This window comes from Manis pentadactyla, chromosome 10, assembly GCF_030020395.1.
Source record: "Manis pentadactyla isolate mManPen7 chromosome 10, mManPen7.hap1, whole genome shotgun sequence".
NCBI classification, from domain to species: Eukaryota; Metazoa; Chordata; class Mammalia; order Pholidota; family Manidae; genus Manis; species Manis pentadactyla.
In genome coordinates this window covers 117,359,998-117,432,086 of record NC_080028.1, presented here as the reverse complement: position 1 = coordinate 117,432,086, position 72,089 = coordinate 117,359,998, and the positions used below count along the sequence as shown (strand labels likewise).

General features: G+C 36.5%; 1 protein-coding gene across 1 annotated transcript; it reads right to left on the bottom strand.

Annotated features, from left to right (window-relative positions):
* Positions 1 to 50,199: 50,199 nt before the first annotated feature.
* ALX1 (ALX homeobox 1) lies at positions 50,200 to 70,522 on the bottom strand. The gene is made up of 4 exons (XM_036890033.2): positions 70,137 to 70,522; positions 67,037 to 67,341; positions 63,933 to 64,061; positions 50,200 to 50,814 (listed from the first exon to the last, which is right to left on the bottom strand). Exons 1-4 carry the CDS (start codon positions 70,360 to 70,362, stop codon positions 50,494 to 50,496), a joined length of 981 nt encoding a protein of 326 aa, XP_036745928.1. The 5' UTR covers positions 70,363 to 70,522; the 3' UTR covers positions 50,200 to 50,493.
* Between the last annotated feature and the right edge of the window lie 1,567 nt (positions 70,523 to 72,089).

Below are 72,089 nucleotides of genomic sequence, written 5' to 3'. Positions count from 1 at the left end.
TTTTATTCTCTGCTCTCCCACTTTAGCCTTTGTAGTTCAATTACTTAAGGTCTCTGAGCTTCAATTTTCTTCCCTCTCTCCTAGGATCTTGACTCATATTCTTCCCCCTCCCTTGGGAACTTATACCTTTAATTATGAAGTTTCTTGTTTTTATCTTCAGAGTCTTTCTCTCTACTGGGTTCCACCCATGTGCTTTCATAAATATGCTTATGTGTTTTCCTTTGCTGAATACATATGACCGATAACAAATACAAACACACACACACACACGCACACGCAAACTTTTATTTTCCTTGTCTCCTTGTAACCTACCATCCTGTCTCTTTCTATTTTAGCAATCTCAAATTCTTTCAGGTCCTCAGAAACTCTATGGTCTCCAAAAACATTTTGGCATTACACAGTTATTCTAAGCATGTTTATATTCCAATGTCCCAAAATTCTACTCCTAGGAAAATGCTTTCACACTTGAGCAACAGGTAATACACAAGAATTTCTAGAACTGTATTGTTGTTAAAGCAAAATCCCAGAAGCAAATAAAATGTCAAAGAGGTGGATAAATAAAATCTGATAGCTTTTACACTGGACAACTATACAGTAATGAAAATTAATTTACCTCAGCTCCAAGAATGAGCTTGGATGGCTCTCAAAACACGATACTGAATGAAGAAAAAGAAAATCATAAAACAATATATGTAGTAACCTTTCATTTACATAAAATTCAGAAACTAACAAAATTTGACAATATATGAATTAAAGACATACACATATATTAATAATATAAAGCAAATGACATACACAAAATTCCCAATATTAATTCTATAATGAATATATAATACCTATATATTTCTATTTCTACATATTGAAGATATCAGGAATAGGAACACAATGCTTCAAAATTATTGGTAGTGTTCTATTTTTTTAAATGAGGTGGTAGGTTCATGAAAGTTATATCTAAACTTCGGTGGGTATGGTCGCTTTTACAGTTTAAAAACTCCGTGGTCTTTCTTGTTTCTATCCCTTTACGTATTCCCCAGCCAGCAGCATTCTCTCCTTTTTCCTATGCCCTCACCAGTGTTTGCTGGCTTGCTCCCACTGATATTCCCTGTTTCTTCATAGTTGTCTCTTCCCCAGGGAGGTCTTCCTTGATCTAAAGTAGGTGAGCTCCTTTGTTATATTAGTCCATGTCGTCTTGTGTTTAGCCATTCTTAACATTCAGCTTACCTGTTAAACATCTATTTTCTTCACCAGGCTCTAAATTCAAAGTACCTAGCATGAAATCTGACACAAAATGGATGATCAATAAACATAGCTTGAATTATTTTCTCTTTGGCTAAACTTCTTATATGAGCAGTTTCTAATCTGGGAAAACATGAAAGCTTCCCCAGGTCAAATAGGCTCTTCATTATTCTAAAATATGACTTCTGTCTTCACAAATCTGTTGCATTTGCTTTCAGAGAGGTCACCAGTGACCTTGTAATGGCCTTTAGCTAGTGTAAATTCCTAACGGATTGGACCTCTCTGGGATATTTGATACCCTTTAAGAGAACTTTCTGTAATATGCTTTACTTTTACTGTATGTTTCGTATGTGTCAGAAAATGTGAAAATCCACAACACGCCCTTCACATTGTTTCTGTCCTTCTCCAACTGTTCTCCCTCTCTTCCTGTATTCCCCTTACTCTCTTGTTTTTACCGTGAATTACTCCCAGCCTTTGTCCTTCTTATTTTATATGCTGTTCTCACTGATGATTTTCCCTCGGTTAAGCTGTTCATCATCTCTTCAACTATCACAATATCCTTCCTACTGCTCCTTGCCTCTAGTCACTGCAGCACTAAAGCACCTGCCACACACTTTTCTTAAAAAACAAAAAAATCCGCTGTTATTCCCTCCTTTAAAATTTGTAATTTCCTCTTACTGGTCAGAGGATACCGCTTAAATTCATTAGTCCAAACCATAAGGCTTTTCATAAGACCTGACAAACTACCTCTGTGGCCCATCTTCAGGTATTCCCCATTGTACCCATGCTCCAACCACCCCAAATTATGGGACTTTGTTTTTTTAACACATTCCATACTTAGTCACATATGGAGCTCTGCTTGCATTATCCCTTATGCTGTAAGTTCCTTTTACTCTGCTTCTTTAACCAGAAATTCCAAATGAAAGATCCTAAATTGAGGGAGAGAGGATGTCAGAAAACCACTTAAAAATTTGATTAAGAAAATTATATTGAACTCCTTGGCAGATAAATTCATACCTGCATCCACAATTTTACAAAGAATTCCATGATATTTACTTTGTCTCATTCATTTTTGATGAAGAAAAATGTGTGAAATGAGCTGAATGTGAAAGTACATTGCAATGGAGGTGATCTTCCTCCTGTCACCTGTGATAGAAAAATCTTGGTTTTTTTTTTTTTTGCATTCTCTGGCCTCTGTCTAGGACCCAAGCAAAATGGCTTCCAGAGATGTTTTTGTGTTGGTCATGCTTTAAGAACAAATGACAAAGCCCCTATCCAGGTCTGTGGTGTATGAAGCAGTTAGGCATTCCATGAAATGATATACACATTCCCTAAAGTGAAATCAGAGAGTATTAGGAGGAGGAGTACAAGGGTCAGAAGACAATTACCCAAGGAAAACAGTAATGCATGGGATTATGGAGAGCTAGCAGGTTAAGACCTCACAGTTTCATAAGTCATGATCTTTCAACAATTCTTTAGCCTCTTGTTCAACAATCAACCATTCTACCTATATGCATTATGCATTATTCTATGTTGGACATTAGGATACACATAATCAGAAAAATGGTCTCTGACTTGAGGTTTCATATCTAGAAGATTACTTCATTCTTTCTATCTAGTTCCCATGAGATACATAAGTGAATGACTATTCCTCACACCCAGACGTACGTGCTAACTGTGAGTTTAGAGGAGAGCTGGTGCTACACAGAGTCTGAGCTTGAACATTATCATCAACAACTCTGTTGATGAGCTTGAAATGCAAAAAGGACACCAGAGAAATGCTAACACGGACCTAATAAAACCTCAGAGGTAACAACAAATATATTTTATTTTGTCAATAAAAGCATGGCACGAAATAATCAATCTTTTTCATATATGTAAGATACTAATTATAATTTTGCTGCATTGAATGTCATGAGGTCTGTAAAAGCCAATCAGCTGGGCAAAACAAAACCCTGGCTGGATGCAGATGGCGGCAACTGTCAAGTCTGAGGCACGGGGCAGTCCGTCCTCTCTGAGGTATTCTACAGCAGCGGCTGAAAGGCTATAAACTCACCCTTAAGGTGAGCAATGTTCCAATGATTTTGGAAGAACTGTGCTCACCGCTGAGCAAATGAACCATGAAACTTTTTACTACATCTAAGAGGAAAAAAATGTTCACTGAAACTAGTTTGAAATACATAATTTTTACAGCTAGATTTCACATTTTTATTGGTACTTTGCATAATCAAACAAAGCGATTGCATGTGCATAAACATTTTAAAAGTGAGCTTAGGAAAGGAACAAAAGGACTGTGAAACAGTAGCAAAAACTCAGGTGGCATTCTGGTTAAGCAGTTTTTAGACATCCATTTGCTTCGTATTAAATGCAACTCCAAATTTCTGAAAGTCTCCTTTTATATTTTATTTCCTAAAAGTTATAAGCAACAGCCATCTTTACACAGCCTCACAGCATATTAAATATGCTCAGGCCAAAAATTACATAAATGTTTCTCTTCATTATTTTCAGCCACAACTACCACCACAGGGGAAATACTTTAAGTGGGGATGAGTGTGTAGCCATAAAATCCAAAAATCGAATTTCTCAGGGTGATTATTAATTTTTTTTCAGAATCATAGAAAATGTCCTTTGGATAATATAAAATGTAAGATTTTCTTGAGAAAAACAAATATAATCTAGTTTTAGTCATATTGCATATGTCAGCAATAAATAGGTACATGAAAGGGAGAAACCTTTAAAGCACAGTTTAGTATTTTAAGCAATTTTGAGGACTTTGAACTTACAAAATGTGTGCAGTTATGTTCACTCATTTATTTTACAATCGAATGAATTACGGGATTTTATGTTCGATTTTATCAATGTGGAAAGTAGGCATGTCCTGAAAGAACTGAACAAGTAGCTCAAGATCAGCTCTACTTTAAGTGTCAGAGTTAGGGTTGTCTTACATAACGTCCAGGATGCTCAATCCATTTAACACAGTGACTGTCTGAGAATCTCATCAGGAATGGGAAAAAAACAGCCTTTGAAAAAAAGGTGGTTCAGATGAACAGCCCATGAGCACAAGTCACGTAAGTGATTTTCAAGAACTGAAAACAAGGTGATACACTACATGTCATTCCCGAGGTCCCCTCTAGGCATGCAATTGCTCTCAGTAGATACAATACATGCTATCAAAATGAACAGAACTTTCTAGCTAACATTTTCCAATAGAAGGTAAACTAAGAATGGGGAAGCAAAAAAGGTAAATTTAGCAAGATTTTGTCATCTTCTTGAGTCACATTAAACCAAAGATAAAGGTTCTGAATTTGATCATCGAACTAGTCCTCTTACCTCCGAGACACATGGTCTAAATCAGTAGCTCTTAACACAGATGCCAGAGGAGAACCATGAGACCTTTCAGCCTGCCGTGTTATCCCACAGCTGCGGCACAGCGACTCCTACCTAGTCCATACTGCCTGGACCTAAATTCCCCCTACACTCAGGCAGTTAGTAAACTCCAAAGTCTAGTCTTTGATAAAGAAGCCGGAAGTTCATCCTCAATGATATTTGAGCACATATTCTGCCTCATTCCTTTCCTTTAGCCATCTTCAGACCATCAAAATAAGCAAACTTAGCTGTGAACATTCATCTTCGATTCTGATAGACAGCTCATTAGGGTCGTGATTAAGCAAAGTGTTCTGATAATCTCTGAGAGAGCAAATATTAAAAGAAGATGCATAAATGAGACACTAGGTTTGCAGGTAGAAAGACTGTTATATTAGGTGGAAGATGGGGAACTTGTGTTTTCTTGTTTAGAAGTTTATTCCATCTTTGCCCAAAAAGTGCTACCAAGAGCCAGGGACTAATATGAGTAAATATGGGCTTATTAAAAAGCACTGCAGAATTATAAAGAGTAAATTTAAAGGCTAAGCCATGAGATTAGAAGAAAGTGAAATGAAGTTTTGAAGATATTTACAGAATTCAGTACTTAGTAGAGTGATTGTCATGGAACAGATAGCAAATAGTATTTGTTAAATGACCTAAGGCAACTTTCTCACTATAGTTTGAACAGTTATGAGAACAATGCTGATGAGTTGTTATTTCAGTTTTATTCATCATATATTTTTTTGGGTGCCAGGTAGGCATAAGTCAAGCAATGCATATTGTGCATGGTGAAAATTCAAAGTTAGATTAAAAATAGTGAACTTCCCAAAAAATTTCTATTCTGATGTTTTCATTTTCTGTGGGATGGGTTTCAGTCACAGCTGCAAGAAAATAGTAGCAAAATAGCAAGAAGAAATTTTGGATATCCTGAGACTTAGAGGAAGAAGTGACTAGAGAAATTAAGGTATCTGTATTTTTTTAATATATGTGTATTATTCATTATATATTATATAATATGTTGTAATATGTATGATAATTTTAAAGTATTTAACATGTTTAATATTTGAAATTCACTTTTGCAAAGTATTTTTGCTGTTAGATGGGCAAGGGATTTTAAGCAAAATTATAGCAGAGCAGTCATTTGAAAAAATACACATTTAAATTAAATAGCATGCTAGAGAGATACAAGTCAACATAAAAATCTGCACTATTGATTTCTTGTGATAATTTTTATAGAAAATTCCCATTTTATGTTTCTGATTACAGCTATTCTTCTCTGAGCCCTCACTGAAATGGTTTTACATGTGAGATGTGTTAGAACTCTATTAAAGAAATTAGTCAATGATAGATAATCCATTGGCTAAATGGGGTTTTTAATCAATGGACTTAAGTGGTAACTGCTTGAAATAGGGTTGTAGCTGGAATCTGTTCGTGAAAATGTGTTCCCTGCTGACTGGTGCTCAGAGAACTTGATTTACAAATCATAGTTAGTGTCCCAAAACTCTACTTGAAATTTAGTTTATTAATCTTTTTCACATGGGGGCCAAACCGTTACCTCTTCATAACTGCCCCGCACTTTTCAGGGATTACTCTTAAGTGCGAATTGTCAGGTATTCCTTCCAGCAGCTTCCTGTCAGGCTCTAATCCCACACTGAGCCTGGTCAGAGGTCGCTGAGCTCTTGACTAATGCCCTTCATTAGAGGAGGAAAGAAGAATGTCTGTAGCACACAAATGGCAGGAGACACACAGCAGAAGTGGCCATTACTTTAAAACAAAGGGCCCAACTTTAAATCCATGAAATTTTAAATTGCTTTCAGTCTATTGCCAATAATTCAGAACACAAGTTACAATATCAAATGTTTATAATTACTTGGCATTATGTTTTCAATATCTAATACGTTCTGAAATTAAAATTTTAAAGCTATGAACAATGATGGAGGAATCACTGGTAAGAAAAAAACATCCTCAAACCTGTTCCTTTCTCACAATCAAATCAATTTTTGGTATATTTAGGGGTTCACTCTTCCCTGATATTTAATATATTGCAACATTGATATAAATCTTTGAAATCCTTTATATTGAAATCTACTTTCAGTGAAAGGGGAAATTTGCAAATACAGGAAGTGGTAAAATTTAAAATTTTTTAAAATTTATCTTGTGGAATCCTTTGATACTTGAACATTTGTCTATCTCAATAAGATATAATTAGGCAAAAATATTTTCCCACCATTGTGTAATAGAATGTTTTAAGAATCACTCTTCAAGCAAACTGCTACATATTTGTTCTTTATTTTGGTGTTAAGGCTGAGGTTTCTGTTATTGTTGTGGTTTAGCCTTATAGAAAGAATCTGGAAAGACTATTCTTTAGTTAGAAAGATACTGCTGTTATTATAAAATATATCAAGAAATATTTTCTTGTTACTTCCATTGCCAAATTTAAATCTTAATAGAAGGTAGGGAAAAGTATGAGTGTATCAAACCATTTTATGTAGAATAAGCTAAAAGAAGCTTTATTCCTACATAAGGATCAATTATCTTTAGACAAGTATCAAAGCTTTTAATCACACCTGTCAAAACTACAAAGTTAAGGCATATTGTTGAGAACTGTAAAGTGAAATAACTAGTATCTATCACACTCTCTCCATTGACAAACAGTTATCACTTTGAGAATAGATCCTTTCCTTCAGCAGTTGATTTACTTTAAATGTCACTTAAAAGTGTCATTTAAAAAGAAAAAAAAAAGATAAAAGACATCAAAATGTTGTTAAATTGTTAGAAGTTGTATATTTCAAAGTGAGTATTTTGCTTGCCCACCTGAAATAACTGTATTTTTTTCTTGAAGGAATTAAGTAATTCCACATCTGTCATTAGGAGTTACCTTCGTAGGAAGCAAGAGGGATACATCTGTTCCCCTGTTTTTTCAGACTGAATATACAAAATATGAATTGTTTAGTGCAGTAATACCGTTGGTACGTTTTTGTCACTTTTATTTATGTCTTCTTAGTTTTTTATTCATTTTCTTCCAGAAATGCTACTATACTATTCTATTTCCTCTGAAATGCACATCATGATTAAACTTACCATGGTGAAATTGGTAAAAATTGTGGCACAGTCTCACCTAGTATTCATTACTTTCTGGTCAAAGTGTGCAATTATTTCTTAATCAAAGTCCAAAAAGTCATTTATCAAATCAGAGTTTAAAGTAAGATCCATTGGTTTCTCATAATTACTTGAGGCTGTTTTTGGTTTAGAGAAGGTTGGAAGCTCGTATCACTGATTTTTCTTTAAGCCGTTTTCTTTAGAAATGTTTTAGGCACCAAGTTAGGAACGCTTACACACAGAGAATTATTTCATCAAATTTGATATGGTCTCACAATTTCTCTGTCACCATAGTTTGCACTCACCCACTGGACCTCCGCAGCACTGGAGATGAGTAACGTTTTTTTCTGAAATCCCAAGGCTCAAATTAGGGATCAGGAGTAAGCCCTTCTCAGCAGAGGCCTCACGGAATTTAATTAGAAGTTTTTCTAGTGGTCTGGAATGCTCTCAGTTTTCCTTCTTTCACCTGCTGCATCTGGGAATTGGTATAAAATTTAAACAATAAGGAAAATATTTAATATTCAACATTACATTTGAAAATGCATTATGCTATTTATAAAAACAGGTAAACTATGAGCAATATAGATCTGAAATGTGTAATGCACTGTTAAAATACTAAAAAAAAAGAAAAGGCTATGATGCAGTGTATCTTATACAGACATTACATTGTAGACTTGCCAGTTCATATCAGTTGCAGCCCAACAAATTACTGAATTGAAAGCAAAGTGGGTCCAGAATCCAATTAAGATTCATTCTCACTGAAATAACAGAGAGAAAGTTTCTTAGTTATCTGAAAAATACACCAGGAATTTTATATTAAATTCAAATAAAAAGATTAGTCTTGGGGGTGATTTCTATCTCTTAGTACATTAATATACATTTATGTTATAAGCAAATGAGAGACGCAGAAAAACATGTACTCTGAAGAATGAGGAAATGATATTTTCCACCAGAAGCAAGGAAGACCTGAAGTCCAAGAAGGCAGGCATCGAAGCCTTTTTAGGCATTATGTAGAAAATGTTATGTTATGTAGAAAAGGTGGTATATCCTTTCTGTCCTGCACCCACATGAAGAATTCACTAGTTGTAGAAGTCAGAGAAATAGACATTTGGATTCCATTTGAAAGATAAGAATTATCTAACATGGAGAAAGGGAATCTCAAAAAATAGTGAAGTTGCCTCTATAACACTTCATGGAAACTAGTGGTAGTCAATCAATTATCTACACAGAGATTTCTGCAATGGGAGGGGGCAAACTGAACCTCTTTCAACCTTCAAATTCTTTGTTTCTGTTTACATACATAATGAAATAATGCAAACAAACCAGCTACCGTGAGGGGGAAGAACTTCTGTGTAGACTGGTTTGTGTCTATCATGTGCTAGAATCTTGAATTGAAAATTTTAAGTACATAAGAAGAATAAATAAAAACCTTTTATAAGAAATTAAAAAATAAATTGGAAATGAGCATGTATGTTTTGAACCTTTAAAAATGTCAACTGCTGGTCCGTTTCTTCTCTTCCTTTTATATATATAGTTTGGGGCAGAGAAAACACAAAATGAGACTGAAACATTCATTTTCATATGCCAGGAAGCAGAAGGTGCTTCGTAAGTTTTGAGTACATGTCAAAAGAATACAGAAGCCGGCATGAATGAAGCTACCAGTAGCCACATCTGTGACAATCTGAGCATCAAAATAGCTGATAGGAACAGATTATAACATACTGAAAAATATAAGACTCTTGAGGCCGTATTGTTACAAGTAAAGTGATGAATTAATTGAAAGTTTGTGCAGAAATGGGATATTAACATAGTACATACAAAATACTTGTGAATTCTAAAGGGCAAAAGAGTAACTTTGCCATGGAGAAGTCTACCTTAATCAAGTGATCAAAAGGAAAATCGTCAGCATGGGATTATTTGAAATTATATACAACCTAACAGGATTCAATGAGATGAAGTCAGTGAGGTGTTAAAGATGCATAATCTGGATCTAATCACTGGAAAACATTAGACAAACCCAATTTGAGAGACACTTTAATGAAGTAAGTGGCATGTAATCTTCCAAAGTGTCATGATCATGAGAGTTGAGAAAATATTTCATATTGAAAAGAATAAAGTGAAAGCATAACCAAATATAACACATGATTCTAAGCCTGATTCTTACTCTGTGACAGACATTATTGAGACAACCAGTGAAATTTGAATGGGGCTTGAGGATTAAGCGGAAATAGAGTATCAATATTAATCTCCTGGTCATGATGTTTGTATTGTGGTTCTGAAAGACCATGTTGGTAATGAACATACACTAATGTGTTTGAGGGGAATGGGCCATCTTTTTGGCACCATACACTGAAATATTCAGAAAAAATATTCTGTGCTGTGTACTTTCAAATATTCTGTAGGTTTATGATTCCTCAAAACTGTGTGTGTGTGTGTGTGTGTGTGTATACTTATCACCATATAAATACAATTTATCTTCGTTTGGCTTGATATATGTAAGGACTGCTATTGATTAAGGCCATCTAATAATAGCATAGATTTATTTGCAGTTAGTGATCTTTACATTTTTGAAAGGTTTTCAGTCAGGGATCAGTGATTACCTTTCATAAATATTAAAAAGGAAATTCACACACTGGCAAGAGATTTTTGGATAGAGCAGGGAACATGTGGGCCTTAGAGGGTTGCTGTGGTATAATACAAACACTAAAACTAGCTAGATTATTAATTTCCAGCCTATCAGTTTCTGTGCATACATTTTCCCATCTTTGAAATGGAGCGAATAATGCCCATCTAGCTCTTGTAGGGATTAAATGAGTCAGCCCACCAAAGAGCCCTGAGGCATGGGTGATACTCACTCATCCATTCCATTCATTCATCAGATATTTACTGAGTGGTGTTTGGGTCCCTGGCATAAATTATGCACTGGGACTACAAAGACCAATGAGATACATCTGTAACCTCAAGAATTTCATAATCTATTGAGTAAAACATACACACAAAATATGATAGATGGCGATAAATGAAATGAGAGAGGCATGCAACAGGATATCATGGAAGAATAGGATAAGGACACTAAGTAAATACCACTTCCCTTTGGAAGAAAGTTCAGAATAAATAAAATCATTGCTCAACTCCAATTCTAATATTAAATATCAATTATTTTCTTTAATTTTATGGGATTATTATAGAAAAATATGCTTGAGAGAAGACCATATGTGGGAAGTGTATTATGTCAAATAAAAGTCTTTATTTAAAAACATAATTTGTGTTCATGATATCCGGATAAGGCTGTCTCATTCTATTGTATTTGAAACAAAACAACCACATTTAATATTCACTGAGGACATACTTACAGACACTGTCCTAAGCATTTCACATGTATAATTTACTTAATCTTCACAATGAACCACTGAGGTGGGCCCCATCACTGCTTGCTTTACAGGTCCTGAGCTTTTCTACCTACATATATTCACCTGCTGATTTCATCTATCCTTATTCCTTTAAGTATTATCTACATGCAGAACCAACTTCTTTATTTATACCTCCAGACCAGGCCTTTCCATCTGAACTTGACATCCATGCATCTCATCACCTCGGATGTATAAGAGGCTTTTCCAATTTAGCAAACCAAACTAGCTTCTATCCTTATTCAACAAAACTTTCTCTACAGCGTTTCCCCAGTCAGTTAACATTGCCTCCATCCCCCTGCTCAATCAGGCCAAAAATCTGTGAGTTATCCATGATCTTATTCTCATTTCCCATGAGCAATCCACTTCCAAAGCCTACTAGCTCTATTTTCAAAAACATTTTTTCATATATTTCTCTCCTAACTGGTCTCCTGCTTCTGTCCTCACCCCATTTCAGTAGTCTCTTAATACAGAAACCAGTGATCCTGTGAAGACATAATCATATCAAGCACAACTCTGCTCAGAACATTTTCATTGCTTCCCAACTCCCTCAGTAAAACCAGAGTCCCAGAAACTGCCTAAGTTGTCCGTAAGTTCTCCACCATCCTCTCCTCTTACGTTGCTCAGGGCTTGTGGACTTGCTGTTCCCTTCCTAGGAAGCTCTTTGCCCCCCAACCCCATACTTGTAAAACCTGCCTCTCCTCTTTACGGTATCTTCTCAAATGCTATATCCTTGGTGGGCTCTTTCCTGAAGTCCCTGTTAAACCTTTATATCCATGTTCCCCTCAGCTTCTTATTGGCCTTGCTTGTTTCCTTTTCCTTTTTCCTCAGAATACTTCACTAACATTTTCCATATTTGTATTATTGGTGTATAGCATCTGCCTTCTCCCACTAAAATGTAAGCTCCATAACAGAAGGAGTTTTTTTGTCTGTGTTACCCACTGCTCTTCACTGAGCACCTAATACAGTGTACAGGACTATTTAGACACTTGACAAATATTTCTGAAGTGCTCTGACAGACTTGAACAAACGTTCCTCAGATAGCCAGACAGCAGTGCCATAACTGAACCCAGCTGTCTCATTTCAGAGTAGGAGTTCTCACCTCTTGTACTGTTCTCTTGAGATCACCTTTTGCTCATCTCCACCTCAACCATGAATACCGATTCTTTCCATTTTTCTCGGTAAACTGGACTACTTCCCAGAATTTCTCTCACGTTGCAACTGTGTCAATATGTGTAAATTGAACTGATGAATGCAGAATATTGTTGTTCTAGAAGGGGATGTATTCCTAGAGGAGTTTAGAAGGTATCAAACAGGGAGATACTTGAATGCATGTCCAGTCATGACAAACCTAAACGTGGGTACAGTTTATGAGTCAGTGCATATGTATATGCTCCCCTGAAGTATGGCTAGCAACTCCAGTAAATGGTTTCCAAGTGCTAGAAATTTTTATGTTTTACAGATTGTTTGTAACACACACACACACACACACACACACACACACACACACACACACACACACACGTCACTACTCCCCTCCTCCCTAAATTGGCACTGATGTTCCATAATTTCCTACTCCCTAAACATAGACACACCTGCATAGGTTAGCATGCAAGCCAACTTGACAGCATGTTTTATGCATTGGCTTGTTTCTTGGCCAAAGATTTGTTTTCTGTCAAGGAGAGCAGGGTTTGGAGCTGTTTTTAATGCAACATAATAGAACACATATAGAGAGATTTCAGCCAACTTAAAAAAGTGTATATTGAACACCTCCTCTGTCCAAGGTGTAATGAGGCAAGAAAGGATAAAACATAGTTGTGTCTGGGAGGAGTTTACAGTTTGGGCAAGGAGAGAAAATTAACACACACATAAAATAATTATCAAATAACTAATAGACAAATTGTAACCCTGACTTCAAAGAGATCACAAGACGAAACTATGAACTCAAGTAGTTAAGGAAGGTTCTGTGGAAGGATGTAAAAGAACTCTCACTAAGCACCTGCTATGTGCCAGGTGCTTTGCATATATTGCCTCACTTAATCATCATAGTCACCATATGGGGTCTAAATTATTATGTTATTTTTATAGGTAAGGAAATTGCATCGAGGTCAGTCCAGCAAGAATTTATTGCAACCTTACTGCAATCATTTCATATCTCCAGCCAGGAACACAATGCCAGGCTGAAGATACAAAATGACTGTTCTCTGCCCTTTATGAAATTTCAATCTGGTTGAGAAGGTTTGTAACAAAATGGGTGGACAGGATTTCAGTTTAATGCTGTCATTCTAATAGGGCTAAGCTTTTATTTTGTGGGAATAAGAAACTTCTACCCCAAATGTGGGTCCCAAGGAAGTTTTTCTGGAAGAAGTAATGCCTGTGTGAATCTTGAATGATGACCATGGTGAACCTGTTTTTCCAGACAGTGGACCGCAAGAACCAAGTCAGAGCTGTGACACTGTGTGGCATGTGTATTAGTCAAAGTCCTGCTAACTGTTAAAACAAACAGACCTAAAAAAATGCACATTGGCTCAAACCTGGTTGACGTTAATTTTTCTCATGCTTGTACTATCAAAGTAAGTGCTCCTGATGTCAGAAAGTCTCTCCTTAAAATGATGATGCAGGCATCCAGGATCCTTCCATCTTAAATCTCCACCATTGTCAATGTGCAGCCTTCCAAGGTCTTCAAGCTTTTCAGTATCAGGTTGAAAGAAGACGGAGAGAAGGAATGGGAGGTTTTCATGCACCAATCCTGGAAGTACTTGACCCCACTTGCACCAGCTTAGAGCACAGCAGCTTGACCATTCTTAGCTGCAAGGGAGATGGAGAAATATACTCTACCTTTTCACACAGGAAGGAAAGAAACTGTCTTCATGAATACATAGTGGTGTCTGCCATCGTGTATAAATTCTGCTATTGCTGTGGGATAAGGTTCAGTGAGAGAGAAAGGAACAGCTCTATCGTAGAGAAGCTTTTGTTTCGTAGTACAGACCTCCATTTATTGAGCCTCACCAGGTACTTATTAGGTAGGAGGAGGCAAATAATAAAATCCCAAACTTTGCCTCAGAGTGGTTTTATTTTAATAGGTACATGGAAAGTGCATTGATAAGAGAAGCTTCGGTTTTTATCTCGTAGGTAATGGAGACCTGGGGAAGAAAGGGAAACTGCAGTAAGGGTGTGGCATGATCTGATTGGCTTCTATGTGTATTGTTTAAATGATGGCAAGCATGATGCATTTGACAAAGACTAAAGGCAAATTAGAAGATTTTCACATAAAATAGGTCAGTGTTCTGAATATAAGCATGAACAACTTCTTCCTGAACGCATCTCCACAAGGAAGGGAAACAAAAGCAAAAATGGACACATGAAACGACATCAAACTAAAAAGTTTCTGAATGGCAAAGGACACCATCAACAGAAAAAGAAGGCACCCTACAGGATGGGAGGATACATGTAAATGACATACCCAACGAGGGGTTAACATCCAAAATATATAAAGAACTCACACGCCTCAACACCCATAAAGCAAATACTTCGATTAAAAAATGGGCAGAGGATATGAAAAGGCACTTCACCAAAGAAGAAATTCAGATGGCCAACAGGAACATGAAAAGATGCTCCACATCATTAATTATCAGTGAAACGCAAATTAAAACCACAACGAGATATCACCTCACACCAGTAAGGATGGCCAGCAACGAAAAGACTAAGAACAACAAATGCTGGTGAGGATGCAGAGAAAGGGGAACCCTCCTCCCCTGCCGGTGGGAATGTAAGCTAGTTCAACCATTGTGGAATTGATATGGAGGGTCCTCAAAAAACTAAATAGAAATACCCACTCCTTGGAATTTACCCAAAGAATACAACTTCTCAGACTCAAAAATATGCACCCCTATGTTTATCACAGCACTATTTACAATAGCCAAGATATGGAAGCAACCTAAGTGTCCATCAGTAGATGAATGGATAAAGAAGATGTGGTCCATGTGGACAATGGAATGCTATTCAGCCATAAGAAAGAAACAAATCCTACCATTTGCAACAACATGAATGGAGCTAGAGGGTATTATGTACAGTGAAATAAGTCAGGAGGAGAAAGACAAGTGCCAAATGATTTCCCTCATTTCTGGAGTATAACAATGAAGCAAAACTGAGAGAACAAAATAGCAGCAGACTCACAGACTCCAAGAAGAGACAGTGGTTACCAAAGGGGAGGGGTGGGGGAGGGCAGGTGGGGAGGGAGGGAGAAGGGGACTGAGGGGTATTATGTTTAGTACACATGGTGTGGGGGATCATGGGGAGAACAGTGTAGCACAGAGAAGGCAAATAGTGGATCTGTGGCATCTTGCTGCACTGATGGACAGTGACTGCATTGGGGTATGGGTGGGGACTTGATAATATGGGTAAATGTAGTAACCACATTTTTTTTCATGTGAAACCTTCATAAGAGGATATATCAATAATACCTTAATAAAAAATTTAAAAAAATAGGTCGGTGTTAGTGGGATAGAAAGAAAAAATGAAAAGTAAGTCACGAGTTACTATTTGTAGAGAATGTTAAAAAAGTCATAGATGAATCCTAGATTTCTGACTTGGGTAAATGAGGGGTAGCTTTATCAGCAATGAAGACATGGGGTAGAAAAGGAGAATTTGGCCCAGGCAATACGATAATACAGTGAATTCAATTTTGACAGGTTGAGTGTGAAATGCCTGTGGAGCATCTTGTTGGAGATGCCCCCATGAATCCTGGACACTGTGCAGGCTGAAGAGTGGTCCCCCAAAGGGTCTAACACCTTAATCCCTGGACCCTCACATGGTAAGGGCCTTCCTGCATGCTAAGTACATGGTGAAAAAGGCTTTGCAGGTGTGATTAAGGATCTTGAGAGAGAGGACTATTTTGGATTATCTCAGTGGACCCAATGTCATCACAAGGGTCCTTAGCAGAGAGTGCAAAAGGATCAGGGTCAGACAGAAGGTAAGAGGATGCAGACAGGGATCAGAAAGGAGGGGAAATGCTATGCTGCTGGCTTCGAATGTGGAATGGAAGCAGGGGCCATGAGCCAAGGAATGTAGACTTGGAAGCAGAAGTGGAAAAAAGAAAAGGAAACAGATTCTCCCATAGAAACCTACAGAAGGAGGGAGGCCTGCTGACACCTTGACTTGCCCTGTGAAACTGATTTTAGATTTTTTTACCTCCAGAACTGCAAGAGAATAACTTTCTCTTGTTTAAAGCCACTAACTTTGTCAAGGTTGTTGTAACAGCAATAGGAAACCAATACTGGTACAATTATTCATTTTTTCAGGAATAAACATGTAGGTAAGTAATAGTAAAAACCATGAAACTAGATACACAGAAAGTGCAGGGAAAAATATAGAGGATACCATCCTAGATATTACAAAGATTCAAGGAACAATCAGAGGAAAAACATTAGGAGGGTTGACCAAGAATAGCTGATCAAGGCAGTATCAGCAGAACCAGGAGACTATGACATCAAAGAACTAGAGATGATAAACACAATCAGGGTGGAAAGAACTTAGCAGATTCAAATGAAGGACAAAGGTCTTTATAATTTAATGGACATAAATTGCTTGAATGGAAAATGGGAGGTGGTAGGTTGGAAAAGAAATTGTAGGAGGAAGAGAGAATGTCATCTCGGAGCACATATATATATATATGAAGCCCTAATGAATGACACTATGGGGCTGATCTGATGTGGAGTTTTGATATTAAATTGGGCTCTGGACCCAATTCCTCTGTGGGGGAGGGAGAGTTGTCCTCATACCTCCAACAAGAAATGCTCTGACTTGAGCTGAGTGTTCTATAATTAAACCCAATTCCACCAGTATCTACCTGGAGAAGACAGCATCAGATTCCATAGGTTAGCCATTTAGTCTTAAAAAAACTGCCTGCCCTCCCTAATTTCAGACACCAGTAGCAAATCCAGGTTGTGATCTGTACTTCTGATCAGTTGGCTATAAATCGGGTTCCAAGACCCCCTCTTCAGATTCAGTTAATTTGCTACAGTGGCTCACAGAACTCAGAGAAACATTTTACTTACTGGATTTCTGGGTTTTCATAAAAGGATATAATAACCCAGATGGGCGAGATACATAAGACAAGGTGTGGGGAAGGGTCCTGGAGCTCCCATGCCCTCTCCAAGCCTGCCATTCTCCCCAGTTTCCATGTGTTCATCAACCTGGAAGCTCTCTGAACTCTGCCCTTGTGGTTTTTTATGGAGGTTTCATTACATAGTCATTATTGATTAAATCACTGGCCATTGGAGACTGATTAAATCTCTAGTCTTTCCCCACACTGAGGATACTGAGGGGTTGGGTGATCAAGAACTGAAATTTCCAACCCTCTAATCACTGGGTTAGTTCTCCTGGCAACCAGCCCGCATCCTTAAATTACCTAAGGGCTTTCTAAAAATTACCTCATTAACATTACAGAAGACACCTTAATTGCTCTTTTCACAAGAAATCCCAAGAGTTTTAGGAGCACTGTGACAGGAACTGGGTTGAGGGCCAAATACATGTTCCTTATTATAAATAACAATACCACAGATAACAATTTCAGACTGTACTCCTGTTTTTTTTGTTTCTGTTTTTGTTTGTTTGCTACTCCTCTCCTGCTCCATCTCCATGACATTCTATTTTTTTCCAACTGATATCCTTCCTTTCTCTTTGTTGTACAACTTACTCCATGGCTGCATCAACGAATTCTTAAAATAATACAATGTGAAACCTCTGTTTTGGGATACTTTTCTTCCAAACTTCCTGGAAAGTAAGGTTCTTTTCTGCTTAAAGGACAGCAGACATCGAGAAGATGGGATTTCTGGGGGAGAAGGTGGCAGGCCATTAACAGTGAAATCAGAATGGTAGGACAGTTCTCATCAACCATCAGTGGCTCCCATTCACTGAATTGATTGCCCTATTTCTTCCACATAAACAACTATGCTATGTTAAAAGAAGAGACAACAGGCCTAAAGTGGAGTCATGTGTGCTAAACCCACATCACCAAACTAAGCCTGAACACCTAACCTCATTGCAGTTTCAGCCTCCCCCAGGAATGTAATCTTCAGCCAGTAAATCTGCAATTTCCTGGTGAGCACTAGTGAAGCAGCTCACCTGACGGGCCCCTTCATCCCCCTCTTCCCTTGTCCCTGCTCCCTTCTGCCTACTAAAGTCTCCCATTGTGTTCAGTTCTTCAGAGCTCCTTTCTGTGTGCTGTGTGGATGCTGCCCGATTCATGAATTGCTCAATAAAACCAATAACATCTTTTAACTTCACTCAGTTGAGTTTTGGTTTTTTAACAGAGTGATGTCACAATCTTCTTTTACGTGAGCAAAAACGGAGATTTTAGAATTTAATCAGCTTGCTGAAGGCCATAGTTAATAAGAAGCAAAACTGGATTTTAAACTGTATGTAATTCCGGTGGGGGGTGGCGGGTGAAATATGTTCCCCTCCTGGGGCAAATAAACCTTTGAAGCCAAAATCAGCCAAAGGCAGAAATTGGGAGAAACCCGTGTATTGCTTACAAGCAGTTGTCTACTCCTGCTCATCCATGTCTCTCACGACCTGGCTGCCAAGGCCCCACCAAACAAACCTCTCCCATCCAGGGGCAAGTTCACTCTCTTTCCCCCTTGTAATCACCTATTGACATGGAGATGCACTAAGGCCAGGCAAGCGATTCTGGAAATACTGCAATTTTACCCACACTATATTTCAATCAAAATTTCAGTTCAATCAGTTATTCCATTCTATTAAGATGAGGCAAATAAGAAGGAAATTGTATTTCATAGGCAATACATGTTTAATCAGTGTCCTCCGAAGTGACATTTTTTTCAATAAAAGGAAGGTCCCCCATAAATTTTTCTACAGTAAAGTCATATCATAGGATGTTTAATCCTGGCTCATTTTATTTAATTGTTTAAGTGCAGTATGCTTCCTAAATAACATCTGCTTGATGAAAATACTAACCTGATTTTCATTTTTCCCACTTCAGTGATATTAGCAGTAACTGAACTTAATGTATGGAAAAGTATTTTAAAGTTTATATACTATTAAATAATATATATAAACTGGTATGTACTTTGAAATATTCTCCATAACTTAGGAACATATGACCCTGCTGGACTCTCTACATTTTGTACATGCTATAATTATTTTAAATGTGCAAAATATAATAATAAATTCTGACTTCAATATTTCTCAGATATGCCATATCTTTTCTAAATGAAGTGTTTCCTCTATAAATTTAAACGGCACCATTTTTTCATGTTTTCCTCATTTTCAGAGATTTCCCTGCAATTTCACTTCAAGGATTAAGGCAAGTGCAGCTGTTTTTAATAAGGTGTTTACACCACTTCTTGTACAGAGTTCATCCATCATATTCTACTCACATATTTCAAGAATTAAAATAGAATGACAGTGGCAACCACATTTGACACCAGATAGGACTCCAGAAAAGCAACAAACATAAGGAAAAGTGGAAGTCCACCAAATCTAAACATGAATATGAGGAATCCCTCTGTATGACCTTTTGTTCAAATGAGTGTAAAGATGCTCAAGATTTTAGTTCCTACCTAGTTTTAATGTTGAATATAAACTCCATAGTGAAAAGACATTATTAAAAAGGACTGAAATAGAAAAACAAGATTTACTTTTCTTTCCACAAATCACTGTTTCCAATGAGTTTGACATTTCTACATCTCATCCTTTGATTCAAGTGGATCTTTTCAAAGACCAGAACATTTCATGTCCCCTTTCAAATAACTTGATTGACTACCTTTGCTGCCCAAAGAATAACATTAAAACTGCTTTACTACAGCATTGAAAAAAATCTTCATACTTGGGTGTGAATTTTATTTCAGACTTATCTCTTATCCTTTCCCCATGGTGGAACCACCATCACATTTATCATACCCCAAACACTGCAAGTACAGTTAAATTATGTACATAATGTGTATGAGCAAAACATACAGCCTGGCAACAATAAAAGCCTTTTTATTTAAATTTGTCAGAAATACGTGTTATCCTGTTCAATGCTGACCTAACTATAGGCCATGCATCAAATCTTTTTAAGTGTAACCTGTATTTGAAGCCATTCTATTTAGCTCATGCCTATCTATTCAGTCCCTCCTCTGTACTGCAGTCACATTCTCATCAAATCTCTAATGAAATACATAATGCATTGCACTGAGATTTTGTGCCCACATGTCTATGCCTCTCACTGTATCATGAGTTCTATGAAAATAGGGACCAGGTCTTACTTCTTCAGATCCCTATAGGTCAACATAGTACTAATTCTTAATCCTGTATCTGAAATTTTGTCTTGGTGGAATCCAAGAATACTGTGGATTTTAGAAAAATAGTATGGTATTTGTGATATGTAATCTGTAAGAATGCCACCAGGTACTGGGGGACTGGAGCATGACATCACCACAGCAATAGTTCTGCAGTGGAGCATACTGTGGTGATCAGAAGTGCTATTTGCCAACTGTGTTTCCGGTTTTCGTCCCTACCAGGCACACATTAGGATTATGCTTCTGGTGGTTGGGAGAAGCCATGTGGCTAGTTCTGTTTGTGAGTGGAAGTGATGTGCTAAATTTTCCTTAGCAATAGCTCCTTCTAAGCAACCAGCTTCAGAAACACTCATGTCTAAGTTCAAGTATTAATTATTAATGGGAGATCCTCCACAACTCTTTATTCCCCTGCAAGACAGCAACAGTATTTGAGGTTGTGGATGCTCTTATGAACCCAGGTTCCTGAGTGAACCAAACCACAGTGAACCTGTTGTAAGCACTATATGTGGAGGCTGTTTGTTACTAGAGCATAACCTAGTTCATACTGACTGGTATACCTATAAGCATTCATACTAACTGGACAAAACTGACTATAGATATCATGCTATTTCAGATCATGCTTTGTAATCAAATATAAATAAATGATTTAATTAGCCACATTGGGTTTTTCTACAAATAAATTACAAATCTCAATTTTCAGAGTTCATAATTTTAGAGTTATGAGCCAGTATCTATCAAACTTATAGCAGGAAACATTACAGGGAAGGGAACAATGTCCTTGAACACAGGCACATGAACTTTCTGATACCGTATCTGTTTATTTTATAAAAATTGTATGTATGAAAATGGTAAGGAAAATAAGATAGTGTAGGTCCACTAATATTAATATTTGGTTTTATTTTTATGTTGATCTTCACTGGAAAGTAATATAATGAAAAAACATTCGATTCATATATAATGCAGGAATTTCATTTACATGAAGAAAATTCCCTATCATCTTCCTGGCTTTTCATACAAGAATATTGCCCTTCTTTCTATATAATTTTATTGAATATATTGAGTACCTCCTCTGTGTGGGCACTACTTTAAGCACTTCAGATGTATTAATATATGCATAAAAATTAAACTATGATGTACTATTAGGCCAGTTTTATAAGAATAGGCAAGAGAATGGAAGCAGAGAGGAAAGCAACTTCTCTAAGATCACAAAATTAGTAAGTAGCTCACATCCAGGCAGTCCAACCTCAGAACTTGTGCTCTTAACAACTATGCTTTGGGATCCACGCAGAAGCTCGCAACCTAAGGAAACAAAAAATATTGCACTCCATTTATCCTGAGTCTTATTTTTCACTACTTTCATCATTTTTTTGGTTCCCCACTGAAACACTGTTCAAGTTCTTTGATCCTGAATGTTCGATTCCAAAACTTACAGAAGGATTAGTATCAGAGGAAAATTACATTATGCTCCAATATTGTATTAGTATTGTCTTTTAAAATACCATTTCTATGCTGCTGATCCATATTTTGTTTGCCAGCCATAAATACACAGTATTTATTTTCAGAAAACATCATAAATGTCCACTTTCTATTTCAAATGTTTTTCAAGATACACTCAGTACCAACCACTGAATGCACAGTAATAAAAGAGTAGCTAGCACTCGTTGAAAACACAATATCTGTCAGATGTAATACTAAGCATGTTGCATTCATTGCATTACTTAGTCTGTACTACAATCTTTCAAGTTTTGCATTCCTAATTTTATTTTACAGGTGAGGAAACTGAGCTTCAGCATAGATTTAGTAACTTACTCAGAGGTAGAACTGGAATTCCAAATGAGATCAGCACAGCCTGAAGTCTGTGTTCTGTACTCCATGGGGCACTAGGTATTTGCATGGCCATTTCATAAGTAAAGAAACTAAAAATAATTCTACATAAGAGTTTTGAGTCTTTAAACTTTGTTTTTTTATCTAAAGAAAAATATCGCAATAGCTGATATGAGAAGCAAATGAATATCATTCCAATATGTATGTCACAAATGAAGTTGTTTAATGAAGGTTCTTCTAGAAAGCTCTAACAAGTCAAGTCCATTGATATGGTATGGGGGCACATAAACCCTGTAGTCCGGTTTCTTTAGAAGCTTGTTTTATACAAGTTAAATTTACAGTGAGGCATCTCAAAGATGTATGGTCATTTCTTCAGCTCCAAACCAGGTACTTTTTATTCCAAAATGTAGTCCATATAGATATTCCTTATACAAAGAAATATGATCTCCTTAGCTCTTTTAGGGAGGAGCATATTTCAATATGTGTTCTCTGTAGTCAATCAGCACATGACAGTGCACATGACACTTTAAAGAGCTTTAATGAACTTTAGGTTAAAAGGTACATATTATTTTTTTAATTGTACATTTCACAATTCAAATACAAAGGTAGTTTAGTAGGGAATAGGATAACACTTATACCAAGAAATCCATTTCTAATATATCTTGGTAGCTGTTTATTATTACATACTGTCCAGTTTTCCTTAGCAATAGCTCCTTCTAAGCAACCAGCTTCAGAAACACTCATGTCTAAGAGAACACCAGAAGCAGAATAAATCCGCTAAGAGAGCAATAAAATACCTTCCCAAAGAAACCAAATCCAGATTCCATACCATAATTCAGGCAGCACGGCCCATCATAAACAAAAATTCATTATGCCTGCTGTGTGGAAAAATGTTAAGCAAGAAGAAATAAACAGAGAATGTTTTAACAAATCATATTAGCCAAATGAAAAAAAAGGGGATAAGCCACAGTTCTGAATGAGCCTGCCAATAAGGCTTAAAACTGAGCCAAAATTTGGAAGAAATCTAAACATAGCCAGACCAAGTCTGAGTCTTCCTAAGATATTGTATTCTGGGTTTTTCCTTTCAACTATTTCCTTTAGGTTTAAGGGGAAACCTTCACCAGATCTAGAGATGTGATATTAAATGCACATAGACTGAATCCAAACCTAAATTGAGGATGCAATTGAGTGAAATTTGGAGACATGAAACAGAGCATCATTGCCATACAAGAATTATAAAATACATCAGGAGACGATGAAACTGTTTGCAGTTCTAGAATTTGCCTTTAAACAAAAATCTAAATATGGTTGTTTATAATCCAGATCTCTGTTAATGGACAAAGCCCTAAGTAGATGCAGTATGTATATTCCTCAGAAGTTTAAGCAGCACATTGAACTCTGTCATGAACATGTAATAAACGTCCTAGTCTGTGTAGCCAGATAAAATCAAAGTTCTTCCCCATTTGACATAACCCACACCATGACGACTAGATGCCTGAGAAAACCCAAGGAAAAGTGAAAACCCTCATCATGAAAAAAACATATGTCATTTGTAGAAAAGGCAATCATTCCATTTGTTTCCATCCTAGTACTTTAGACAGGCACTATCTGCCTAAAGAAATTGGGCAGATAGACACTGACTTCACTCTGTATGGATGAGAAAGTCCCCTTCATGTACTGCTCATTGTCCCACAGTTGCAATCTTAGGATAGGGAGAAAGGATAAAGGTGAAGTGAGAAGCACAGAGAATATGGGACAAGGACAGAAACACCCTACAGAAACCAGCCAAATCTAACTGCCGTGTCTCGGCTGGGGAGACTGTGAAATCAGGCACATCTTTCTTTCCTGGGGAATATTTCTTACTTGGGTTCAGGAATAATCCTGGCTGCAGAGTAAGGTTAAATGTGTGTTTGTAGAATTATCCTGTGATCTGAACCACCATTTTTAACATTGTTTACTACTGGAGAAAATAAAAATGTCTATTAGGTTCAAATCGACCAAATTATGAAGGTATTTTAGAATACAGGTGTAGTGCACTTATGAGTAGTGGAAAGGAAAGCTATGAAGTAAATATTGTCAATGTTTTACACAACAATTGAAACAGATATATTCACAATCGATGCACCCAAAAGGGACAAAACAATTAACATCTGAAAAGAACTGACTAGATGATTCTATTAAAGCAATGTGGAGTTCTTTTTAAAAAAAAATTCACAACTTGATTTTGAATAAACAGGGATCACTGTCATCTTTTCTTCATTGTAGACTTATAAAAGTAATCTTCCAAACACTGAATTCTCTCCTCATGGAATAAATTTCTGAACTAGATGAGTGTTTTGAAAAACACTGTGTTTCTTCCTCTATTTTGTATCTACATATGCTCAAGTGACCTTAAAGAAGAGAAGAGACGACAGAGGACGTGAAGAGAAACGTGTGCCCCACGTCTTGCTCTACACACCTGCCCTATCGTTCAGCGCTGCAAGGCAGCTCCCTCTCCTGCTGTCCCTCCCCCTTTTTAGTGTTTGCTTTTATATTCTGTACCTCACCTATTTTATCTAAATCATTATTTTCTAATATCCCTCCCCAAAAGAAGAAACAGCTGCTGGTAGGTGGAGAGACACAGAGTACACAATTGAGAAAATAAAGACGACAAGGCAGTGAAAGAAGGCAGTTTGAAGGACCAGTGATTAAACAGAATGACACACAGGTGTCATTCACGCTGATAAAAATTGCAGATACCTGTGTGCTCATTATGGCCTTCATCCTAATTTGGGCGGGAGGTGGGGGGGGCGTTATTTGGTCAGTTTTCAAAGTAGAGAATTTTTTTTTTATCTCAAGTCTTATTTCTTTGTGAGTGCATAGTTTTATTCTCTTCCTCTGTATTATTTTCTCACAGTATTAAATTGAAATAGGATTTGAGTTTCACCTCTCTCTTATGCCTCTATGATAAAATGCATGTGTGTGAGTGAATGTGTGTGTGTGTGTGTGTGTGTGTGTGTGTATTTACGTATTCATATCATGAAGAAGAAACAGTGGGTTTACAGTGAACAATTAGGCTGGAAGAATTAGACTCAAAAGCTGATATATGGTTAATCCATAAATACCAGAAGGCACAGTTTGCAGACAATTTTTTTCTTATAATTAAATCCAGCCCTATTCTGACACACAAGTTTTAAAGATTATTGAATTCAACAAAAAGTAAAACAAAACAAAACAAAACTGGTTAGCAACCTTGTTTATTGCCCAATTATTATAGAAGACTTACTTATTTGCCTAAACGTTCTTAAAATTAGTTTTTGTTTTGAAAAAAGCTAAAAGGAATCTATTTGTCAATAGGAAGCTAAGAGAAAGTAAGATTTTCTTCCCGGATCTTAAATTAAAATCCCAGAAAACAAATACGTGATTATTTATTTTCATGATATCTACTATTTCACATCCTTTAAATGCTATCAGAATAAAAATTATATCAATGAACCACTTCAGCAATGTAATGGCTACATATTCCAGTTTAAAAAGACTCTTCTATGTACTTTTCAACAAAAGCTTCCCTTATACCATACTCAAGGCTGACAACTTCTAGCTAATTTACTGAAACTGAAATGTCCATATTTATATAATCAGTAAATCACTTATGCTTCTATAGGCACTGAAACAAATATTTTGCTGTTTGGTTATATATATTTAGGAATCACAACATTCTGACTTAACCAGAGTATACTAGAAATTTAAGTGACATTCTTCATAGGCAAATACAACATGGAACTTGTGACAAAAGGACTTATTGAGAATTAAGAATTAAAGAAAAGATGAGGATCACTTCTTGAATAAGCCACTTTACTAAGTAATCTATGTTATATAACTTCTAGGTATCGTATTTGGGGGGAAATGTTTACTTTTTATGCTTTGTAAGACATGTACAAGGCTGTTGTTTTCATGTGTAATATCAAATCAGATTTCTGGAAAAATAATAATCACAGTGAATAAATGATGTAACAAAAATTTCAAAGCTTTTTGGCTCTTCGTGTACTTTAAGTTTCACAGGCATTTGCACAATCTATCCTAAAAATAAAAATCTGGGTTGGCCAAATTAATCAAATAATTACCCATTACTTAATTAATTTGATTAAAATAGTAATCAAATTATAATTATTTGTTATCTGACTCGGTGTTTTAGAGAACAAAAACATTACAATCAAAAAAATTCACTAGCCACACTGGTAACACTAAAAATTGGACTTTCCATTATCCATGTAATTAGTTTCATGATTACTAACATTCTAATTTTTAATAATTGCTATTTTGGATAACATAAAATATGCTTATTTATAAAATTAGAATATATACATAAACAAAAAGAATTTTTTAGATTAACAGATGATATAGCTATGGCTACACAGAGAATGAGATATAAAGATATAGATGTAGTTGTTCATCTATTTCAGTGTTCACAGATCCTCTGCCAGAGGCACAAACATAAATATGCTTCCCTACAAATGCATTAATTCACATACATATTTCTTTCCTCTTTTTCTCTTTCTTTTTGTTACATTCTTTCCTCTGCTGGCAAATGTGTATATGTGATATAGAGAGACAGAGCCTTAAATACATTTTTAGATGGTTTTTATTTGTCAAAGAACCATAGTACCTAGATGGATTTAATAAATTTTAGAAGCTATAAAGTGGAAGCATATAAATGGCTAAGGAGAATTTGTATCACTTTTTATATCTCTATCCGTAGGTATACAGTATATGCATTCATATGCAGAGACATCCTTAAAGCATATGTTACCAATTAGAAGTTACATAAACTTAAATCTAAGTAAAAGCTTCAAAGCATGACAGCTTATGAAAAATGTATATTGCCTTTAGTTCAATGAAGAAAAATAAAAAAATTATTTTCCATAAATAAGAATACAAGAATTCTCCTATATTTATTTGTTTTTCCTATAGATCTATAAAGTCAGGGAGGGGATAAGCGAAGATTAATTATTTCCAATTTTTGCTAAACACGATCTAATATAAGAACTGACAGTATAGTGACCATTTTCCTTTGAAATCAGGTATCATATTTCTTGCTGTCATTTGTTTATCATTTTTTGGGGGGTGGTTAGCATTAACTCAAAATTTTAACTTTGAAAATTAGAATACAAGCATTTACCTATTTATAGAATATGTATGTGGGCGCCAACTATATAAAAGGAACTCTTTGAAATACTGAATATGTAAAAAAGCTGCTCTCAGAAGAATGTATAATCTAGCAGAGGAAACCTTCGCGTGTTCCGCTGACAGTAAGGCACGAGGTAGTGGAGGGACGATCAAAGCGTGGCGGAAGCATTCAGAGAAGGGTGATGAGTTCCAACTGGGGGGTTTGAAAGCTGGACACTTCACAGATATCTTTCTTAAGAAATAGTAGCAGCGGATTTCAAAGAAAATGTCATAACTTGAAATTTACAAAAAAGTCAGGGAACCATGTCATGTCAAAACAAACAAGACGCAGAGTGATGCTGTCTGGTCATATAAACCAGTTCGATGTTTTGACTGACTTAATCAGTCAGGTCAGGAGAAAAAAATAGAAGGGAGCACGGTAGTATGGATGTGACCGGTACAGACAAAACAAGCTCACTTGTTTGTGCGTGTAGAGAACCAGTGTGCATCTGCGCACACGTCGCCCAAGAGAGACACGCGGGTGAGAGAGTTAATGTCTCTAAGGATCAGATCGTTCTCTTTATCCTGCAATGACTCTGAAGTAGAGAAGAAGGAGGCAAAGGGAGAAGTGGAGCATAGTGCAGAGGAAATCCAGAGAGGAACTACATGTAGTCAGTGGTAGAGAGCTAGAGATCAAAAGCTAAAAGAAAAGCAAGATTTGACAAAATGGAAGGAAGGATGGGAAGAAAAGAGAAGGGTGGAGGCAAGAGGGACGGATCAAAGAGGGGAATAGGAAATACTGCAGAAAGATCAGGGTGAAACATCTGTAAGTCCTGTTGCAGGGAGGGGAGTGGAGGGGAGGGCAAGGGAGGCCTGCGGACAGCATGACTCACACTTTAAAATGCTTTTTCTGCTTGTGTGTATCCAGGAAAACTTCAGTTTATTTATGCTCGTCTAGTCAGCCTTTGGTGATACAGGTTTTGTTTTGAACACCTTAAAATTTCTGTTGCAAATGTTCACTGAAAATGTGCATGTATGTCTTAGATAAAAATGAACAAGGTGAAGATCTTTTTTAGAAGAATTTGAAAGAAGCAGTTTTTATGTTGTCTGTTTCCTTTTGGCTTATGATGATAAATGAAAGATAACTTGCTTTTACAAGCTAGTGAATCGTATTTGCCAGGCCTATTTCAGTCCCAGTGAACTTCTTTACTACCCCTATTTGTTCAGCACATACCCTGAGGCATACTACCGATGTCCACAACTGAACTTCAGAAATTTTTTATACTTTTCTTTATTATTCTGATGTAAAAATGCATTTGATGTCATAGTAAATTGCAGTCCATGTCATAATTCTCGAGGGCTGTTTTGTACTTCAAACTTAACCTAATACACAATTGGGTCAAATATTGAGCTTTACAACTTTTGAAACACTTTTCAGAGGAATATTTATGGCACTTTAGATGGTGTGCTGTAGACACACTCATTCATAAATAACAGTTCTCTTCTCGCTTCAAGCCTGGTTGGGTTCAAATCAGCACACATAACTCCCAACTGAGCAGTTCAGATGTGGGATACTAACTGCTTGTTTACCTGTTAGTTCTCTTTAAAGCGTGCAACACTCATTTCCCTTAAAAAGCAGAAATGGGATTATTGTGAAAAAGTATATTTTAAATATATATAGTTATATATATATTTATTGATAATATACACACACACCCCCATATATATATATATACATATATATATATATATATATAAATATACACACACACAAATTCTTTATGCTCTTCCCTTAAAGAAGTGTCACTTAATTCCCCTACAAAATCAGAGTAAGCAATGGGAAAACAGTAGTAATTTCGCAGTGGAGAAGTTAGGTAGTGTATTAAGCAAGTGATCAAGGCTCACCCATGGCGAGCTATGCTGGTATTATGTACCCACTGATATAATACAATGAATACAATGAAGATGACATTTCTCTGCCATGGGTATCCTTTCCAGGAACCCATCATCCCACCCTTATCATAAGAAAATAAACAGACAAACTCAATTTGAGGGACATTCTACAAAATACATGACTCCTGCTCTTCAAAAATGTCAAGAAAATATAAAAAAAAAGGAAGGCTGAGAAACTTTTACAGACAAGCGCAGACAAAGAAGATGTAATTAAGCACAATGCAGCCTCCTGGATAGGAAACGGGGGCCGAAGGAAGGGCACCAGAGAACCTGAGGGGAGCGTAAGAGTCTGCAGCTGAGCTGGTGATTCTGTACCTGCTCTGTGGTCATGAATAATATTAACAGCAGAGGGAGCTGGGACAGGAGCGCAGGAGAATTCCACGTTCTGTCTTTACAGATCTTCTGTCAGTCCAACATTATTTCAAGGAAAGGCCCAAGTTTTCACTTGGACCCAGAAGCGCCTTAATGACGTGGTTCTGTTACCTGCCCATCTCCTGACTTACCAGGCTCTCCTTCACACGACGTGCCCATCCTCTGGGCCTTGCAGGCACCTTTTTATGTCAGTGCCCTGCCTCCCTATATCCTCCTGGCCTTTCCTGCAGCTCCTTGAAGTCTCCTTCTCTGCGAGGCCTTTCTTGAACATCTCAATTAACAGCATAACACCCTTCCACATCAGCAATTAGCTACCTCCCTTCCCTTTTTGTTCAGCTTAGATATAATGTCCATGAAGACCAAGAATTCTGTTTTACTTACTGCTATATACCAAAAACCTGGAGAGATGCTTAGCATCAGTGAATAAATATTTATTGATTGGATGGATTCTATGAATACTGCATTTCTACTATGTTCAAGATACTGCAAACAAAATGGACATTATCCTTTTGTTTGTGGCAAGTTACACTTCAGTGAGGTGATAGATACTTACAGGAACAGCTATGATAAAAGATAGTAATTGCTATAAGCAGGGAAATAAAAGGCGCTAGGGAGACATTGAGCAGAACCACCCAATTCAAAGGGTGAGAGGATCATTAGGAAAAAAAGAAAGAAAGTCTATTTTTCTAGGCAAAGGTAATAGCTAGGGAACTCTAGAGATTACAAAGAGCTTATAGTACATCCAGGAACTGAACAATCAGCCCTGAGCTGGAGCATCAACTGAGAAAGAAAGGCTGATACGTTAACAGATGGCAGATGATGGAAGCCCTTGTCAGCCACATTACAGGCTATTGACTTTAACGCACTTGAAAACACTGAAGGTTTTTAGGTAGAGAAGGGACTTGATCAGATGTGAGTTGTACATCCTGTTGTATGGAGTTGGGCTATGGCTCTTGACAGATTAGACTAAAGGCAGAGGTGCAGTACTTCAGGCAGACATGGTGCATAGATTAAATTTTTATTCGGGTGTGGAGAAATGCCCCTTTTTATCTTGTTTCATGTGGAATAGCTAGGAACAGATTTTTCTTCTAACTAATGTGAGTCATTATCATGAAAGATATGTTCAGCAAGGCCTTAGAGCATCTCTCTGTTTCTCTCCTCTCATATGTTCTTAACCTGCACACAGTCACACACACACATACACGCACATGTCATATTGAGATCTATTTTTAAATAGCTTCTGTTATAGTAAAGGGATTGGGGTCTCTGAGATAAATTTTCTACAGGGTACTGACACACATATATTTATTTAATAATGAAACTTCAGTTCCTTCATCACTACATGAGTTTTTTTTAAAAACCCTAAAGTGTATCTGTCCCCATTGAAAGTCCAATAGAAAATGCTTTTAAAGAAGAAGCATGATTTCTTTTTCATTCCCTTGAAGTCAATTTAATGCAACTGACATCACATAAAACTAACTTTCAAAGTTATATTATGATCATAATTAAATATAAACCCCTTGAGGGAAGGATCTATGTCTGTATTCCTGAATCCTCCATGATACAGGATAGCGTAGTGCTGACATGAAGTGTATCTTCATATTTGATAAACAGCTACATTGTCCATATAAGGCATTTAATTTAAAGTAATTCAACAGCTATTTATTGAGCGCTTCCTATATGCCATTCATTACGTAATGCATTGCTGCCCATGAGAAATTCACAGAGAGGCAAAGGAATACACACTTCTTTTAGCACTAGATTTGTAAATCCTATCACCTTATTTAATCAGCATGATTATACTGAGTACTTCATTAGAAATTCGTATCTGACGCCAAAGCACAGTAGGCAGTTTATGGTGGCATATAGGTTGGAAGCTAGCACCATTAATATCACAAATGAAAGACATTCTTTTCTCTTTCTTTGTTTCTTGTGTTTTGTTTCTTTCTACACTCCTGCTTTCATGAAGTCCTTCCCCATGATCTCCCTGGCCTCCAGGGCTCTCGTGTCTCTCTGCGTCTAAAGCTCTGTAATGAGGTGTCTGAGCCAGTGATAATCCCCAGAGGTTCTCAAAGTTCCAAAATTCCCTCTCTCCCTTCCCCCTTGACAATGAAAACTTGAGATAAGTATTTTGGAAAAGCATTTCTGGAAGGCTGCCAGCCCCTGCCCTGGACATTAGTGAGAGTTGATTTTCATTCCATTCATGTGACTTTATTTCTTCTTTAAAAAAAAAAAAGTGGTACATTTTTTTGGACGTGGGAGCATCAGGAGCAAAGACAATAGAGAAGAGAATTAAAGTTAGTTAATAGGAGCAAAGGGAAAAGCAAGAGAATTCAACGTGTTTAACACTTGCTCTTCTCTTCTTCTGAGGGCCATGTTGTGTGCGCTTATGATGAATTGCACATTCACACGTTCACATTATTCCACAGCAAAAGAGCCTTTGCCAAAGACTTGATACTTTGCTTTCATTTTTGCTACGTCAGTTTCCTATGACATTAGCTGTACATGTATTCTTTCATCTCTCATTCATCACTGCATTGAAAGACAGAAATACCAGCACACAATAGCTTGATTCACATTGAAATAATCCAGGAAACACCCCCAGAAACACGTGGGCCTTTCTGTGGCTCTGCCACAAGAGGCATTCAGTATATCCAGTAGGTTCCTGACCCAATCACCCCTTCACCACTGCACACAGTGAGATTACCTACCTGTTCATTCTGCATACTGGGGAATAAGACCTCATAACAAGGCTGCCAAATGAGAGGCTACTTAACACACCTTGGAGGAAGTTTTTGTAGATGCCAGTCTGCCAGTCTGCTATGAGCCCTCGGAGCAGCTTAAATACTTATACTCAAAATTCAAAAAGGTGATCAAGGATGTGGGGGCAATAGGTTTCTCTGAAACTTATACCCAAACAGCCATGGAAATCAACATGGCTGGCACTTCAAAACATATGTTAAAAGTGAAAGGTTAGTTGAGGGTCAAGAGGGGGTGACAATTTACCTTATGCCCTTTCAAAATGGTTCACAGTCAAAAGTATCTTGTTTTCAAGGTTCCCTAATTTTCTCCCTCTATCAACGGAATCAAAAGTAATAATCCACAGAAGATCTCTTCCTCTTCCAGGCAGGAAGCTTTCACACTGTACCACTCATGGATTCCTTGCAATTGATTAAGATCGCCTTAGATGTGGGGGAGTTGTTTCTGATCCTCTTATCACAGTGTAAAGTAAAACATGCTTGACTGGTTAATAAAAATGGAAGATGGAGTTACAAAGAGGAAAAGTTCACTTGAAAATCCAAACAAAGAATAAAGTCCTTTGGTCACACCCAAGAAAGTCAGACAAGCATATTTTAGAAATAAGGAGTTAAAAGCTCCTTAGCATAATTTTTCTAATTTACTACCAATTGTGAATATAACTAAGAAAAAAGGGCTCTCCACATTAGCTGTCTGAATTCAAATACATAAAACAAAACCCCAAAAAAGTGAATGTTTTCCAGGTTTAAGTTCCACAGCCTAGGTATGCAATTGCCAAAGGCATCTGAAAAAGCAAATTTTGTATGTACAGGGAACACTAAATGAGTTCACTGTACTTCGTAAGTTATTAATGTGTGTGATTTTAACTGCCCCTTTCATAAATCACCATTCATTTCTATTTCTTCCATTTATAATATAATCCACTTTGGACATAACACAAGCAGTCATTTCTCTAAAGTTTTACTGTAACAATTAGAAAGAATCTTTGCACATTAGACCTTCAGTGGATCTTAGGGGTCAACTAGATTGGCCTCTCAATTTACAGATGGGGAATCCAAGACACAGAAATGAAAACGAGAGCCATTTAGAAGCCGTTTCCCAACAAAGCTCTTTCCGTGGGAGACCATACATACTGTACTGGTTACAGATACAGGTTGTGGATGCTTATTGTCAGAGTTTGAATCCTGGCTCTACCATTGACTAGCCTTGTTACTTTGCATAAGTTACTTAATCTCTCTAAACCTCAGTGTCCTCACTTGTAAAATGGGAATAATAATCATAGCTGCTTCACAGAGTGATTTTAGAAGTTGTTGACCAAGTACATAGCAGGATAATAATTTGTTATACTGACCCTGGTAATGTATCAACCATTATTAATAATCTCACCCACATTTGGGCTGTGAGATCTGGAACCAACATGTTCTCCAGGGTAAGGTTGGTTGAAAGAGAGGTGGTTTCAAATCAACCAATAACCACGATAAATTCTTAGCTTATATATTTCAAAGTTTCTTAGCACTGAATATCCATTTTCATTAATATCAGTTTATATTTCTAGCCACTCGATAAGACATTGCATCGAGAATCATGAGATCTTGCATATATGAAAAGAATAGTAGAAGAAGTTAAAAGTGAATCAGAGAATATAAAGAATATTAAACATATTTAATTATTATGGCTTTCAGAAACTTAATTTCTGATGATTGAAATATTTCTCAACAGGAAGAACATTGTTTAATGACACTGTTTTTTAAGGAAGAGATTCACCAACTCACACCTAGCACTTGCTAGTCGCCCTGAAGGTCTTTTCTTAAAGCACATGCCTCTCCTCTCTGGCTGAAAGTTCACCAGAGGCACCTCTGGTTTCTCAAGCCTCACATAAACGCAGCCGTCTCAGGATGCTGCTAAGCACTTAGAAAGTTTGCAATGTGGTTCGTTTTAGTGCTGACAAATTCTTCTTGGTGTTACTCTGACCTCAAGTGGTCTATTGCCTAATGTTTTTAGCAGTGAAAAACATCATATTGCATTCAAAACTATTTTAGTATTTATATAGTTTATAAATTAGAAAACACCATTAGGTGTAAATAGGTAGAGTTTTTCCTTTAAGTCTGAAACAGAATTGTTAGGAAGACCAGTCTGCTCCTTAGGGTTCCTCTTACCCCATTGCTCTCCTCACCTCCTCTCCACATAGTCAAAGGCTCTGTGTTCCAGTGGTCCTGGACTCCACATTTGAGGCTTCTGCTTACTTTGATAGTTTCACGTAGTTGATACGTTTTTTGCCCACAAGTGAAACCTATGTACCTATTCTCTCAGCATCCCGGGCAAAGTACATGTATTTCCTCAGCCTCAGTTTCTTCCATTGGAAAAGGTGATAAGAATATCTATCTCCATGTTCTGAAATCTGTCCCAAGTGTCATCATCTGTAAAATGGATATAAACAGTGAGATGGACTTCAAAGAATTAAATGAAAGAATTAAATGAAGTAATACAAATAGAACACTTGGCATTCTGTGTACCACACTAAGACCTCAAAAATTTTAGCTACTCTCGCTATCATCATGTAAAGCATTTGGCATAGTACTTGGTATGTGTGGCTGAATAAATGGAGATTATTATTATTATTAAATATTAGTGCTCTGGCTTTTAGCAATAATAGGAACAAACTCATAGTCACGTCTAGGTTCATAGGTGATGTGCCACGTTTCAGATGCAACACAATATTATTATTAACCCTCTGGTGACACTCAATCTTACTCAAATGATGGAAGTATGATCCGGAAGGCAGATCTGCTGCTCGGGCCCTCACACCGCAGCTCACAGGCGGCCGGGCGTGTATTCTGATCCCTCACCGGGCCAGCCCTGACTGTTGCCTGTGGGGCTTTCAGCCATATCACATATGCTTTTTATTAAGGAGGATTGTATTTTACCTTTGAAGTCCTTGTTTTAAAATCCAATAATACTAAATATTCAGCAATCTGAATTATATATAACTGCTTGAGGATTTTACATAGCTCCTTATGGGCTTACTGATTTCTGTGTCAAATGCAAACTTTATTTTATATACACTCAATCCCAAAGACATTTATTTTGGAAACTTTTTGGCGCTCTAGTTCAAAACAGATGAACATGACCTAATAAAGCTAAGCCTATTAAATAAATTATGTAATCACATCTCTGAATCAGGCATTCCAAAGAACCTGTTTTTAACAATGAAAGTCTGGTCGATGTACTCATTTACCTTGAGAAGAACATCCAAATCTACATTAGTATTTCCCAAATTAATTATTAAATAAAACATAGATTCTCTAATGAATTAGACTAGAAAAATCCCCTATACTATTCATCACCTAGAGATTCACTGTATACATTAACATGTTCAAAATTCTGAAAATCCCTAGATGGAAATCTATTTAAACTTGTTTTACCTAGGTAATAAACTTGTACTGTGTTTTCATTTGAAGAACAACATATTATCAACCTGAGGAATTAGTATTTCTTGAAACATATTGTAGAGAAAAAATATTAATTTACATGACTTATATAGAAAAATCATGATTTTTTCCCCCTTTAGATTGGGTAAATGAGCAATATTTGGCATCTCGGCTGTACCTTCCCGAGGAAGTCCAATATCTTGCTATAGGATAAGTTACATATTTAACAGCCTATCATTGAACTTTGCCTACCTTTGTCTTTGTGGTTAGAGGACCTGAGGCTGGCCAGGAATTAAATGAAGATAATTTATATAGTTTCACAAAATTCTAAACCGGGAACTTCAAAGTTAAATAGGAAAGGCAATTTCTAAGTATCAAAATTAGGTAAAAAGCATATCTCAATAGTACTGCTAAAAGCAACAGTGGCAAAGGATTAGAATTAAATATTGAGTCTATTCATTTAAAAGCATCTAACAAACTTATGTTGAGCACCAAACACTGGATGCCTAGATGCTGGAAAAGGTACACTCTCTGATCTTAAGGGCGGTGGCTGAGATGATGTGTTACATGAACAATACTTATGAAGCAAACACAGTGATGAGGTAGAGATAAGAAGCTATGGGAGCAGTTGAGAGGGTGAGACACATCCTGTAGTGTCATTTGCTACATCTGGCAACTCTATGAGGACATGATGTTTGAGAAGCAGTCTGAGGGAAAAGAATCAGATGAAGAAGCAGAAAACACCAGCAGAGGCACATGGACCCACTTGTGAAAAGATACAGATTTCCAGCATGGGCACAGGGCCTGTGGATAAGTACAAGCAGGTCAGTATGGCAGAATTAGAGGTCTGGATGAAGGGGGGAGTTGTAAACATATTTTGGAGTATCTTCTTTCTTTAGAGGTCATGGGGAACCATAAGATGGTTTTATGTTTAGTGTTTTCAGATTTGTGCTTTGGAAATAGCAATCTGGAATAGGGCCGGACTGCATGCAAGAAACCCAATAAGAGCGTGCCGTGAGGAAACTTACTGAAATATGATGGTGCTTGAATTAATATGGTAGCAGTGAGGATGAAGAGATATTAATGACTTCAAAATATTTTTAGAAGTTAGTGTAATGTCTGGAAGTTCATATCCTGAGGTCCAGGTGCTCTGTTGCTATGAACGCTGTGTGATAATATACCATAGCAGTTGAGAATAAGGATATTTCAGTGTATTTAAAAGTAGAGTCCTCTCTGAACTCAGGTTCCCACTAGTAATATGAACCTATTAATAGCATAGGATTATTATAGCATTACATCAAATGATTCACGTGATGTGCTTAGTATAGGGCTTGGTGGCTGATTAGCTATAAGAGAGAAGAGAAAGAAATAAAGAATGACTCCAGTTTCTATTGGGAAGTTAACAATAACAGAGAATGAAAATCAGAGATAGTCCAGAAATAGACATAAACAAATCTAGTCAGCTGACCTTTGACAAAGAAGCAAAGGTGAGTAATGAGAGAAAAGATAGTCTTTTCAACAAATGGTGCCGGAACAAGTGCATGTCAACATGCAAAAAAAAGTGAATCTAGACACAAACTTTACACTTTTCACAAAAATTAGCTCAAAACCATCCAAGACTTAAAGGTAAAAGACAAAACCATCAAACTCCTAGGTGATAATATAGGAGAAAATCTAGGTGACCTTGGGTTTGGCAATGACATTTTAGATACACCAAAAACATGATTCATAAAAGAAAAAATTGATAAGTTGAACTTCCTTAAACTGAAAAATTTCTGCTCTGTGAAATACACTATCAAGAAAATGAAAAAACACGCCAGAGAATGGGGGAAATATCTTCACAAAATACATATCTAACAAAGGACTTGTATCTGAAATATACAGAGAACTCATAAATTAAGAACTCAATAATTAAGAAAACGAACAACATCTTAAATATGAGCAACAGATCTGAAAAGACATCTCACCAAAAACAATATGCAAATTGCAAGCAAGCATAGGATAAGATGCTTGACATCATAGCCATCAGTGAATCACAAATTAAAACAATGAGGTACTACAATGTACCTATTAAAACACCCAAAATTCAGGACACTGACAACCCCAAATGCTGTGAGAATGTGGAGCAATAGGAACTCTCATTGCTGGTGGGAATAAAAAGTCATACAGTCATTGTGGAAGACAACCTGGAAGTTTCTTATAAAACTAAACATGCTCTTACCAAACCATTCAGCCACCATGCTCCTTGGTATATACCCAAATGAGTTGAATATTTATATCCACACAAAAATCTCCACATGATTGCTTATAGCAGCTTTATTCATAATTACAAAACTTAGAAACAATTAAGATATCCTTTATTACATGGATAAACAAACAGTGGTGCAGCCATTCAATGCTAAGAAGTGACAAAAAGAAATGAGCAATCAAACCGTAAAAGACATGGAGAAAACTCAGATGCACATTGCTAAGTGAGAGAAGCCAATCTGAAGAGGCTGTATAATTCCCTTTATGACATTCTAGAAAAGGCAAAATTATAGACAGTAGAAAAAGATCAATGGTTGTCGAGGCATAAGGTGGAGGGAGGGAGGGATTGTTAGAACACAAAGGATTTTTAGGTCAGCAAAAGCATTCTTTATACTAGAGTTATGGTGAATACATCTGTCAAAACTCATAGAACGTACAACACAAAGAGTGACCCCAAATGTAAACGATGGACTTTAGTTGATAATATATCTAAATTGGCTCATCGATTGTAAGACATGTACACACTAATGCAAGATGTTAATAATAGGAGGGGGTTTGCAGGAACCCTGTGTACTCTCCTCTCAATTATTCTGTGAACGTAATACGGCTTTTTTTTTTTTTAAAGCAGAAGTGGTTGGGGTTTTATGTTCAGTTTGTGCTTCCGTGTGTCTGTTGTGCATGGAGCACATCAGTACGTGATCAGATATATAGCACTGCTTCTGAGAAGGGAGAGCTGGGGTTGGGTCAAGGGTATAGTTACTGGAGTAAAACCACCTGCAAAGAATAGTAATAGTGAGAAAAGTAGAGGACAGAGTAGAGCACCAAGAACCACCAACATTTAGGCATAGAGGATGAGTAGAGGGAGGAGAAGAGGGAGAAGAGAGAGGCTGACTAGATGAGGCGGGTGTCATAGAAGCCAGCAGGGGAGGCCCCCGCTGAGCAGGAAGGAGTGGTCAGAATCAGAAGTCTTCAACGCCGTGATTCTGAGAATCTGTATTGGTTTCCTCAGGCTGCTGTAACAGAGCAGCTCCCACTGGCTGGCTTCAAACAACTGCAGTCCACTGAGTCCAAAATCAAGGGTGTTGACAGACACTGCAGTTCTGGAGCCTCTGAGGGAGAGTCTGCCCTACACCACTCGCCTAGCTTTTGATGGTTGTCAGCAATCCTGGCATTCCTTGGCTTGTAGATGCCCAACTCTAATCTCGGTGCTCATGCTCATGTGATAATCTCTTCCTGTTTGTCTGTCTATATTCAAATTTCTCCCTTCTTATGAGGACAGCAGTCATTGGAGTAGCATCCATCCTAACCCAGGATGACCTTATCTTAACTCGATTACATCTGTACAGACCTCATTTCCAAATAAGGTCAGATTCACAGGTACTGATGGTTAGAACTTTTAGGAGGATGCAGTTCAACTCAGCACAGAATGGATCAAAAGAACTGAAAAGAGATATTTGACTTAGGTTGGTGATCTTGAGAAAAGTAATTTCCATGGATTGATAGGACCCAAAGCCCAACAGTAGAGGTTTGCATAATGAGGGGCAAGAGAAAAAGTAGAGATAATGAGCATAGTGGGATATTTTGGGGGCAAATCTGGAAGTAGTGAAGGAGCATGAAGTTTTTTGCCAGCTTTTATTATTATTGTTTTTATTATTTTACAAGTGAGATTGGGTAAATGGCAGAAAGGAAAAGTTCACTCATACAGGAGATAGCATTAAAATTCTGACAGGGTGGGAAGAGATGACATATAAAACAAGGATCACAATTAGAAAGAGAATATTTCTTTTACTAAAGTAAATCAGAAGAAGAAGAAAAATCACTTGTGGATATAGGATATTGATGTAGCAGCAAGAACTTGACAGAGTTCCCTTAGGGTCGCTGCTCCTTTTTTTTTTAACCTTGTGCAGAAGATGCCATGAGGTGGTAGAGCATTAAGGTAAAAATATCTGAGGAGTTGACAAACTTTGAAATGTTTTCAGTCGAAAATAAGGTGGAGGAAGACTATGCTCAGGCATGTGGTGGAAGGGGTCCTTTGGGACCAAAGACCTGCATTTTTCATGGAGCTAATCTATACACATTCCTAATAGTTTTTTAGGAATGTTCATTAGCCCAGGTGGAGGCCGGTGTGATGAAAGGAAAGCAGCAGGCCTTTGAAGGTACTGGCCAAAGAGCAGTAGAAGGAATGGGCTGGGATGCTTCAACTGGATAGGCAAGGAAGCTGACATGAAGAGAGTCTCAGAGAAAACATGCCCAGGTCGAGGAAGGGACTAGAGGATTTGATGGGGTCAGAGGAAAGGCATATTGAAGAAATGGAGTTAAACATTTTGATTGGTGTAAGGTACGGCCAGAGAATGGGAACTGGGAACTTCAAATGCCCAAGATGGCACAATGCTGGGCAATCGGAAGCTCTGGGGTGTCACTAGGAGCGTAGATGCCCGAGGGAAGGGGGAGGCAAGACTTACTAGAGTTGATGCTGTAAGACACCGAACAAGCTGTATTCAGCTTATTAAAGTTTTTAATCTGATGCATTTTCTACATCAACCAGAATATACATATAGTTGTAAAATATAGTTGTAAATTATAAAATATTAAGAATATATTTATTTTAAAAATATGCAGCTTCTTGTCTCTAATTGAGTTGTAAATTGTTGAGTTTTATGCACGGCAGCCTCTCTTCTTCTTTGTTGATGTTTCTCATGACTATTAACTTGCCCTGTTACCCCCTGCAAGACCCCCCCACACCCTCTCCCTTGAGGAGCCCTTTACTTTCTTCAACATTACTGCCACTGCTCCTACAACTTCTCTGTTTCTCTGACTGGGGTCTATTAGTTTCAGTACCTTAGTTTTTTCAAGTCAGCTCCTTAAGAATTGTTGACTAGATGAATCAGTGATTCATGTTAGTGAATTGAGAGACAGCCCAGACTGGATCAAACGTCTGGGCCAAACCCTAGTGCTACCACTTAACTAGCTGTGTGACAGGCAATCTTAACCTCTGTGCTTCAATTTTCTTACCTGAAAAGGGAAATAAGAAGACCTACTCACCTGTTGCATAGTAAGCTCTGCTTATCTGATTGATAAATAACATTAGTGTTAATGAATTTACATTCTTCCCTCACATACAACACTTGGGACTCCTGGATACAATACTTTAACTCCGAGAGAGAACTCTAGCTGAGGGGTTTCACACCAGCCAGCATAGTGGATTATCGCCTCTTGGTGCAGACATCTCGTACACCTGTGCAGTGCCATCTACTGGTTAAAAAAAATAGTAATCATAAGTGGATTTAATATTTCCCCCAATAGTAAATTTTTTAAATTTCTGAATTCTTACAAATGCATTGAGATCTCAGATCTTTTGCTAGTCTATCTTCCTCTCACCTTTTTTTTTTTTGTTAAAAGGGTAGATTTGCCAAATAAAAAGTAAAATCAGTAAAATACACACACTAACACTTCAGAAGTAGGAACGCCTTTCTACAAATGCCTTGAGCTGACTAGATTATTTTCAGGGTAAAACAGTAACTTTTCATCTGACGTACATGCCTGAATTGCTGAGTGGTTTATAGACTCAGTCTGAAAGACAAATGGAGTAGCAAGAGCGAAGTACTGCAGGCCCGTGGTAGACGGGCAGCCACCGCGTGGTGTATCAGCTGGGTTTACTCAAAAGCATGTCAGCACTTCAATAGCATGGCTGCACACGCACTCTAGGGAAAGTAAGGAAGCTTCTTTCTCACTGTGGCTGGGTTCTCCCACAGCTGGGTAACTGCTCCTTCCCTGAAAGTCACCTAAGACTTAGCACTTGAAGACTGGGTTTGACTACACGGGGGGCTCTGGGGCTGGAGCAGTGCATAAAAGAATAAGGGAGAGATAAGGAGTAGGGGGAGAATCTACAGCAGACAGATCATTAATAGGTTAAAGATGCTGGTACGGGTGAGCTGAGGAGACGCAAAGTGCAGTCCGTCTTTTTCCTAGGCATTACAAATTGTCCTCAAATGAGTTCTTCACCATTTTTGTTTGGCTCTGACCCTGCTCTCTATTTTAGTGTTACGTGCTGCCATAGACCTGGCTCTATGCATCTCCTTAATGATGACTGATCAGTTTGACTTATGATAGTTGAGGATAAAAACCATATGATTGTTTTAAGTGCCTATGTAATTCTCTTTGCACGGACAAGGCTTAAATTACAAATGACTCCTGATCCCCAGTTTGGAGTCTTTTCAGGTGATCAGATTCAACAATGTCTGCAACATAGCTGCGCGTACATAACAAAAAAAGTTTCTGTTAGAAAACTAGGACAAAGGCAATCTGCCCCCAAAGGGGTTTGTTTGTTAATTGCTTTGGTCCACTTTACAAGGTCAAATCCATTCTCCTAATGATGAATCTCATCTGTTCTGGCAGAGAAAGAAATGTTTTCTTTCACTTCTACGTGTGGCAAGAGCTCATTCATCTCAGTAAGTTCTGAAGAGAAATCGAGCTACATCAGAGAGAGGAGTATTCAAAGGGCAACTGATGGCCAGGGAGATATATGGAATTCACTTTCCTGAGACAGACATTCAAATGGTAACAAGTGATAGAAAACAGCTCTATATTTCAGTGTCATGTGTGCTCGTTCCTGATGATTAACCCCCCTGTGAGCCATCTGTGTTTAATGGGTTTGAACTACTTTGTAACTGAAGTTTTTCCTTCCACTGCTTTCTTATTTATTTGAGAGGAGACCGAACTCCACTCTTGAAAAGTTAAGCCTGTAAGAAACCCTGCCAAGAGAATCAGAAAGAAAAGGCAAATTTATAGCCTACTGTTGTTTTAAGCATTTAGTAGTATAAATAAGAAGTGTAGATAAATGTGTACAAGTAGTCGCATAAGTGACCCTCTGTTTATCTCAGTTACATTATTTGCCTAAATTCCAGAGCAGAATTAACCCAATTAGTTTATATAATGGCTAATGCTGTCTCACAGCTGAGCTTTTAGGGATGTGCATAGCTGATGCTAGATGGCAGATTGTGTTATTTTACTGGTAAGTCAAACTTCGGGAACTGTGGTTTGTATCCAGTGATTCTTGAAGATAAAAATCAGAATCCAGTGCGGAAATTATTATACCTTGAAGCGATGTACACTACTGGTGTTATTAATGCAATTAAATTGAACTTCTGGTTTGAAATGTCCGTGATGATAATGGCTTTCAGTAAGTAGCACTGTCTTACTAAGATATGTCACATTTTACTAACATCTCATTATTTTTCTCTGACTTAGAAATGTCGGCAGCCATAAGCACTCAATAAATATTTGCTGAATTGAATTGAACTCTGAGAACTGAGAGGTGAGGTGGCACTGATCATCAGTGACACTTCTGAGATCAGACCCTTGATTCTGCTCTGCCAGATAGTTAGTGAGCTCATCCAAAGCCAACGGAAATTTTACATGAAGAATTTTAAGTCAAAGAAATGTTCACACAGCTGAAAGTGTTAGAGTCACGTAAGCACGTGGGCTTATCGACTTCTCTTGCTGTTTATTTTCACTCTTAATACACTGACTAATTTCAGGACTCTCTCTTTTAATAATGTCTAGGTATATAGCTCTCTTCTTAGGTCTTCAAAATATTTTCTAAGATAGTTCCCTGAATGATTTTTTTCTTGTCTTTTTCCCCCTTTGAACCAACGAACACATCTACAAGGGAGGCTTCTTAGGGCTCTAAAAACATCAATCAATTTCACACCTGGGGGAAAGAGGGATCTAGATAAGAGAGAGCAATTCCTCCACTAAACCTCTGTTTATAAAATTTAGGCAAAATTTTGTACAAAGTGAGACAGACTTTGGCCACACTGAGGCAGACAGAGAGTTAAAGTAAAGACAAAAGCAACACCCAACTGCTGCTGCTTTTTCTCTTCCCTTTCATGGAGTAGGGAGTATTTTTCCTGCAATGACCTCAGCATCTTCTGTCTTTTTCTTGGTCAGAGATCAAGGGGTATGCCAGGGTGAAGCCTTATTGAACTTTTTATCAACTTTTTGCAGATGTGCATTTTGAAGCTATACTTACTTAACAATTTTTCTGTTTTCTCATGTATGTTCATAGAATACATTAAAATATGTATTCTATCTTTTCATAATAGGTAGGTTTCAGCAAACATCATCCATCAAACTGAACTCAGTATTCCTTGAAGACAACAGCCATGGCTTACATTTATTCATAATCTCTATGGCTAGCATAGCGCATTGCAGTATTATGAGCTCAGCACATACTCATTGAATTCTTTGAAGTAGAAAGCTTGAAAAACATTATTGAATGAAACACATTATTTCTGTGCTGAACGTAAGAATTGTAGTCCAGTTAATAAAATAATAATAAGGAAAATATTTAAAATTAGAGAAAAACTGTGGCATGATGTAAATAAAGGATGGCAAATATTTTAACTAGCATGGCCATAGCCTTTCAAAACTTATTCGAATTCTATTTCAGAGAAACAGAGATCAAATACTATATTCTTTTAAGTTCGTATCCATCTTTCAATGTCTGGCTCAAATGTAACCTCTTTCTCTGCAGCTTTCCATGACTTATAAAGGGCTGAATTTTTGCTTTTTACCTGATTTCCAACAGTATTTGCTGTAGCCACTTCCACATCTTACTATAATTATTTATTGTTCTCTTTCATCTCCCCAGTCAGCACTTTAGTTTCTCTAAAGTCTTGGTACACAGGAATTCTCAATAAATGTTTGGTCAGTTGAATAAAACTGAATTGATTAAAAAATAAAGTTGATTGAAAAATGAAGAACAGGAAGGAAAAAAATCTACACTGACTCAGTCAAAGAATGAGAGTCCACAAGCAAAAGCATTTCATTTAAGTACTTCACAGACTACAATAAAATATTTTTCAAATACATATTTCAATAACCTTTTCTTCACAGAGCTAAGGACAGCCAGTATGATAAAAGAGCAGAAGGAAAAAAGCCTCAGGCTTCCAAATTCCTTGTATTCTCTAACCATAACTTTCCTCATCTGTACAATGGGGATGATAATACCCAGGCACAAAATTGTGGAAGTCAATGGGGAAAATAAATGTCAAAGTGCCATGTTAATTTAAAACTTTATGCAACTGTTTCAATTATCAATGAGAAAACAGATGGATTGAATGACCCACCTATGGCTTGAAAGTTAAAAAGTGGTAGAAATAGGATTCCTAAGGCCATACCCCTTCCATGCTGCTGCCCGCGCCATATGCCCTCTTCCCAGTGCCTAGTCCCCGTCTTCCATGTCTTGGCTCCTCAGTGATCCTCCTTAAAATGCCTCATTCATTCATTCAACATTGAATGCTCTGGGGCTGCCTGCTTGAAAAGTCCTGTTCTCTTTCGATCCTACATTCCACTAGTAAGAGATAATCTGATAAATTATTATGTACCCTATTTTACGCCTTCCATAACACAGGACTATCCTTTAGAGAGAAAAAAAACTTGATGTGAAGAAATGACCTTGGAGGATAAGGGGGTTTCTCAATCCCTTTCATGCCACCGACCTCTCTGTCAGTTTGGTGATGCTGTGATTCCCTTAATGTATTTGAATACATGTAATTGTATAGGCTTTAGAAGAAAACTAATTACATTGAAATACAGGTGTCCAAATATTTACAAAACTATTTTTAGGGTGTAGTCGTATCTGTGCATCTTTACTGATAGATTAACTCACAAGATCCAGCAACAGAGCTAAAATTTATCCTCGCTGTAAAGTAGCTTGAAAACTGTTGAAGTTTGAACACTGTCCTTGTCAAGTCGTAAACTTGAATTATAATTATTTCAAGATATCTATAACTCTGATGTAATATGAAAACTCTGTTCTTTCTGTTGGTGACAAAAATCACAGGTGCTGCTAATACCCTGAGATGTGTACGTCGTCCATATTCATCAATAAGGGAAAACACTAAGTTTCATTCTAGGAATTAGCAAAAATAAAGATCTGATTTTTTTTCCACCTCAGTTTACAGATCCCTGAATTCTATCCAGAGATACAGCCTCCCTTAACCCCACTATCTCCTAAGTTATGAACCCTGCTTTCGTGATCTGGGGAGATTTTGAACATTTGAATCTTTCCAAGTCCACCAACTGAACCTGCGAAAGAAGCCTGTAGGGGGCTCCTTTTGCCTTCTTCTGAAAACTTGTTATTTTTTGACGAGGCTGGTAGATCTGAATTATTTCAAGTCTTTAAAATGTATGTCAAGGTATATAGGTAAAAGAAAATATTACAAGTATGCATTATGTGAAGATGCATGGCAAACTTCAGTGTGTCTCTTATTGTGAAGTCAGACACATAAAATAGGGTCATAATAAAACACCCAAGTGAAGTCATTTATCTGCCCCTTGAGCTTAAAAATTTGCAGTGGTATACAGTTCTAAAGCTAAGAGAAAAAGAAAAAGCTTCTTTCAGTTCTCTAGTTTTTACGCAGTAAAACTGAAGAATTACCTAGCCCCTGACTTGAAGACTTGCTCACCATTTTTGCAATATATTTCCAGGATAAATGATGGCAATATGTTCATTTAAAAAGACTTATTAAAACAAACAAACAAAAAATCCTGTTTTAATATTTACTATACTCCGTAAAACCAGTATCATATTTAATGTTTTTGAGGTTTCTGGCCATAAATGCTGACTCTACTACTAGGCATTTCACTTCTGATTTTGTTTTCATTTGGATCATTAGTGACATTACTGCCTGGCTTGTATAAAATATATATAATGAGACTTAGAGGCGAAGAACAAAAGCACTATTTAAAATATCATCTTATTAAATAGATTCCACTACAAAAAGCCATACTTTCTCCAATGCAGAAGATGAATAGCTACAAAGACATAATGTCTGTTGGAATTTTAGATGCCTGATGTCTTAATGTAGAGACAGATTAAAGTTAGCAAATATGTTTTAAATAATAAACATATATCTTTATATTCTCATCAGAGAAGAGAGAAGTCAGCACAGCTAGGATTTTTTAAATAAGATCATTTCCATATTTCTCTTAAAATATTTGGCAACATAAGTGGTAATTATTTTTAATAAAACAATTATGTCTAACATAACCACTTAGCACTCACAATACTATCTGAATTAAATATTGAAAGATAAAAGTCAGGGTCACTGGTAAGCTTATAAAATTATTGAAAATTTCCAAATAGCTTATGCAAACACTGTAGTTGATATTTTCACTTATTTAGCCAAAGCATTTTTTTAGTTGCTGATAAAGACAGCATTATGTGAGACAAAGGCAGTGATATATGAATTATATTATGGCAGTCAAATAAGCACCCAATATTTGAGACTAGAAAGTAAAGATACTAATAGCAATAACATATCATCTACACAAGAACTATATTAAATACACTGGTTTGCCCCTGTTCCCTTCCTTGGAGGTAAAAAAAATCAACAGCCAAGTGAAACGATGAAACTAATACACTCCTATAGTTTTATACACACAGTTTCAAGAGTTTCCTCAAGGTTATATAGGTAAAGTAACTCTGTTATTCTTTTGAGATACGCTGTCAGGACTGAGGGAAAAGATTACAGTGGCTTTATTTTTTCTCATTTCATAAGAAGTTATATAAGAACATGATCCCTACTTAACATTCATAGAAATAAATGATATACCAAAAATCCATAAACCATTTTCTGAAATGTCATTTTATGTTTATGAAAGAAACTTACCTAACTCTCCATTAAATGCATCTCTTATCACAAAGTCCAAACCTTAACCAAATTGCTCAGGGAAAAAAGAGTACAAGAATCGTACTGTAAACCATCTGTGCAAGAAAAAAATGTGTGAACGAAAGGGACAAATAGGAGATGAGACTTTCATGGGAACCAATGTCCAAGTAATTCAACTAATTAAGGGACCCAAACTCCCAATTATTGGCATTCTCAATAATGAGTCCAAATAAAAGTAAATGAACACTCTAGTTTTTCTTCTCTTAAGTACATATGTTAGACATTTTTGTGAGCAATATGAATTCTAGTGTATGAAACTTTGTTTAACCTAACTTCAGAAAGAACAAGAGTAAACTCAGGAAGCGCATTTTATGCACTCTGTTTTAGCTTTATCTTATCCTATTACATCAAAAGTTCATTTTATTATAGCTTAGCAACTTAAATATCTAATAAAATTTTCAGCCAATAAAAAAGAATGTAGGAATGTTCACATAAATAATTTCATGTGATACTTATTGCCATCATATATCATGAGGCATGGTTGAGGGTACAAACGTTATGCCTGTTTCTATCCAGGAAGAATGTGAACTCATCAAGGACAAGAACCATGCTTCCATTATTTTATTATCTCAAATAGTACTTCACACACTGTAGGTTCTTTTTTAAAAATGTGCCGATTGAATTAAACTTATGCAAAGCATTTCAGATGTAGAACCTCAATTAAGAAATGTCCCTTAAATTGAAAAAAAAAGTTACAGAAGCTCAAACTTAGAATATATTAAGGAAAACTGAAAGTAGGAAAACTGAGCAATGAAGTGAAATTCATACTTGTTTCAAAAATGAATTCTGTCTCATTTAAAAAATAAAAGGCATCAGCCAAGTGACACTAAAATTTCTGTTAAAAAAAGCAGAAGAAAATGAACATGAACATTACTAGTTTGAGCCATTTTTAAACAGAAAATCTTACATTTTAGTTCTAAGTGTTAGTTCATAAATTCCTATTGACCACATATATGAATATGTTAAAAGAAGTCATTCTCTTCTACATCATGAAGGATATTTAACAGCTGCCTAAACTGTCCTCTAACAAAAGCTCCTGCATGTAAGCATAATTCTCAGGGCCAAAGTTGACCAAGTTTGTCTTGGGAACAAAACTAAAAAGAGAGAACATGAAAGTAATAAAAGAACAGAGTCTTTATGATGTCAAGGAATGTTTGCTTAGGACATCACTCACTTCCAATCATCAGCTTGATTTAAAAATCTTATTTAAAAAGATGTTTAACTGCTATAAATATTTTCCCACTAGGAGGGACACTGAATTTAAGTATTTTTTCTAAAATTTAATTTTAAAATTCACTTATTCTTGTCCTTTAGCCTAAGGGCTTTCCAAGCATATCCCTAAAGGCTATAGGAACCACAAAGATGATTCTGAGTATAAAGAGCAGATCTTGCTCTGACCCAAGCCATGGAAGTCATCTTCATTTCAATTAATTTACTTTGCCTTTATGAACTTAAGAGTCTTTCAAGGAGGTTGACATCTCACTCATCTGAAAAACTTGGAATGTGACAGGGGAAGGGAGGAGAAGTAAATCAAAGGGGTCAGCAGTTTTCCAGATGCAACATATTTTTCTTCTTTTCCACCAGAAATTTTAGAGAGCCTTCTGACATTTTAATTCCCCACACAAAACCACAGTAGCAAAAAATGCTTAGGGCTTTTATGTCAAGAAACACACACATGCATGTGCACTTGCATATGCCCACGAAATAAATACAAATGCTGATAGGCTGCTCCTTTAACTGAATATGTTTCATAACATAGAATGTCACATGTCAAAAATTGTTTCTTCTGGTGTATTTACTAGATGTTTGTGTGTATACTTTGACCCACACAAATTTAGTTTAAAAAGCAAAAGCAAGTTTTGTAACTTTCTTTTTTTTTCTGGTGTGTGATGACTAAGTCATTGAGTCAATACACTTTTTCATTAAAAAGATGGCATTTACAAAAACTGTAATTTAAATCACACCAGAATATTTCAGTTATCACCTTGAGCCACATGGTTTCAGGAAATAATGCCCAAATATTTCACGCAAATGCTAGTCACTTTAGAAGAGTTCTTTTTTTCATGGAGTGGAAAAATCTTTGAGGACTGAAGATAAATTCGCAGCAACAGGGGATATGCCCATTGTGTCTGGGAGCCAGAGAGGGAGAAATGGCAGTTAACTCCTCAAAACACCCTGCTTCAGTATTTACCTGACAGCTCTGGTATCTTGACATTTTCCCCAGTGCATTTCCTCCTTTATCAGGTATTATTTTACAAGGGATTTCTTGTTAAACAGAACTAACATAAATCAATCTATAACAGAGGAATTTGTTTAATACATTTATTCCTTTAAGAAGTTGCATGATCATATTTCATTGACTCATACAATAGGGGAAAAAATATCTTACTACTAAAACAGAGTTTGTTGAGACTGGTAGATGGTAAACCTATTTAGTCTTTTCATAGGTTCATTCTTAGATTTTAATGTTAAATAATAACGACTATTCATTTAAGCTGGTCTCACTGTATATCTTGACCTTTAGCAATATCCACACACAGCAGCTTATTGTGGTATCCTTTAAATATGAGAAATAAGAATGTTTTACTTTGTCATTAAAAGAAAAATAAAAGAGTACTGTGTGTTACATGGCCCATGAAATATTGGCCGTGTGCTCCTTGGCTTTCATTCGAAGAACTGCAATGCTGGAAGACCTCCTTTCAAACTCTGGCTTTGTTTCAAATGCATGTCCATTGGCAGCCCCAGTAAGAAGAGAGTCCGTGAAAAAATTGTTGAGGGGCACGTGGCTGAACTGGTTCTGGTGGTTTGAAAACCCTGTGTAACTGGAATCTGTCCGAGGCGAGTGAGAATAAGGTGTCATACAGGAGGAAGTGTCACGTGGTAACATGCATGAAGTAACCACAGAACCACCACTCGCATTGCCTGCCCACAAATTGTTCTGAATCTGGAATATATAAAACAACAAATGTTACATGTACGCGTTCTCACTTTTGCTCCCTTACTTTTGTTAAACTGCATTTACTCGATTTTGTTAACTATTCATCGTTTACTCTTATTGGGTGGTCTGTAATTCCTTCCTGAGTGCATAAAGCGATTACTGAAAAACAATTATTTGAAAGATTCTTTAGTTTGTTATGCTGCAATAGATCACCAAACCCACAGACCTGACCACATAAAATACTCTCAAAACATGTCAATCTCCTGAGGATTCATTTTTAAATGATTTTTAAAGCGAAATCTAAGAGATTTAGTTATGATTCATGACCAATTCATGTGCTTAGGAAAGTGGTTTAAAGTATGGTTTTAAGTTTATAGTTTTCATTTTTCTAATAAACAAAATGACACAACTGTGGTTTTTTTTTTTTCTTTGAGTTCTACACTTGGACTCGCTGTGACAGTTTTTGTTGGAAACCATTGCTGATGTTAGATTGTTTGATCTGTAGATATTTTTGATCAAATTCATTTTGGAAAGTATTTACTTTTAATTGCATTTTATTTCCTATACAGTCTTGAATAAATATAGTCTGTGAATATGAGAAATATATACATATTTTAAACATTTATTCTATGATTTATATATATGCTATAGTGAGGTTGCAACAGATGTATGACATATAAAACAGATTTAGAATTCTACATGAACAGTATCAAATTATGGAAGCATGACTGAAAAAACAGGCAAGTATTAGCAAAAATATCATGAGTATAATTTAAGTGCCATATAACACCTTATATAAGACTGAAAGCTGAGTTATCATTTGTGCTCAAGAAATTCACATTTCATATTATTAATTTCTACAGGGAAGAATTCAGTGTACTATTACCAACAAACAAATTTCTCTAGAGTTACTAGCATGTAAGGGAAACTGAGGAGAATTTGCATGATAAAAATTTTAAATAAGAGGTATCTTAGACCAGCTATCTAAACAAGAAAAAAATTAACAGTGATCACATGCATTACTGAGAAGCACAGATAAAACCCTGAGAAATGGCAGGGCTAGGGAACAAAATAAAATGTTGCACAGTGTAATATGGCAGAGATGTAGCCTTCAAAAATAAAATTCTAAAATTGTATGCCTTTTGCAATGTTACTGTAACAGACTTGAACTAGAATGCACCAATAATATATATATTTATTGCACCTGGCTTTCATTTTGAAATTCATGATAATTAGGGCAGAATCATCTACTATTTCAACACATACACAAATAATGCTTTCTTATATTTATTTATAAAGATTCCAGTCTACTACATATAGCCTCTGGTGTAGTTTTACAACACCCAAACTTAAATTGCACTTTCTAAGACAACTGATTTTCACTTAATAGCAGAAAATATGTTAATGAATCTTCTAGACAGCACTAGTAGAAATGCTACTCTGTTACTCAAAAAAGGACGGCTTAAGCAGTTTCAAAACGTAAGAAAATCTGAATAATTAATTTCATCCTTTAGGTGGGGATTCAATAGCTGATGACTGGCAAGATGCTTACTTCACTTTCGTTTTAAAAATGGTTCTATATACACACGTTACCTTAAATATGCTAAGTTTGTGATATATATCTATAGCTATGCATAACGGTTTGCATATTTTATTAATCCTTAAATCGTCATGGGCTATGCTGTTTTAGTTTTGGCTCATTCTACTCTATGTATCCCACATTAGCCAAAATATAATGATTGGTGCCAGCGATTACTGAGTTATGTATCTCAAACCAACAAGAAGGGCTGTTAATGTCATTACTCTGTCAAACTAGGTCTTCTAACTTGATCTGGGGGATTTTCCTCTGACATTCAATCAAACATTGTGCCACACTGCAAAAACCACAGTCACATGTCTGACAAACGGGCTTTCAGGAAATGAAAGTGAACCTGCTTATTTGTGAAAAAAAAACGAAAGGCAAAATAGTGGTAGAGAAAGATTATTTACATTTTATGTTTGTTAAAGGACTCAATTTATACATAGTGTTGTTAGAATTTATTATTAAAATCATCTACTCGAATTCCAAATGCGTAGAAATACATTAACAACTGGGTTAAAGGGAAAAAGAAAAAGGGGAGGGAAGGGAAGGGAAGGGTAGGATAGGGTGATAATGTATAAATGTAAATTAAGAAAGTATTTTCTCCCTAAAAGAATTAAGGTTAATCTGCCTATAAATTGAAAGGAAATTCTCCAAGTTTCCATGGCATGGACAAATATTTTTATTTTGATCAAAACTTATCTGGAAATGATCAAGCGGTGTAAATGTGGTACTTTTGGTGAAAGAATTTCTAACATACAGAAATGTTTTCTGAACATAACAGATTAGGAAAGCAGGTTACTACAGCAATTTTTAGTTGGATTCTAGAAGATACCCACATATTCCCACAGGCAGTGATACTGTCACACATATATTTCTTTCATTTTTATATGTCTGACATGTCTTCATTTGACTTCCGGGATCTAACTGGTTTCCATATTGAAAGTTAGATGCAAATCATAAAAATAATATCCCCAGTGAATTGAGGTTTTGTTTCCTCTGAGGCATTCCCTCTGGATATTTAAATATCTGACAATGATGGTGAAAGATCATACTCATGATAGCTAATGGTCATCAATTAACTAGTATATGTCAGGCACTATCTTAAATGCATTACGTAGTCTTCTAATAATTTCAACACACTAAAAGGTGTTCGTTTTTACTATTATCATTTTGTAAAAGGTTAAACCTTTTTACGAGCAGAATAGATTCCTTAGGAACTTCACCCAAGATTACATAGGTCTAATGGTGGAGGTCTAATCTGTACCCAGGAAATCTTAACAATGCTACAATGATATAAAAACTAGTCTTGTGAGTTAAAATTATTTTACTTATTCATAATCTTAACTCTGTGGACATTCATAGGCTCCACTCTCCAAAAGCAAAATCTTCAATGATCGCTTACAATTTACAATCCTCATCCTTCGACCTAACACATGATAAGCGCTTAATAAACATTTGTTAAATGATTGAAAAATCTCTTAAGAATATGACATTTGAACTGATCCACCTCGCAGATGCAATCAAGATTTTATTGGCAACTTATGTTAATATATCTAAATTTTGTTTCATGATTTGAACTCTAGACTCACCATACTATATAATCTCAACAGAAATTATGAAAAATACCTATCTAGACCTTGGCAACTGTATTTCTTGAGGTAGTATTTTTTTTTCTAGTAATACTTATTCTCCATCATAGATGCATCCTCTTGTAGATTCTGATTCATTAGCATGGGTTGTGCCTCAGGGTATCTGTTAAAATAATGGCAATGATAATAATACATACATGCAATTCTGAAAATTGCCTGGAATTAGGAAACACTACTGAAGTCTAACTTCCTTCCAATTGTAAAAAACCCCTGTACACTTTCTATTAATTTCACTTTCTGTAATAAGAAGCTCACCTGTTTAAAAACATTCCATTCCCTCTTGGATATCACTGTAAAAAAAATGAGCTATTATCTTCCTCTATGTGCTGCTTCGATTTCATGTGTAATCCTTCTTACATGTGAAAATCCTCAAATATCGTAGGCAGGTATTACACCATCACAGCTGTGTAATATTTCTTTGAGCATTCCTCATGTGATGTGGTTTCCAGACCGCATCATCCCAGTCTCGTTCCTCTGGATAAGCCAGAGATTGTCAACACCCTTTGCCCTTATCAACATCTGGTGTGGACAACGGAATCACACTCTAGATGCCGTCTGATCACTGTAGGAAAAACTTGGCAGGTACCATCTTTGTTCTACACCATCTACTTCTGTTAGTATCTGAATGCCATACATGATTAAACAACAGTTGTTTTTGAGCTTATGGTTTAATAAATCTACTGCTGTCAGGGTGGGCTTTTCCATCCCTCCACCAATTCTTTTCTTTTATAAGTGGTCATTTTAAAACTATTTGTTAGAATCTACAATTCAAATTGTTTAATACTATATATTTATTTGTCAACAGAGTAGCCATATAAAAATCCCGCTCTCTGAATCACTGTAAGAAATATTATATTTGCTGTTAAATTTAGGAATGAAAGAAAGCATGATTTTTTCTTTTTTGGACTATTTCTGACACCTACAGTAACAGGGCCCAGGACCAAAAAATTTGGGGGGTCTTTTGTGGGCCTTTAACTGAATAATATTCAGGGCTTCACAACCAGGAGCAACATTATTAAATAATGCCCACATCCTTCTTTCATGTATGTTTAAAAAAAAAAAAAAGACAGCCTGTCTTTATATTTTTTCTTCTTTGTTCTGTTTAAAAGGAGTGTAGAATCTAAAAACATTCCATTTTAATGTGCTTAGCTAGATTTTTTAAAGTTCTAGGGGTATGTTCAAAGCATTGTCCAGGGAACAGAGCCAACTACCTCCCATTAGCATGAATGAAAGTTCAGCTGACTTACTACACTCCACTTTGAACATTTGCCCTTTAATGTTTTTTCTAATCAAATAAAAGTTAACACTTAATTATCCATGTCTTTGAATTTTGTAAGAAAGTTAGGTTTTTTTTGTCTGAGTCTTTCTAAACTGAAATCATACTCATTTCACATTCATGTTTTACACACACACACACACACACAGTATTTTCACTATGGATGTATATTTGTCAGGTATTGAAGTAATATGGTAAATATGGATAAGAAATTATTAATCTCATTTACCTTCACCTTAGAAGCTTGGTACAGATATATTCTTTGTGTAACCAAAACTACAAAGAAGATTTTAGTGTGTCAAACCTGGTGTATATTTCTAATATATTTATTGATTTTATAGCAGTAATTTTCCATACTTCTTTAAAAACCTTCTAAAGAAACTTGTTTGTTAGCCTTTGCTTTAGTTGTAAAGTAGTATGATATGTATGTAAAAAAAAATAGTTTCATGAGAGCACTTTATATTCTATATCCTAATATTAGTGCTATTTAGAAGACGCTAGTCTATGGAATTTAATCTGGGTTTAATAGAAATACTGAACTACATGAAAATATATGAGTAACAACTGCTGTTTAATTTTAAGGCATCTCTAAAACCAACCAAACAATATTCTTCTACTAAGTGTATTTAACCCTATTCCTCTATATACAGACTGTGTCTACCTGACACCATCATCTGTATGTATAAACACACACACACCACATACATACATCATGCTACACGCATGCTACCCTCATATCACGTGCCCATACACTTCATTGTGGGAGTTAAAGGTTACTTTACAAAGACAGAGATCAGAGATTCACAAAGATATTTATGATAATACAACAATAGCTTTTTTGCATTGAAATCCAAAAGCTGATTTTGGTTTTCCCTCTTTGATAGAATGTTTATATATATTGGCTACTCTGTAATTACTCGGTACATACTGTAGATCATTACCACATTATCACTATATAATTCAATTTACCCAATTTTTTCTTGCTCTCCTTATAAAATGCAAACATCACTTTGAACTAAGGCAGTTGAATTTTTTAAAAGACCAATATGTTCTTTACTAGCATATCCCTTCCTGTAAAATTCAGGGTGATAAAGTATTAATAAAAATCATATGCTTAGTAATTGCAGGTATTTTTAGCTCTTGATGAACTTTAGGGTCTCATGAACTTTTCTAGTAACTACATCAGTAGGATGGCTGGCAGGGAGAAAGAGTATGTGCTTTTCTACATGTTATTTGCTACCAGTGAATAAATCTCACTTGCCACCAGTGAAAAATCGCAACCTGAATTATTCATGCAGTGAAAACATCAATCTGAGCACATTTAGGTACCACCTAGAGAGAAATTTTCATCAGTGCCTATTTATTTTCACTGAACAATTTTAAGAAAATATATAAATATTAAGATTTTCTAGAATCAACTTACATTTCAAAAATTCCTAAAGTATATGTTCACTACATAGTAGTATTGAGTTAAAGTGATTAGAATTTATTTATAAGAAAATGGTCACATATTAAATACTAATCATTATTTTGATTTTTTAAATAAAAGTCCATCCTTGAAATGTGTACAGAAATTTGAAACAAGGAAAAGTGTCTTTCCCATTTAAAAAAAATCACTTCAATGTAAGTCATTGAGACCAATAATCTGAGAAGAAAATTGCTTTACAGAAAAATAAAAGCATGTATGTTCTTCTGTTTTACAGTAATTAGGATCATTGAAAAGATTTATAGGAAATCTTATCCTTTATGCCTTCAAATGAAACTTTCCAATCAACTCACTTAAGGAAGGAATAAATAATAACACACTGTATTTGCTATTTTATTTATTATTATCCAGCAAAAACTATCATATGGAGGATTTTTCAAATATTTGTCACATTATTTTTCCTGTACTTATTTTAATACATGCATGGTAGCTATTGTTGATTCATTTTTATGACACTATTTCCCAATAAAATTCACTTATAAGAAACAAAGATTAAAATATCAATTAAATTTTCCTTGTAAATTAGTAACAAAACATAACTTAAATATGTAAATATTTTAATTTAAACAGAGTATTTTCAATCATAGATATTCCCAATTGGTGTCATGTATGAGCTTTTAATTTATTCTTAAAATCCTGAGTAAAGTTACCAAGTATATTAATTTTGTATTTGTATTAACTACAAAGTTGGAATTTTTTTGTATCATTTTAAATCAACTGTGCAAAATTTTCTTTTTACTTAAAATCCATGAATCAGAATTTTAAAAAATCCATAGACCATGAGGCTTAATAAATATGGCATATATAAAATCCTGTATTAATGTATGTTCAATATTATTTAATAACTAACATAAAAGTGTGAACTGAAGATTTTAACCCACAGGTCTGTTCTCATGGAATTCCGAGGCTTTCAATGGCTTAATTTCCCCCCGGGTTCTTCTATCTATAAATTAGCTTTTATATATATAAGCAACTTTGGAACTCTTCCGTAACTTATTTTTACATTTAATTTGGTAATTTACTCAATTTATCAATCTACTCTTACCTCTTAAAACATAAAATACTTATGGACCAATTCAGTTAAATTCAAAATGCTTTAACAATGGTCACCTAGCAAAAGCAAAAAATAAATAAATCAGCTAAATAATTATTACTGTGTAAAATCATTAGATCACATTAAATTCAAATATTACATGTTTCAAAGAAATAAGTCTGTTTTTATAATCTGAGATCTGAATGTACTTCTTTCAGAGGATATTCTTTATCTCTTTAAAGTGTATTTTTAACAACATAAAAATTATTCACTCTTTGTGTCTAGGTGCACTTTCACCTAGGTGACACTGACAGGTGTCAAAATCTGCCTCATGCTACACAAAACTTATTCTAATATATACATCTATATGAAACGTTCTTTATACATTTATAGAAATGCATATATTTCTGTACATGTAAATCACTGTATCCATTGTAAAAACTATATTTATTTGAGTAATGATATCCCTTCACATACTTCTCCTATGACTTTAAGTATTTGTGTTACAGTCAGTGAAAAATTTTACTTGTTGACCTAATGAAGTTAACATTTTTGTCCCTTTCTTCATCATAAAGGAAGTTTCATTGTGTCACTGTGACCATCTCATTGGGTCTTTCATAGATTTTAGAATATTCATTATAAAAGGCATCACTTTTTAAAGATTTTAGGTTTACTTCAAATATTTTGGAAGAAAAGAATTAACAATGATAAAAATATGACACTTCCCCTAAAAGTAAAAAATATTCCAGATGCCTTTAAATTGTTTTTGAACCTCACTGACAATGTTGGTGGGAAGAAATTTCAGTCCATTTTTTGATAAAAATATTTTCTCCATGAGAAAATAATTTTGGTGTACTGAGAATATACTCAAACTTTCTAAAAGTTACCATATTTGGTTGTCCTAAATTAAAAATAAAAGTATATTTAAATGAATTTGATCTCTCCCTAGAGCTCTAAATATTAAATTTACTCACAGATTGGATTAGTTTAAAAGTTTAAAAGTACTACATAAGAGAACGTTCAAACCACTTAGCTAATGCTCTACTGTAAAAAAAATTAATAATGACAAAGGTTATTATAGAATTGTTACTATTTATTAGGCATTCATTATGTTCTAGGCAATTGCATACACAATTTTGTATAATCCTCAACATTTTAACTTTCATCTTCATATCATAAATGAGGAGAAACATTCCTAGAGGTTAATTTGCTTATCAAAATCTAAAATCTATTAAGTTCAAGAATCTATTTGAACCCGCTTCTCCGTGACTGTGAAGCCCACAGTCGTACATTAACACCTGGCCCTCTTCAAGTTTCAGTATTTAGCTCCACAGACTACTTGGAAACCAATGCAGTACTTTTCATAACAGAAAAACACAATGATGATAGTCGTCATCATCATCCGTACCACCACCACCACCACCAAGTGTAGCTCTAACAATACCTCCGTTTTACAGACAAAGAATCTGAATATCAAGGAAGTCAAGAGACACACCCAAAGTTACCCAGCTACTAAAATACTTAATTCACATGTAATCCAAACCCAACCCAACGTCAGGAATTATAGGCAGGAATCCTCGTAGGAATGAAGCCTGGCTATAATCTTCCAGAAAATGTTTATACCTTAATAATATATGTATTCACCAAATAACTATTTAAAAAATACTCTGGTTTTTTCATAAGTTAGAAACACACTAGCATCTAATGTCAATAGATATTTGCTTGCTTTTTCAACTCAAAGACAAAATTTTGTAGGTCTTTTTGCTCTGCTGGATTTAGTACGTATCAAGAAGTGTTTGAAGAATTGGGTACAAATATCACCAAATTTCTTATCGGTCCACAAAGCAGGAGATTTTGTCTGCATCATTTGTATAACCCCCATGCCTGAAACAGGACCTAGCATGTATTTGTTGGATAAAATGCAAATAACTCTGGAAGAAAAAATAATTAAGCTGAAAGGTTCTGCAAAATCCTCCTTGTCTACTCCTTTTAACAGAAGAAACAGACTCAAAGAAGAAACGTAAATTGCTTAAGACCACAGAGATGGTTAATAGTGAAGATTCAGAAATCAGCTGTTTTCATTGAAAATTGATTAATTTGGGGTTTATAATGTACTCCTGAACACTGAAGTGAATCAGTACTTTTTTTCACGTCTATTCATTGTGTATATAATTTGCTTAATACTGTGGTGATACAAAGGTAAATGACAACTGAAATTGTTAAATACCTTAAATGGGGTGGCCATCATTATAGGCAGCCCTCCCCACTTTCAGTTTCCAAGTGATGGGCTGATTGAAGGATAGCGAGGAGGGAAATCGAAAAAGCAATGGCTTTTTATGATGTCGTGCACTGGAGAACATCAAGAAGTTTAGTGTAACTAAATCATAGTGTTGCCAAATGGCAACTGATACTCTGAGGCAGAATAAAGGGTTTTTTTTACATAAATTATTATTTTTCAGTACATCAAAATATACTACCTTGAAGTATATTACGACTGACATCACACCTCTCACGGCTTGCTATCAAATAGAGTAAGTGTAAGAAAAATACCTGAAAACAGTCTAAAAAGTGTCTACATTTTTAAATGCTTAATATCATTTTATTTTATCTTATTTATAAAATGGAAACACTTTTGCTTTCCAGAGTGGTTTAATGTTTTAGGGTAAAAACTGAACTATTTCACTGCTCAGTGATGGATTATGGAGATAACGTTGCATAGGGATCCCTGGACTCCTGAGCTCAAAAAAACCTGGGCTTATAGTCAATGAGTTCATGGCTGTTTAGAAGGGAGGCTGGCTTAAAATTAGCCCTCAACTAGTAGTTATTTTTACCAGTATGGCTCTTGTTACTAAAATGTAATGAAGACCAATGTAAAGAAAATATTAAGAACATTTTTAGAAAATATTCATAAATAAACATTAATGCTATATACATACAAGCATCTTTATGTCAGGTAAGATTATTATACACCTTGAGCAGGCTTGAGGGCATCATTTTCTAAACCATCTCTGTTTTTCATGCATCTCTGTGTATGCTTTTGCTTTCCTGCAAAACTGTTAATTCTTTATTTCTGTCCTGCTTCCAACATTTTCTAGTTTCCAGCTTTTTTTTTTAATTAATAATGTTTTTTTTTCTGTGATTAGTAACAGTAACCAAATTCAGTGTCTTACTGCATTGAGTTGTTGGATTCTATTTTGGTTCCTATTTTTTCCATTATAAATTCAAGCCACAGGATTAAGTAAAAAAATGTTTCCTTTAGGCTGAAGCTTGAGAGACATGATCTTGGCATAATTTTTTTTTTTCAAACAAACTAAAAAAGTCAACCACATGTTTTTACATTAAAACACAATTTTTCCTGGCTTTAACCAATACCTATAGTAGAAAGTAGGAGACGCTTGATTGCAAATTTTTGGCAACCAAACAATAAATGACTTACCAATATAGAAAAGCACTACAGTGTTTACATTTGTGAGTTTTATTGTTGTTGACAAATGACACTGTCAAAATAACTTCAACATATGATCTCTGTGCTCCCAACCTTAAATTATGAGGTGGTCTAAACAATGTACATAAATTATGGAGAAGCCACAGAGAGAACTAGTATAAAATTTCCATGATATATGAGGGGAAATTTCTTAACTAATCCATTGTTAGGTGAAAAAAGACTACCAAATATATAATTTGATTGTACCATTTCTGCTTGAGCTATGGGGCTGCCTCATTACACTAATTTACAGTCTCTAACGCTGTGAGGCCCAGTGCCCCAATGGCAAGAGAATCCTAGGAACAAAGGGTGACTGAATAGTCAGTTCATACATTATATAAAGAGCCTAATTGGCACCAGACACTATTGTAAATGTTTTATGCTTTACTGAAGAAAGGGAAGTTTGAGATAAAGGGAACCAAGAGTAAGAAACAGAAGTGGAAAACAGAAATGGGGGTTTACAAGGAAAGGAATGAAAATTGAAATAAGAAGGTGCAAAAAAGTCACAGCATCATCAAGTGTTATGGGATAGACTGATCAGTAAGACTGTTTAAAGTCTATTTGAAAGGACTTCATAATTTGTGACATTATCATTTCTAAAGTCATCACAGTCAAGTAAAGTCATCACATCCAAAATTACATGACGTATATGCCATCTCCATTATGTTTTTATCGTTATTTCAGTGGTTCTGAGTACATGCTCTGCTTCCCTGGACTAAACTGCAGACACAAATAATGCAACTTAAGTTTTATGCTCTTTCAGTAGTAATTTATTAGTTATTCAATCATTCAAACATATTTACCAGGAGATACGGTCTACTGTGAGGGTTAATATCTTGCAGTTGGGATCCAGTCAAATCTGGGTTTCGTCACTAGTGATAATGAGAAAATATCTCGCCTCTGTGCCTCAGTTTCCTCACACGGAAAATAACACCTACTGAGGAAGGTTGCTGTGAGGATTAAAGGTGTTGACATACGTGCCTGATACAGTAAAGGCTACTGTCATGTCAACAACTAGGAAAACACTGCAGTGCCTGCTCTCATGAAGCTTACAGCCTAGAGGAAAAACATCCTCATAGCACTTTGTTTAAAACTCAACAAGGGAGCTCAAAAATACTTGGTGGGTAAAATTTCATTAGCCCTGTGATGATAAGTAATCAGGACTATATACATGCTTTCAACAGGAGAAAAAATATGGGAACTACTTTAAGATAATTTTTTAAAAGAGAAAAGATCTTCTTATGGTAGATATGGGCATTTATTCAAAAGACACCCATAATATGGGTCTTCTTGCAAACCACAGTGGCAGGGTTTAGCCTTAGAAGCCCTTTAGAGACAAACTGTCCTGAAAGGAACCACTTGTCTGGTTACAGACCAATTACTTAACTCACCTGAAACTGCTAACTTTTAAAACGAAGGAGTTGAACTAGGTGATCTCTAAGGCTTTTGTTCACACACAATATTACATTAATAAATTTGCTGAATTTACCTGGGGGAGTGGTAGTGTCAAAATAGGTTCTGAAGGATCATAAAAGGCATCAAAACATAAGGATTGCACAAAATTAAAGGACATATTTCACACTCACAGGGTATGAATTTATAGTTGAAGAAAATAAATACCCTTAAGTTTGGGGCTGCAGTGAATGGTCACTGGACTATCAAGATATTCTACCAGCATATATATTACAGATTTTCTTTCAAAGTGGTCTCTTACAATGCTTATCATTAAACAATAATAATGAAATAACAGTTTGCTTGTTTCTTATAATACAAGTAACCCTTACCAAATATCAAATACATTATAATGTATCTGAACATTATAAATACATATAAATATATCTGAACATTGCAATTTAGTATTAGAAAAAAATTATATTCAATTAGAATAACAAAATATATTTTATTTACATGTATCACAAAGTATAAAAAAGAAAAGAAATTCTCTAAATTAAAAGGAAAAATCAGAAGAATTTCTAAATACCCTGAAATGAGATGAGAACTCCCATTACATATAGAAATATTTTTTAACATGATAAATTTTTAAAATTATGTTCAGTACTAATTCTGTATCTGTTTTAAGTAACAAATGTTTCCTTGAAACAATACACAGCTAAATGCTTCCTTGAAACAATACACAACCTCAAAGTCAAAAAGATAATATAGGAAAAGAGATATTTTTAGGTGGAACTGAAGGTTTCAGAGAGTATATTTGACACTAGGTTATGGCATTGTTGTATAAAACATTAACCACAGAAATAGTATGCCAAGCAATGCTTCATCTAGTTTTAAAAGTTAACAAAGGAAGCAAGTCTGAATAATTAATATGTAGAGTAATGAAAAGACATGCTATTGAATGATGGTACTTCAGTTCCTGCAGTGTAGAACAAGGAAAAGGCCCTCAAATGGTTTTAAACGAATGGCTTTGGAAGAAACAATAACAGAATAAATATTTTAGCAAAATAAAAAGCTAACTAACATGTAAAAAGTTTCCTGGAGGACAAAAGTTTCCATCTTAACTATTATTTTAGATAAAACAAAGCTAATTCTAGCTCTTTTAAGAGTACACAAACCACACATGCTTTTCTCAGTCAGTATTCTGTACAGTTTACTATACCTGAGGATAGCTGTCAGTCCTTGGCAAAACCGATATGTCATATGTGGCAGCAAAATGGCTTTTGGCTTGTTGTATTTGGCCATAACGTTCTCTTTTTCTCCACTTGGCCCTCCGATTTTGAAACCAAACCTAATTATATTTTTAAAAAAGTAGAATTTTAGCTAAGGATAATGCAAATGGGATGTTAAAAGGCTTCAAATCAGAAAGGTAAATCAAGTCAACAAAACTACTAATAAAAAAATGTCTTTATGTCAGAAAAGGATCCATGAATTTATTTTCTGTTTTTACCCTGAAATGATAAAGTCATATGTCCATGAAGCAATAGACGTGATACTTTCAAGAAATTTATTTAATAAATAAATTAATTAAATAAATTTATTTAATATGCCTGTTTTTTCATTGATGAAAAATAAAAGTAATCAGGTTATATGATCTTGAAGACTCCTTATATCTCCAAATTATCATAGATAATCCTCCTCTCAGAGAATGCAGCAAGTCTGGAAGACATTCATAAGTTTTTAGTTTGGGGACATGTACCATTAACCCAGTCAATCTATAACCAAATTAATATCTGCATCTGTCAAGATAACTATCTTCAAAACACATCACAAAGTGAAGACTCTTCTGGGTTGTACCCATGTTTAGATAATCTTAGAAAAACTTGAACATAAAGATTCCATCTAAAATATCTAAAATATAAGGCACCAGCAGAAATATCATGATCATTTTAGAAACAAAAAATATTTAGATTACATATTATGTTGAGCACAACAAAGACTATACGTAAAATGGAATCATCTGAAGTTGAACTACTGGTTTTAAAATATATAATTGTACTTACATAAATTACACCATTTAGAACACTTCTCTTGCCTTATAGAAAATGTGCAGAAACCTTCAAATTCATTTCACCTATTTAAATGACTTACAAGTAATAAAAACAATAAAAGAAATAGGGCAGTAATATTCACCTGTCAAGAAAGCCTGTGAGTTGGTGCAGCCTCTATAGGGCCACTAATTGTTGTCCAAATTTCTCTAATTACACACTAATATATTTATCATAGCAGCCATCTTCCTCAGAAGGTTAAATACTTGCTAACTTACACTTGTAGCTCTCTGGAACCTACATTTTAGTATTTTAATGTATTTAAAGGGAGATAGAGAAAATTATATCCATATAAATTGGGTATTTTTGAGTATATGTCACACAAGCAGCTTTCAAGAAGCTCTTTAGTCTTTACAGAACTAGGTTCAGAATATAAAATATTTAAGAAAGAAACTGGAAACCAAGTGTAAAAATACAAATTGTAAAAAGTCTTTCATTGAAATTAAAATTTTCAGTTTTTCATACTCAATTCTAACCTTCTATATTTTTATTGTCATACTTACAGAAACATTATGCTCAGCCTAAGAAATAAGCATGTATTGCAAATTTAAATGACATTCTGAAGAGCTTTCGGCACTTAAAACAAAGCAAAGAAAGCTACCTGCTCAGTATGGTTTCTTAGATCACTGCTGGTAAGCGTGTATTATCCACTCTGCCCAGGGCTCAAGATAACATCAACACAAAACAAAGCAAAACAAAACAAAACATATTTTCTTCTTGTCTCCACAAATAGGCACCAGGAGCATACTACGGGAATTTAGTAATAAGATGCTTTTCTCTTAAAAAAAGACCTTGACAATCTCCTTAAAATGGTTGCCAGTTACCACTCTGATGTGAAAAGCAGGAAGGGAAACAAGGAAATTAGGTTCAGGTTGGCTCCTTGTGCACATTCTTAAGGCAAGAATGAATCAGGACTAGATGAATGTTAAGGGGAAAACAAGCATTGGGCATGGCTGCTCTGTGCACATAGTTTTCTATGGTTTACAAATATAAAGAATTTAAATATTTGAACACAAGACAAAAAACACATGCAGGATTCCTCTTACCACTTGACAATTCTAAATTCTTCATTAGCATCAACTTTCTATATATTTACTTCCTGAACTTATGATAAAGGAACCATTTGCCTCCACAAACTGAAGAAAAACCCTGCTCTTGTTATTCCTGCACCACTAGATGGTGTCTCTAATGATATAAAGGCTTTACAATGGCTTAACCTTCAGTAGAAGTATTTATTACTCCACACAGAACATAATTTTTCACTATTTTGTTCACTTCTCTAGTGGGCTTACAGGAACTGCAAAATTCAATATTTTCCATTTATAGTAGCAAAAACACACAAAGAAAAAGGTTGTTCTCTTGAATTACGGTTAGTTGGGAACTAATGCAATATAGTTTAAGATTATGAACTCTAGTAAAACCAAAATATGCCTAAGAGGTAGAATTTTTCTTTCTCAAATGATTAAAAAATTTAGTATACTGAATCACTCAAGTTGATAATTTGAATGCAATTTATGAATACAATTGAGTTTATATTGTTAAATTACTTTAAATCATTATTCCTATTGACCCTGCAAAAAAATATATGTTATCTATATTTGAAAGAATAAATGGAATGATACTATTGGTAACTGCTGAGGCTAGAAAACTGTCAATGAGCTAATATGATCTTTCTTTAATTATGTATACTGAAAATATGTTATGCTATACATAACAGGTGGGAATTTGTGAGATTGTTTCATTTATTGTTTTATTATAACCTCAACCTCAATAAAATTACAGACTTATGGGCCATTACACAAATAACTTACCAATACCTGGTATATAATCTAAAAAGAACCTCAATGGTTGATAAAATAGGAAAACAAAATAAAATACATGTATTATTAAATAGATAGCTATGATTCTGGTTTTTGCCCTATAAAATTTAAGTTTTAAAACCAGATATGTTATGATACTGTTCTTTTTAAATTATCATTATTTTATGCCTATATAATAACCCTCAAGTGTTCTTTTATTCTACGTTTTCTGTGGGTTGCTAAATCATTTGCAAAGGAAAAGGTATTTTAGAGACCTACCTAAATACATTACATTGTTCTCTATCTTCAGTTGGAGAAATCAGTTTCTTCTTTTGTGGCAAAATGCAAATCTTAAATTATTCTCCCACCACTCCCCCCCACCCCACTCCACCCCGCCAAGGCCTTCGTATGGCTCCTACCTGGACCCTGGCCTCAGTGAGCTCTGTCCTCAGAGCAAGCTGCTCTCTGACATACACATCGGGGTAATGGGTTTTCTGAAAAACCTTCTCCAACTCTTCCAGCTGCAGGCTGGTGAAGGTGGTTCTGTGTCTTCGCTTCTTACTGCTGGATACGTTGCTGTCACATTTATCCCCAAGTTCATCCAGTTCTCCCTTTTCTGGGATCCCTTTCACGGGAGACATCCGGAGACTGTTACAGTTGTCCATGGCTCTATTTAGTTCGGTATGAAGAGGCTGTCCTTCTACTTTAGTGATCCCATAGTTCACTGCACCCAGATGGGGAAAAATAAGAGTTCTCAGGATTGTGAAATAGTTTGATGAAGGAATTAAGTTGAAGTAATTTAGAGCATCAGGGAAGTGCTCTTAACAGGGTTTACTGTGCCAGTAGTAATTTGATCATCACATTATTAATCCACTTCGGCAGGTTTAAGACCATTTAAAAATGTGTATATGGAAATCATATAACTTGCCAAACGTCACAGTTATACTTTAGGGGCTAATGTAATGTTTATGAACATCATTTATAATCAAACTAAGGTAGCCAAATTCAAAGATGTTCTAGATTTAAGAAAAACATCTAAGTGAGAATAATTTTTGAAAAGTGAACCAAACTTATTGAAGTCATATCTTTATTCACACCAGAAAAAACTAAGCAACTTGCATGGCCCAAGAAAAGTATTTCCACTTCAAATAAATCCGTAAAGCAAAATCCAAACTCTTCCCGTGAGTTACCTTCCTCCTCCACACAAAACTTATGGATTTATAGATTATGAATTTGGCTACCTTAGTTTGATTATAGATTTATTATGATATTATTTCTAGAACATTTCAGCTGTATATTCATGTCTGAATTTTAAATCTTTTTCAAAAAGTGACCTATTAAGCTAAAAAAATGAGTTTCATATCAGTTTCTAAACAATATTTACGTAGACTTGTTTAGCTTAAAAACTCATTTGCAGTTCTTTCTAAATATGTAATATTTATGCTTAACTCATGAAATCTGTTTTGAAACAGAAGGCTTTATTTTTCCCTCATGAACTGCAGAAATAAAAATATCTATTAAAAAATTACAAAGGATGTCATCTGGCATTCTGTTTAGGGGTGTTTTAATTTTAGTGATTCCTCTGGATTTGATTGCATGCTTGCAGTATGCTATAAAACAAAAATATATCATATGGTGCCACACACGCACACGAATGCTATGGGCTGCATATAATGAAAGGGGAGGCATTATTTAAAAGTAAAATCAACCCAGTTAGACCAGTAATTTCCAAGAAATTGCCATACTTTTTCATTTTTGTCTATTTTTAAGTGATCTCATAAGGTATTTTTACAACTGCTTAAACCACTGTACAAATGTATTAAACTTTAATAACTATATAACCTTAATGCCTAATAGTTTTTAAGCAAAAAAAATGTGTTCAACTAAATATAAAGATTCATGACTGATTAACAATACGGTTTTGTCTCTGCGGACAGAGTTAAATGGGGAACTGCGGTAATTAGGGATGGGGGAGGGGAAGTAGTCGTGAGGCTAAGGGCATCTCAGGAGAAAGACAGGAACTTTCCTAAATATAGCAGACTGCTCCCTACATTCATCTTACTTAACACTTTCCTACTAACTTCATCCTAATAGTGTGATGTTCGTTTAAAAGCTGGGAAGGTATCAAAAATCACCCACTTCTTTTATTTTGGATTCCCGACAATTTAAAATATGACCGAGTCCTATCCAGCAGCAACACAGGACATTAGAGAATCATTTTTTTAAAACCCTGCCCATTCGAATAACTTTATATAAACGTCTAAGAATTCCGAAAATAAAGATACTGTCATCTGAAATGCATCCAGAAAGCCAAAAATTTAGCATTTTTAAAAACAGAAATGAACTGCTTGTGTCTTTCTAAATAAATGGCAATTTAGCTGTTTTTCTATCATTTGCGCCTTTAGTGTGGGTTTGACTCTGCAAGTTAGAAGTAACTTGCAACACTGAATAAAATAAACATACGAGATCGTGTTTTACACTTACTCTGCACAGAGTATTTAGAAAATGAGTTCCTATGAGCCAATGCCTTGCCAGATTTTGAACCTCCATTAAAATAGGGGGCGGAAGGCTTGTTGTAAATATTTCACACTTAATTCGTTTGTTATTTTAAAGCAACCCGCTCCTTACAGCTTAACTGTGGAATATATACAATGATAAGGAAAAGTCCTCTTGGAATTGTAAACTTGCTTTGGCTGTCGCGATCTGAAAAAAAATAGGTTTGTATTGGGTTACAAGATAGAAAAGATAAATGGTTTGTTTGGATAACATTCTGACTTTGAGATACTTGGCCATTCAAAGTTTAAGATTTTGCCCAGAAGCATTCCGAAAGCCTTCTTAGGTGACTTTTAATGTGGAGTCGGAAAAAGAGACAATGCAGACTTTCGGGAGTAAACGATTATATTGCAGATTCTTTGCCCGAAGCTATTTAAAGTTATTTGGTGTTAACAAAAAAAGTATTGGGGGTTGGAGTGCAAACCCAAAGAAGCAGAAATCACAAATGCACACGAACTATTCTAGCAATCCTCCAACTTCACAAAGAAAAATACCGCTACGTCTTGGACAATAAAAAAGAAAAGGTTTTCACCCAACGGAGCTCCAAAGTTTTCTTACTCGTGGCCACAGTGACGTCCTCTAACGAGCTGTGATCGATTTCAGCTCCTCCTGCCCAGGCAGCGCGGCGGGCTAGCGGAGGAAGCGCGCTGTCTTGACTCAATTACGCTTTATTTACCACCCTATCCGTTTACGCCTGGATCCTGGATAGAGGGACTCCGGGACCTGTAGGCGACTAGACTCGACAGCCGAAGGAGAGCTGCGCGGAGGCAACCCGGAGCCGAGTCCTTCCTCCGCACCCCGAAGTCGGCAGCAGCCAAAACTCCTCGAACGCGCACCTTCCTCCTGCCTTCCCCCGCCCTCCAGCTCTCTCGCTCCCCGCTTCCTTCCTTCCTCCCGGCCCATCCCGATCTGTCCCCGCACTTGGGGTTTGCCGGATCGAGGTCGCGGCTAGCGCAGGAGACTCACCGCCGCCGTCCTGACAGGGCGAGGTCCTCTCCAGGCGCACGTGATGCTCGGCGCGGGCCAGGGGCCCGAAGGCCTGCACGCATTTGCTCGCCGACGCTTTGCTGTAAAAGGACTCATTGTCCAGCGTCTCCATAACGTGCTCCAATGCGCCTCCTGCGCCCATGTAAAAGTCACTGTTTTTACTCGGCGCGCTCTTGAGGGCAAACTTCTCGCTCAGAAACTCCATAATCCTGGAAGGCGCTCGCGAAGCTCCCGGGGCGCGGAGGCCGGAGAGCGCCGGGGGAGGGCGCAGTGGGCGGGAGGAGGGAGGGCCGGAGAGGAGGGAAGGGGAGGCGAGCGCTGCGGCGCCGGCAGCGGCCCGGCTCGGAGCCCTTTAATACGTCCCGGCTGGGAAGGGGCACCCGAAGTTGCTTTTATATCTTGAAACTCAGCTGGGCTCCTCGGGCAACCTCCCAGTTCTAATGAATATGAAAATCGGCGGGCGACTAACTCCACCCCGGGTCCCCTCCGCCCCCACCCCACCCCCACCTTCCCCCACTTACCCTGGCGGGGCGCGTCCTGGCCTGGGTTAGACAGACAGCTCCATTTCAGACAAATGCCAGGAGAGACGAGGCCCCGACACCCAGAATCATTGTCGCCGCGACAGGGGACTGGCATTTCGGAAGAGCTGGGTGAGATCGCAAAGCAGTTAACCCTCCACTCCCCGCTCTCGGCGTCCCCGCGGGCCGCCGCCCGGCGCCCGGTCCCCACCCCGCCCCCACGCCGGCCACTCACTCCCAGAAAGATTTAGAGGCGTCTTAAGAACTTGAAAGGAAGCATTGCTCTAAAGGGCTTTTATTTCATCCGTAAATCGTTTACGTGGAAGACCCACGTTAATCCGAAGCCCAAGAAGCCGGACGCATGGGCAGCTATTAACTGGGTCGGCCGTGGTGCAGGGGCCTCTGCGCCCCGCCCGGAGGAGCTCGGCGCCCCGGTGCGCTCCGCGCCGATGAGCCCACGGCCTTGCCTTTCTTTCTGCAATGCGGCGGCGTGTGGACGTGCTGGCGACGGGTGGCAGAGGGGAGGCAAGCCAGAGGCGCTGGGCGCATTGTACCAGGGCCAACCTACCTCCTCCGCACCCCTCCCCTCGGCCCACGGCTTTATCCTTATAGTCACATATTTTCAGAAAACCCGGTAGGAAGAGTGCGTGCAAAGGGCCCTTCGTATAGGCCAAACAGAGGCTCCTTACACAAACGGGTTTATGAAAAACGAAGGCCTTCAGCATGTTTTTCTTTTTTAATTATTTTTACTTTCGAAGAATCGCGGTGGAGTTACTTTAGCGCGTGTGGCGAGCGAGGGGCGCGCGCGCGCGCGAGGAGCAGGGCTCGGAGGCGACGCTGTGTCCCGGGGCCGCGAGGCCAAGGCCTCCGTTCCCGCCCGAGGGGATGGGCGGGCGGCCGGGGAGGGCCGCTTGCTGAGGGCAGGGCAGCCCCGCGCGGTGGAAAGCCACGCTGTGTGGCCTTGGGACCGATTCAGGCTTCCGATGAGCCCGCGACGTCTGAGAGACATGCGTTCAGCGTCTTGGGCACGAAAAGGCAGCCATTTGCAACATGCCTCTTCAACGGGCACACTGAGTGAAAAACTCCCACAATTTGGGGACTAAGGATTGTGCTTTTCTAGGAAGGCCCCTGCTCGAGAGTCCTGGCAGCCCTTCTCGCCACGGGCCGTCGCAGCGCCCGTCGCATCTCCCCAGTGGTCACCACGCCGCGGCCTTAGGCCCACCGGCAGCTGCGACGCTGCGTGCGGCGAGGCCGAGCCAGCCTGCGGGGGGCATCCGGATGGGTGCGGGATTTCCACCCTCTCTGGGGTCTTGCCTGGCTCAGGATTCACCGGTAGACCCTCTAGACCGGCTAGGACAGTTCCCAGACGGGTAGGAACAATCGTGGAGCCCTGAGCACCTCAGAGCAGCTTCTT

What these genes read in the sequence shown, in the direction of transcription:
- ALX1 (XM_036890033.2), bottom strand. Translation starts at nt 70,362, where the DNA reads ATGGAGTTTCTGAGCGAGAAGTTTGCCCTCAAGAGCGCGCCGAGTAAA. An exon ending in GCCCTGTCAGGACGGCGGCG is followed by an intron (nt 67,342 to 70,136) that starts GTGAGTCTCCTG and finishes ATCTGGGTGCAG; the next exon opens with TGAACTATGGGATCACTAAA. An exon ending in GGACTGACAGCTATCCTCAG is followed by an intron (nt 50,815 to 63,932) that starts GTATAGTAAACT and finishes TATATATTCCAG; the next exon opens with ATTCAGAACAATTTGTGGGC.